Source organism: Lathyrus oleraceus, chromosome 7 (genome assembly GCF_024323335.1).
Source record: "Lathyrus oleraceus cultivar Zhongwan6 chromosome 7, CAAS_Psat_ZW6_1.0, whole genome shotgun sequence".
Lineage (NCBI taxonomy): Eukaryota > Viridiplantae > Streptophyta > Magnoliopsida > Fabales > Fabaceae > Lathyrus > Lathyrus oleraceus.
The window spans coordinates 438,624,643-438,696,731 of NC_066585.1; the positions used below are offsets into that span (position 1 = coordinate 438,624,643).

Here is a 72,089-nt window from a genome sequence, read left to right on the forward strand (position 1 = left end):
TTCGAAGATTGCCGGATTGAATGAAACGGTGATATAACACTGATGAACTCAGATCATAGTCATTCGCTTATTCCCTAACTTTTGCCTGGATCGCCCCCTTTTCGGGTTTTCAATCCACCGGGATACCCATTTTTGCCTGAGCCGCCCTTTTGGGTTTTCGACTCACCGGGTGTACTCTTTTTTTTTATATATCCCTAATTTTTGCCCGAACCTCTTTATTCTTTTTTTTGGTTCGTCGGGATGCCCCTTTTTTGCCTGGACTATTCTTTTTATTGTCCAGCAGGTCTATTTTATGCGAAGTATTTTTTAACCGCGTCTGAGTTAATAGGGGACGGGAATCCTTCGCCCTCCATGGTTGTTAGCATCAAAGCTCCGCCATAGAAAATCCTTTTAACCACGTACAGACCCTCATAGTTCGGTGTCCATTTGCCCCTGTGATCTGTGTTGGGAGGAAGAAATATTTTGAGTACCAATTCACCGACTCGATACTCCCGAGAGCGCACTTTCTGACCAAATGCTTTCTTCATTCGTCTCTGACCGAGATACGTCAATTCTGGGTACGTAGTTCCATCATAGCACCATTTCCCGTTGGTTTGATTGATAACCAAAGTTGAGTCCCCGTATACATCCAGGGATTTAATCTGTATTTTGACGGCTTCCTCAAGTCTTAGGATACAAGCTTCGTATTCGGCTTCATTGTTGGTGCAGGGAAAAGTTATTCTGACACCAAATGGCATATGAACCCCCTTCCGGTGTGATCAACACTATACCAACTCCGCGACCATTGACATGGACCGCCCCATCAAACATCATAACCCATTTGGATTCAGGGTCAGGCCCCTCCTCCGGGAGTGGTTCCTCTCAATCTTTCGATTTGAGAAACATGATGTCCTCATCAGGAAAGTCAAACCTCATAGGTTGGTAATAATCCATCAGTTGCTCTGCAAGATAGTCTGACAAGACACTTCCCTTGATGGCTTTTTGTGAAGTGTATTGGATGTCATACTCTGTCAGTATCATTTGTCACCTAGTAACTTTTCCGGTAAGTGCTGGCTTTTCAAAAATATACTTGACTGGATCCATTTTTGATATCAATAGAGTCGTGTGAGTCAACATATACTGTCTTAGTCGGCGAGCAGCCCATGCCAAAGCGCGACAAGTTTTCTCGAGCAATGAGTATCTTTGTTCACAGTCGGTAAACTTTTGCTAAGGTAGTATATTGCATGCTCTTTTCGACCTGACTCATCATGCTGACCGAGCACACAACCCATTGACCTTTCTAACACAGTCAAGTACATGATCAACGGTCTTTCCTCTCGGCCTGTAGACTGACCCCGATCTTGATCTCTTTCTTGTCGTCTTCGGTACCAACGTTGATGGTCTCAACCACCTCCTGATAAGGTGTAATAGCTCGGTCCTCCTGTTTCAACAATCTGGCTAACCCTTCAGGCAATTCACAATCTTCCTCAGCCCCTTCTTCGGCTTGATAGATAGGATTGTCGAAGTCATACTTGGCCATAGCAGTGTCGTTAGCAGTGAGATCCGAGTGGTCGGCTCTGCATGATGGAGGATCATGCTTTACCTTAGAATGAGAGATTTTTTTTTTGAAAGAGAGGAAACGAAAAAAGAAACATTGCCATTTTTTTTTGTAAAAGTAAAAAAACTGAAAGAAAGAGAACACAAAATTGTTTGCAAAAACCGTCCTTTATTGATGATAAAAATAATTGCGAAATGTAACTAAATGGATGGCCCTACAAATGAGCCGTTACACCTTGGGCAAAGTGTAAGACTTTATTATGCATGTAATAAAGGAAAACAATAAAAATCACTCTTTCAGCAGAGTAACCCGAACGGTTTTTTCAGACGACCAGTTGTCGAGCTTTTCTCCCAGGACACACGGGCGAATCCAGCTATCTAAGTCACAGTCGCTGTCAGCCTTGTCTTCATCTGCAGCATTGACGATGTGGGGAGAAACCAAACCCCCGCTGGAGAGAGTACCGGCTTCATTCTTCTGAGATCCCGGAGCATACCCCAATCCAAACTTGTCTTCTTTGATGACTGGCTCCACAAATTTGCCCCAGCCTTGGGCATTACCAGCTTCAACCACTTCGACAGCATTAATCCCCTGCCCGCCGTGAGCCGGCATCGGGTTCTGGATAACATTAGGCACCGGAGCAAAATTGATAGCCTGGGCATCTCTCAAATCTTGTACCTTTAACTGGAGAGCCTTGCAATTATCTGTAGTATGGCCAGGTGCGTTGGAGTGAAAAGCACATCTGGCGTTGACATCATAACCTCTGGGCAAATTATTGGGATCGATTGGTGGGGCCAGAGTTCTCAACGTAACCAGATTCATGTCAATCAGGTTGGGAAGTAATACTGAATAAGGCATTGGGATTGGCTCGATGACCCGGTCCGTCTGCCTTGGACATTGTTGATAGTGTCTCTGCTGACCCGGATTACCTCCTTGTTGTTGATTGTTGTACCTGGGTTGTTGTTGCGGATGATATTGCGGTTGAGGAACAGGTGTTGGAATAGTGACTGCGGCCACTTGATCTTGATAATAATTAGGGCGTCCTCTACCCCTGCCTTTGCCGACATACACGGCGCTTGTCTCGCCTTCTTTTCTTCGCTGACCGTTACCAGCAAACGGTCTCTTGGGACCTGATGAGTTGGAAGCACTATTGTCTTGAATTCGGCCCATCTTCAACAGACTCTCGATTCTTTCTCCAGCAATTACTATCTCTGCAAAGCTGATTGACGGGCAAGCAGCCAATCTCTCAATGTAATTGCCTTGAAGAGTGTTCATGAACATGTCCGCCATCTCCCTTTCAGACATAGGGGGTTGGACGGACGCAGCAATCTGTCTCCAACGCTGAGCATACTCTCTAAAGGTTTCCTTGGCAGTCTGAGACATACCTTACAACAAGGTCCGATTTGGAGCCATGTCCAAGTTGTATTGATATTGCTTGACAAAAGCCTCTGCCAAGTCTTTCCAGCTCTTGATGGTAGTACGAGACAAATGAGAATACCATTCACGAGAAGCTCCAGTTAGACTGTCTTCAAAATAGTACATCCACAGCTTTTCATCTTCCGTGTGAGCTCCCAACCTTCCCAGATAAGATTGGAGATGAGTGCGTGGGCAAGAAGCCCCGTTGTATTTCTCAAAAGTAGGGGGTTTGAACTTGTGAGGAATCCTTACTCCCTGAACCAGACCAAGATTTGTGACATCAAAACCTAAGGAATTTTGAGACTCCCAAGATTTGAGCTTCTCAGCAAGCTCATCCATACGGCGAGTGGTCTCGAGGGCTTCGTCGTGCAAAGAAAATTGATCATACTGATAATCTTCAGTAACGGGGTGCCCGTTAATCCGAATTCCTTGATTCACATTGTATCTTCCACCAATATCATTTCCAACATTCCCTGTGTTGCCAACATTACCCGGGTTTCCATCAGCATTTGCGTTACCCGCGTTACCAGTGTTCACAGGGTTATCAGCGTTCCCAGGGTTACCAGGGTTTCCCTCAGCATTTGGTATCTCCAAATCTGGATTGGGCCTCGGTTGCTCAACCAATTCCCTCAGCTTTTCTTGGCCTGCTGCCATACCAGTCATCAATGTCATGAACTGACCCATCCTTTCACGCATATCAGCCAGCTCTTTCTGTACTTGGTCCATCGCTAGTCGTGGACGGTTTTCCTTTGTCGGGTATCTGTGAACTTGCTTGGGACCAATAACTGCCTGATACAGGGAACAAACATTATACACTGCGGTGACACCTGCAAAACAGACAAGGGTTAATATGCATGGTATGCGATGCACTGCTTGTTCAGTTTTAAGGCACCCCCATTTTGAAAGGGAATACCCTACAAATGAATAAGCATGAGATGTTGGATGCAAATATGCAGATGATGTTATGCAATGCAAAGGCATGTCAATCAGAATTGATGGATCCACTTGAACATCTGTCAGGTTGCACTGTCTGGAGAGAAATTAAGAGCACACCAAACAAAGGTCATGGGATGGATCATGTTATCCTTAATATCAACCACCCATTTTGGTGGATTATGGTTTACACCTTATCAACACCCGAGTTCCATTGATATTAAGGATACTTGATCGGATTAACCATGAATCAAGGGTTTGTTGCAAGTCACGAGCATGGAGTTTAGGTTAAGAACCACCCAAAAGGAGTGTACTAAGGTTTAAACCTGCCAAACATGTTCTACAAAAGGTTCCCATAGTCATAATCCCATCTTTCGGATATTATCAGAGGAACGAATACTCGTATTCCAACAATATTCTCAAGAGAGACTCTTATGAGTGTAGTATCGCGTAACAATCGTATCAAATCTTACATTTGAACGACTTTCGCACTACGTTCTACGAATAGGCCAAGATGGGTTTGGTAAACTAAGGTCCTCGGCTTCTTAGGTCTATATTGGAACAAGTAATGTCTAACCACAACTTACTTATGTGACATTATTGATCTCAACATGACCTCCACCAAGTGAATGGACTTGCAAGTCAACTCGCTAAGGAATACTCCACACAAGTTGACAGGACTATGCCATTCTCCTATCTCAAGTGCACTCGAGCTCGGGTATAGAACTCATCTCACAAAGATCACCAAGCAGCCAGCCAACAGAAACAGCAATGATATATACACAATGCAATAAGGTAAAGCAGGTAAATAAATAACTGTACAAAAGCATGAACACCCAATAAACAAACAAACTACAAAAGCTAGGAGGGACTCGCTTAGGGCAGATGGACCAGCAAGAGGTCAACTTCTTAAAGTCCCCAGTGGAGTCGCCAGCTGTCGCAACCTGAAAAATACAGTGCGAAAAAAAAACAACCGGCGAAAGAAAAAGACAGAAGAGTCGCCACCGTGCGTTATTCATCCCAAAGGAGGGAAAGGAAACGCTCGAAGTAAACCTGAAAAAGGAAAGGACAAGACGGGGTCTCGCAACCAAATCTTGTGGGCTCAAATGAGAGAGACCCAAGTCCAAAAATTTTTATTTATTTAATTATTTATTTAATTAATTAATTAATTAAAAAAATTTTATTATATATATATATTTTTTTTTGTAAAAAATTATATTATTATTTTTTTTCGTTTTTTTTTTTTTTTTTTTGATCTAATTCTGATTGACATGATGAAATGCAATATGAAATGCTAAATGAATGCATGAATGAGGAGGGCAAATTTTGGGGTGTTACACTTCCCAACTAGACATCCTTCACATAGTTGGTCTGGGTGGTTTATACTAGGCAAGCCTCTCACCATTTCCTTCTTTGACAATCATTTTAGCCTATCGAAGTTAAGATGTCTGAATCATAGATGCCATAGCCATGAAGAGTCGGTATAGCAAGTCTTGAGACACTTTGCAACATCATTTTGAATGTTCAAGAGGAACATTCTATTATTTTACATAGGCACCTTAGCAATCAAGTTATGTCTACAATCTCTTAAGAAAAGACTATGTTCTTTCAAGTGGATGTCATAGCCTTTCTCTAATAATTGTCCCAAGCTCAAAATATTATTCTTCATGTTAGGAACATAATAGACATTGGATATGAATTGATGACTCCCATTCTTTAAACGTATAAGAATTTTACCTTTGTCTTTGACTTGTATCTTTGAGTCATCTCCAAATGAGACATTGCCAGTTGTCGCTTCATTGATCTCTACGAACATGCTTCGATCGCCACACATGTGATTGCTTGCGCCGGTGTCGAGGTACCATTTGTTTTTTGTCTCTTCAACTTGGTTTTGGAATGCGAGCAACAAAGTTTCTTCTTCTCTTCCTTTTTCTTCTACAAAGTTAGCTTTCTCCACAACTTTCTTCGAGAATCTACACTCAGATGCGTAGTGACCGATCTTGTTGCAGTTGAAGCACTTGATTTGAAATTTGTCACACCTCGACCATGAATTTCCTCTTCCACGACCTCTTGTTTCTTGTGGATTCTAGCTTCTTTCTCCATTGTTAGAGTAGTTGTTGTAACTGCCTCTTCCTTCTCCTATATGTCCTCCTCCACGCCTACGATCTTGGCCACGACCTCGTCCTCTTTGGCTCTTGTAATTCGCATAATTTGCTTCCTTTATGTTGAGTTGTAGTAGTTGCTCCATAGCCTCCTTTTGTTTAATTTTTCTCTTTTGTTTTTCTTTGTATGCTTGTAAGGAACCCATGAGTTTCTCAATAGTCATGGTCTTTAAATCCTTGTTTTCTTCAATGTTGGTAACAATGAAGTCAAAACTTGGATTTAAAGTGCGAAGTATTTTCTCCATGACTTTTACCTCATCAACATCTTCACCATTTCTTTTAAGTTGATTGACTACGGCTAATACTCGAGAAAAATAATCATAAATTTACTCGGACTCTTCCATAAATAAACGTTCAAAATCACCTCTAAGAGTTTGAAGACGATTTTTTTCCACCTGTTCCACTCTTTTGTTGCAAGTTTGAAGTTTGTCCCATGCTTCTTTGGTCATCGTTACATTGGAGATCTTCTCAAATGTATCTTCATCCACCGATTGGTAAATGAGGAAGAGAGCTTTCTTGTCTCTCTTTCTTGACTCCCTCAATGTCTCCTTTACACCTTGGCTTAGCGAGGCTTCATCTTGCTCATTGAAGCCTTTCTCAACGATATCCCACACATCTTGAGCTCCTAGTAGCACCTTCATCTTGATACTCCAATTGTCATAGTTGTTCTTTGTGAGCATCGGCATTTGAAAAGGGAAACCTCCATTCGCCATTTTTTTAGGACCTTGAAGCTCTGATGCCACTTTGTTGGAAATAGACCCTTTTGTGTTTAAGAAAAGTGTGTTAGAATATTAGAGGCTTGAATAAAAACTTGGTAGGTAGGAGAATTATTTATGGAAGAGAGAACTTTGTATTTTTGCTTGATTCAAAAGTGTTGGATTACATCTCTATTTATAATAATCTAAGGAGAACTCTAGACACACTAATTCTATAGAGTTCTCAACTCTATACATTCAAAGAGTATTCTAGAAAATATTATAATCCTAAGAAATATCTAGACACTCCAAATATTACAAGAATTTTCTAGAAACATTACCCAAAATAAACTAAGCCCAAATAACTAAGCCCAAAATCAAATAACAAAATTAGGCCCAAATATGAAATTCTGGTATCAGATATAAGATGTCGAAGGTAATGTCACGACACTAATATTTGTTAACACAAATAGGATAAAGATACAGAATGGTAAAGCAAATGACACAAGCAATTGTTAACCCAGTTCGGTGCAACTCACCTACGTCTGGGGGCTACCAAGCCAGGAAGGAAATTCACTAAAATAGAATTAGTTCAAAGACTCTTCGTACACTTCAACAAGTTACAGTCTTTCTCACCTAATCTCTACCCGTGCAATTTCTATCTAAGCACTCTTAGATATGAGAACCCACTCACTTCCCTACAATCACACATGTGATCTTAAACAACAATCCCTTGAGAAAAGAAAATACTTTTCAATTACACACTCTTGATTTTAATTCACAGTTTCAATCAAGAAGACACACTCTTGATCTTGCTTCACAGCTTTGATCAAGAAGACACACACTCTTGCTTAACAACTTTAGAGTGACAAATTACAATCACAAATCAGTCCAATTCAATCATCAATGGATGACTTGAATGGCTTACAAGTCTCACGACTAAACATACACAAACCCTAGCTCTCTCTCTCTCTCTATTTCACTCAGTCTTGGTTGTGTGTTCAAACAGGTTTTCTAAGTCCCTTTTTATAGAAGCTTTCAGTTGGGCTTGGACATCTTGAAAACCCTAAATCTATTTTCCAATCAAATCTTTTTATAATAGCTGGTTAGATCTCCTTGGAAAATAAGTAAATCTGGTTGTAATCCATGATTGAATGCGCCAGCTAATCAGATCTTCAATCATACAAAGATTTCCATTAATTATGCAATCACAAAACACCAGACATTCACCCTGAATGTTTTGTGTACAGGATGTCGTGACATCGGGTCTGACATCCTGAAAAAATATTGCATAATCCAATAATTCCTTTTATAACTTCCAGCAGGTACAACCATATCAGATGCCATGTCCTTGTGAATGTCATCTGAAACAATCCTGCATGACCATGTCTTTCATTTAAGCTCCAGCAGGCACATCTAATATCAGAAGCCATGGCATTGTATGTGGCATTCTGAAACAATCCTGCATGAACATGTTCTTGGACTCCAGCAGGTACATAGGATATCTCATGTTAAGACATCACACATAACATCTTGTGAACATTCTTTGTTTTACCAAATTTGCTGCCAACACTTAGAATCAACAAACTCCCCCTTTGGCAAATTTTGGCTAAAACATATATCTGTCCTTTTTGTTCACAAGGTAAACTATCAGCAGTTAAACAACTTAACAGTAGTTTAAACAGCAGCAGAAGCAAAACAATTACTAGCTATAACTACTAGTAATACACACATGCACAAGGGTACTTCTCCTCCCCCTAAATTTGTGCAACACAAACAGAATTACTAGTTATGGATGCAACTAGTAAGACACACAAATGCACAAGGGTACTCCTTCTCCCCCTAAATTTGTGCACACAACAAACAGTCTCCATGAACATAACAGCTACTATAACTCCAGCACCTGTACCAGCCAGATTGTCATTCTGGCATCTGCTTCAACAACAACACCTGTGTACTTCCTTCAATAATAGTTGTTCTCCAGATCAACTACATATATCAACACTTACTTTTCTCCCCCTTTTTAGTCAAAATTGACCAAAGGTGACCTTTTTCAAAAACAATAAAACTTCAATCTTTCAACCATCAGCATCAGAATAGCTTCTAGCCACACAGTCTAGTCTTCGCCACAACACAGTTTACCCAGTCAGAAATATCCTCTGGGATAGCCACAAACTCCTTCACTTGCTATAGGTTCTCATGAACATAGATCCCCAACTTCCCCCTTAAACATTCAAATTGATTGGCATCCAAAGCTTTAGTGAAAATGTCTGCTAATCACTTTTCAGTAGTAACATGCTCCAGAGTTATGATCTTCTCTTCTACAAGTTCTCTGATGAAGTGATGACGAATGTCAATGTGCTTTGTCCTGCTATGTTAAATAGGATTTTTGGAAATATTTATGGCACTCAGGTTATCACAGTATAATGTCATGGCTTCTTGTGTGACATTGTATTCAGACAACATCTGCTTCATCCAGACCAGTTGTGAACAGCTACTCCCAGCTGCTATGTATTCAACTTCAGCAGTGGATAGAGATACACAGTTTTGTTTCTTGTTAAACCATGAAATCAGATTGTTCCCCAAAAAGAAGCATCCCCCAGATGTGCTTTTCCTATCATTAGCACTTCCAGCCCAGTCAGCATCACAGTAACCAGTCAATATGGATCCAGATCCATGAGTATACAACATCCCATAGTCACTGGTGCCATTGACATATTTCAGTATTCTCTTCACTTGGTTTATGTGACTGACTTTTGGTTCAGCTTGATACCTAGCACAAACACCTACAACAAATGCAATGTCAGGTCTGCTTGCTGTGAGATATAGCAGACTTCCTATCATGCTTCTGTATAGACTCTGATCTACACTGACACCATTTTCGTCTTTGGAGATTTTCACATGAGTAGGAGAAGGTGTCCTTTTATGGCTTGCATTTTCCATGCCAAACTTCTTTACAATGTTCTTAGCATACTTGCTTTGAGATAGAAAGATAGAGTCTTCCATCTGTTTGACTTGTAGCCCAAGAAAGTAGGTCAGTTCTCCAACAAGGCTCATCTCAAACTCAGATTGCATTTGTCTAACAAAATGTTTAACCATCTGTTCTGACATCCCACCAAATACAATGTCATCTACATATATTTGTGCCACCATGAGCTTTCCTCCTTCATTCTTCACAAACAAAGTTTTGTCAATACCTCCTTTCCTGTATCCATTGTCAGTGAGGAACACTGTGAGTCTCTCATACCAAGCCCTGGGAGCTTGCTTCAACCCATAGAGGGCTTTCTTTAATCTGTACACATGTTGTGGAAGATTTGGATCTGTGAATCCTTTAGGTTGTTCAACATATACTTCTTAATTTAAGTAGCCATTCAGGAAGGCACTTTTTACATCCATTTGAAACAGCTTGAATTTCAGAATACATGTCACTCCAAGCAATAGTCTAATGGACTCAAGGAGAGCTACAAGAGCAAATGTTTCATCAAAGTCTACTCCTTCAACTTTAGTATATCCTTGAGCTACTAATCTAGCTTTGTTTTTAGTAACAACCCCTTGTTCATCAGATTTATTCTTATATACCCACTTTGTTCCTATGACATTTACTCCTTCAGGTCTAGGAACCAATTCCCATACTTCATTCCTCTTGAATTGGCTCCTTAAAGACTTCAAATACATCAGATTTTTCTCTTATAAAATTGATCCAGGTGTATCTGGAGAAATCATCCACCACCAAATATGCATATTTCTTCCCACCAAGGCTTTCTACTTGCATGGGTCCCATCAAGTCCATATGAAGGAGTTCCAGGACTTTGGTAGTTGTGTCATGTCTGAGCCTCTGGTGTGACATCCTTGTTTGTTTTCCAATTTGACATTTGATGCGTGCTTTTCGCAAGTATGCGAACGCGTTAGAGTAATATAAAAGATTATCGAATCCACAGAGACCATGTGTCAATCTATCGTTATCTATTGTTATGGTGTTTATCAAAGGCAATCAAAATAAGTGTTTTTGGAGTGTGCAATGAAAAGTAAAGTGTTGAATAAAGATTAATTAATAAAGACAGGGTCGAATGTAATTCACATAATCAATTGATAATCCAAGTACTTGCTAATAGAGCTACTTATGGGCAATGTTTTCTACTTTGAAAAGAACTAATTTAACGGGAACTGTTGCTTTCGCGTATTCAGAACCGAGTTGTACTCCCTAATCAAACCCTTTTATTGTCACTTATAAAAAGGCGTGCATTGCGTTAGAGTAGTAAACCTATTTTTAAGAAATATAGTATCTTGACTAAGTTGAAAAGTATTATAACCTGGATTGCTTAACCAAAAGAGGTTCTCACGAACCAGACTCTAAACTTATAAACGCGTCCGAAAATAGTTTTAAAATCTCTTTTCTTCTAAATGTTAAAATCTCCTAATGAACTAAACAAAGCGCTTTCGCTGTTTTTGAAATAGTTAAAAACAATTAAGTTTAAAAAGACGTTGGACGACTTTCGATCTTACCCAACGGAATTGAAGTGCGGGAAAACTTAATTTGAAAGTTAAAATAGCCCTTAAGTGTTTCTACAAACAATTGTACGGATTATCGGTTCAATTACGATTCTTACATTCTAACCTTATAGATTTAGTTAGACATGGTAAAGTAAAAGTGCATTAATTTAAATAAAAGTAGTGCGAGTGTGGAAAGTAAATAAAAGTAGTGCGAGTGCGGAAAGTAAATAAAAGTAGTGTGAGTGCGGAAAGTAAATAATTTAAAGCGAGTGCGAGGAAATAAATAATTTAAAGCGAGTGCGAGGAAATAAATAATTTAAAGCGAGTGCGAGAAATAAATAAAGTAAAGCGAGTGCAGGAAATAAATAAAGTAAAGCGAGTGCGAGAAATAAATAAAGTGCTCCAAAGTGCTCCAAACTCGATTACAGACTCTATCACAGACTCGATTACACAATTGTGGTAACACTCCAATGCGAAGCGGTTACCACTTTATAATACTAAATATATGCCTAAGTGAAACAAAGTTGCTCTGAGTTTGCCTCTGCTCTAAGTTTGGATCTTCGTTTGCTCTAAGTTTGGATGATTGTAAAAGTGATTTCGAGTTTCTATTTATAAGCAAGTAAAAAGATGGAAATGACAAGGATGCCCTTCAACTTGAAAATGGGAGGAAAAAACTTTCCTCTTGTGGCGCCCGCCACAAGGCCATGGCGTCCGCCACAAGCACAAAATGAGGCGCCTTAGTGGAAGTAGTGGGGAACGTGGAAGTTGAGGGAAGTTGAGCTTGGACACGTCATGGCAGGTTCTATGGCGCCAACCATGGGGTAGGCCACAAGTACAAAATGCTGAATTTTGGGGTTTTTAGCTCTTTTTCACTCCTTTTCTCGTTCGGGGCTCTGATTAAAGTAAAAACCTGAAAACAAAGGAAAACATAGCAATAACACAACAAAATAACAATAAAACAACTAGAATGCATGTGAAATCGGAGTCGAAAATACGGTAAATTTCAGTGTTATCAAACTCTCCGACACTTAAACCTTTGTTTGTCCTCAAGCAAAACATTAAAAAGCTCATAAAAGAAAATTTGTGTAAACGAGTGTTTTAGGTAAAAATTCTAAGTTCAAGTCGGGATGCAGTGATATGTACTAACTGAGTGAACTAAGGGTATCATGATGACACTAATCCGCAAATACGGACATAAACTTCATTCCTATATTAACCAACCCATATTATCCCACAATACCTATGCCTGCCTCTTCATCTCTTTTTGTGTCCTTTTCATTCAGGCGCAATCACATTAAGCCCGTTATCCGTACATGCTTCATAGTAGAGTGACCTGTTAGTGATTATGATTTGAGCATGGTATTTTTGGCACATAATTATATGTAAACCCTTTTATTGGACCCAACTGTAGTTGTGGGGGATCGGATCGTAATCTGCCCTACCGAGTTCAGTGTCAGATACCTCTGAACCAACTAACAGTGGGTAAGTTTTTCTTTTTGTAGCAATTTTTAACAATTCTTTGGTTTAAATGACTTTGTGAGGGTCACCTATACCGGAGTTGCCTTTTTGCTTTCTATTATTTTTTTGTTTTTCTGGATCATTCACTTATTTGCATCGGTCCCCTACGTAGAGGATGCGTAGGCCGGAGCTGACTGCTGAGATAAACTACTGAGGACTTATACGGAAATGATGATTAAGGCCATGGTATATGGGGTTTCGGGAGTGATTCCTATATTTACGAAGCTTATGGTGCTAAAACAGATACTGATGTTTGGCAAAGTTCTCCCAAGTCACTGCATCCTTACTCAAAACATGTCTTTAAAACCTGAAAACTTTCGAAATAACACTATTTTCTTTTGCAAAAAAAAATTCGGTGGGGCTAAAGGTATGGGGAGGTAGGATTGTACTAAAGATCTACTATATTTGGTGACTCGTCAGACTCATGCATTATACTAAAAATAAAAATATACAACTAAAAGGAAATAACAATAAATAAACTATCTAAAAACAGCAAAGAAAAAATGATAAAGGAAAAACGAGAAAAGCAATAAAGAAAAGACGATAGAGTCTCCTCCCATACTTAAATCGAACATTGTCCCCAATGTTTCGAAATAAGATAAGGGAAGAGTTACCTGACAACCTATTGCTGACCACTAGTGCCCTCGCCATCCTGAGGTGGACGACGGGATCGGGTACGACGACGGTCTTTCTGATCCATCCTCGCCTGCAGGGCATTCTGAACGGTCCTCACCTCTCGAAGGTTACCTAAAATGGTACCCTAGTGTTTTCTATGAGAGCAATATGCTGACGGTGGTGGTGTTGCTGACGGGCTTGTGTAGCTATGATCGTTTGCAGAGACGGTAGAACAGTGTCATAGGACCTGTCTGTCCTCCGCTGCGACTCTTGCATGAAGCTCATGTTATCCGCCATTTGCTGCTAGATGGTAGAGAGTAGGTCGTCATGCCTTTTCTCTCTAGCCATGTGGTCACACCACATCTCCTCTATAATATAGAAGCCATGAGTGGTACCTACAGAAGAAGAAGATGGTGCAGTGTGTGGTGGTGAAGGATGATGGGGGGACACATGGGGTACGGGAGATCTCTCTCTCCGATCATATTCATCATCAGTGTCATGTCCCGCCTCATCAAGAATGTTAGGAGGAAGAGGACCTAAAACAGGTGGAGCATCTAAAGCGTAGGTCCAATTCCTTTCATCTCGTACATCTGTACGTCTAGTGCACGGTAAAACAACAGATGGGATGGATACACCATGAACCATAAGCATATAGCCTCCTTCTCTCCTCGAGCGGCACAATTTCATGTCTCTCAGAAATTTTAGGTTAATTGTGCGAGGAGGTAAGAGGTCTAGGGTAGCCATCTCATCGTTCAGGTTAAGCGCCCGAGCAATAGATGTAATCAATCCACCAAAAGAAATCGGTCCCGCTTTATTCAAAGTTAAAGTCATATGAGCAAGCATGAACGGGACCGAATTAATTCGTCTATTTGTGAGGCTTCCTTGTCAAAATAGAAGCTCTCTAGAATTAACCTTATTTGGATTCTCTCGGCCAAAAATAGTGCATGCCAACAGATATCTAAAAACTCTGATGGTCGGGTTATGGATAGTTGAGGCAAGAACTCCTTCAAAAGAGTTTATGGAAGTATTTGATAGACGCTCCCAGAAGGAAAATACCTCAACAGACCATTCGGAATCCAAAGGGGCCTCACAAATAGCACCGTCCCCATGAGGGATTCCTAACAAGCTGGCTAGTTCGTCGGTACTGAATTGGTATTCAACAACAAACATTCTAAATTTGACAGTACGAACTGTGTTAGCAGTGTTAGGGTTGACAATATAAATTAAGGAACTCAAAATTTCAATTGTCAACCGCTCATAGGTAGGTTCTTTATTGGAAAAGAAATTATGCAAACCTAAATTATCTAATAAATGAAATATGCTATGATAGATACCTAAAGTGTAGAGACAGTTTTCGTCAACATACCTTGTCGGGAGGATTTCCCGATTTTGCAACCGTTCAATAATTTTTCTTTGTCTATCCCCCGGTTTCCCTCCTCGAAGAATGAATCCGTTAAACTCCATTTGAAAGCTCTTGAGAAGTGATGAAGAAGATGAAGTGGTTTGTGAAAAGGTTGGATTTTTACGAAATCCGATGGATGAAATCGAAAATGGAAATTGGAATAATGATTTGTGTGGTGTGGTGGTTAGAAAAGTATGAGCTTTTTGTGGGTTCAAGGATGTTTTTCCAAGGTGAAAAAATGGGTTTGGAAGGTTGTAAGTTGCAAATATGGTGAAGAAAGGGGTTCTACCCCGACCTTTTATAGACGTTGTGGCGGGCGCCACAGGGTCTATGGCGGGCGCCACAAGGCAAAATCTGGCTGGGCCAGATTTTGGTCCTTTGGCTTGGGCTTCTCTTGTCTTTTGGCTTTGAAGGATCCGGATAGCATTTGTTTTGTGATTTTCCTAGCATCATTGGCTTGCATAATTTTATAAAAGTAAATATAAAAATAAAAATGAAACAAAAACAAAAAATTAAATATTAGACTAATAAATAACTAATAACTGAAAAATTAAAATTCAAATAAAACAAACATAAGACATATATAGATAAAAATAGAAATACCGATGTATAGATGTAGTTTATATAATATTCCAAATGCGATAATATAAGATGAGTTATGTAAATACGAGAAAAATAAAATAAAAGAAAGATAAAATAAGATGGAATGGTGAGATCATATAGTAGGGATGTCATCTTCCTGAGAGGAACCACGGAGCATGGCTACTTCTTGCTTGAGCTTTGCAATCTCCTGATATAGACAGTCGGCTTCAGTAGCATGGGTGAGATCATACACTTCCATCTGTAAAGTGAGGTCAGCCACCTCCTGTCTAAGCTCTGCGATCTCTCTACGACACTCAGCAATCTGAGAGCGGATGCCGGGTGTCTGCAATGAAAGATTATTAGAGAAAACAGTGATTCTGGGAGATGGTGGTGTAGGCGTGTATTCAGCAATGGGTGGTGATCTCGGTTCCTCAACGGTCTCTCCCTGGCCCTCCAGAGCATAACTCCAATTCGCTGGATCATGCACACTGGTCATCATAGGATCTGGAAATGTGAAATAATGGATAGCCTCGTTGTCGACTAGAAGTCGGAACTGACATGGGTGGAAAGAGGCTCTCCTCATCAATCCTCTGGTCAAACAGAAGTCGATGTCCATGGTAGTGTACCCACAGTAGGTCCAAAGATGTAACAGCTTGCGAGACAGACCTAAAGCGACAGCAATTTGCGTGATGATTCCGCCAACATGGATGACTCCTTCGGTGGATCCGGAGATACCGCTGAGACTGTATAATAAAAAGTTCCCACATGCTACTGGGCGAGACTGGGATGCACAAAATGATAGGAAGATCTCCTCTTCACTCAGTAGTGTCTCTGCATCCGGTCTTCCCAGGAAGGAATGTGCTAATATCATCTGAAAGTATCTGAAGGCGGGGTTATGTATGACATGAGACAGCTGTATAGATGGATCCTGGCTTCCGCCACCCGATATATCACTCCAGAACTTCTCAACCTCCTTACCCAGGAAATATCCCATAGGTGTCTCCGGGATAGCATCAGAAGTGGTCTGGAAACCCAATAAGTCGCTGAACTCTCTCTGGCTGAAGGAGTACTCAACTCCGAAAAGCCTGAAATCAGCATACCCATCTGGTCCAGAATATGGGTCGTAATCGAATGAACTCAGGAACTCCAAAGTCAGATTCCTGTAGGTGTTACTCAAGTCATCAGCAAACTCGTCCCAGTGAAGCTGGTGGCTAAGGAATCGGATACTCGGCTCGATACCCAGTGCCTCCATACAGTGCTGATCAGGATAACGTGTGGGTGCCATAGGGCGCTGATACAGAGCGATGTAGCGCTCCCTCTGAGCATTATCTCTATAGGCCACGTGCATGTCATCGAAATCCTGCATCCTGTAAAAGTTAAGAAAGTGATCCTGAAAATACAAACCATTCAAATCTTAGTCTCAATGCAAAATATAATAAAATAAAATAAAAATAAAACTAAATAAATGCGAAAAAGTAAAATGAAAGAAAAACCATGGGTTCCCCCCCCCCCCACGCAGCGCTTGTTTAACGTCATTAGCTTGACGATTAGAATTTATACACCTGTAGTAGTAGGAATCGGTGGATCAATCAGGGTGTGGCTCGAATAGTATGTTGGAATGTCTCCTCCTTCGTAGAGCTTCAGTCTTTGTCCATTTACAATGAATGGACTATAGGTATCGTTCTTGATTTCTACGGCTCCGGATCTCAGAATCTTGGATACTTCGAAAGGACCAGTCCATCTTGAACGTAGCTTTCCAGGGAAGAGTCGTAACCTAGAGTTAAAAAGGAGAACATGATCGCCTATATTGAAGTTTTTCTTTACTATTCTTTTGTCGTGATAGGCTTTTGTCCTCTCTTTATATATTTTTGCATTCTCGTAGGCAGATTGCCCAAGTTCTTCTAATTTATGAATGTCTAGGGTACGCTTTTCTCCAACGGCTAGGTAGTCTAAATTCAAAGTTTTAATGGCCTAATAGGCCTTATGCTCTAATTCGAATGGTAAGTGACATGATTTTCCATATACTAGTTGATAAGGAGTAGTTCCTATAGGGGTTTTGAAAGCGGTTCTGTAGGCCCATAATGCTTCTTGAAGCTTCTGAGACCAGTCTCTCCTAGAAATAGAAACGGTTTTCTCTAGGATTTGTTTTATCTCCCTATTAGATACTTCTACTTGGCCACTAGTTTGTGGGTGGTATGGTGTTGCTACTCTATGCCTAACTCCATATTTTCTTAAAAGCTTGTCAAATATTCTCGATATAAAGTGTGATCCTCCATCGCTTATGACTAAACGTGGTGTTCCAAATCTAGGGAATGTATAGTTTTTAAATAGTTTGATTACTACCCTAGTGTCGTTTATGGGTGCAGCTATAGCTTCAATCCACTTAGACACATAGTCCACAGCTACTAAGATATACGTGTTTCCTAAGGATGGTGGAAAAGGTCCCATGAAATCTATACCCCATACGTCAAAGAGTTCTACTTCCTGAATGTTTCTTAAAGGCATTTCATCACGCCTTGAAATGTTTCCAGTGCGTTGGCATCTATCACATTTGACAATATAAGCATAGACATCACGCCACATGGTAGGCTAGAATAGGCCAGCTTGAAGAATCTTGGCGTATGTCTTAGATGTGCTCGCATGTCCACCATAAGGTGCAGAATGACAATGCTCGATAATATTATTTACCTCTTCTTCTGGAACGCAACGGCGAAAAATGCCATCTTTACCCCTTTTGAAAAGGAGCGGTTCGTCCCAATAGAAGTTTCTTACATCGTGGAAGAATTTCTTCTTGCGGTGGTAGTCAAGATCAGGGGGAACTATTTCAGCAGCTAGGTAATTAACGAAGTCCGCATACCAGGGTACGTTACTTATTGCTAAGGAATTTTGAGGTTGCTCATAAGGATCTAGGTTATTATCTTCAATGGTTTCTACTCTAGCGATCAGTCTATCATAGGCAAAATCATCATTTATGGGTACTAGTTCTGGTTTTAGATGTTCTAACCTAGAAAGGTGATCGGCTACTACATTTTCAGTGCCTTTTTTGTCTCTTATGTCTAAATCAAACTCTTGTAATAATAGAATCCATCGGAGTAACCTGGGCTTGGCATCTTTTTTACTTAATAGGTAACGAATGGCAGCATGATCGGTGTAAACTATAATTTTTGCTCCTACTAGATAAGATCTAAATTTGTCTATAGCGAAAACTATGGCGAGTAATTCTTTTTCGGTTGTTGCATAGTTAAGTTGGGCAGCATCCAGGGTTCTACTGGCATAATAAATGGCATGTAATTTTTTATCTTTCCTTTGTCCTAGAACGGCTCCAACTGCATAATCACTAGCATCGCACATTATCTCAAAAGGTTTCGACCAATCGGGTGGTTTCATAATGGGTGCTGAGATTAGCGCTTGCTTTAAAAGATTAAATGCGTCATTACATTTTTCATCAAAAATGAACTCAACATCTTTCATTAAAAGTCCAGTTAAAGGTTTAGTTATTTTGGAGAAGTCCTTAATAAAACGCCGGTAGAATCCAGCGTGTCCAAGAAAGCTTCGGACTTCTTTGATGGTTTTTGGTGGTTTTAGGTTTTCTATAACTTCTATTTTAGCTTTATCTACCTCTATACCTTTTTCGGAAACTATATATCCTAAAACTATTCCTTCGGTCACCATGAAATGACACTTTTCCCAATTTAGCACGAGGTTCACCTCCACGCATCTCTCCAGGATTTTCTCAAGGTTAGCAAGACAATTGTGGAAATCAAATCCGCAAACTGAGAAATCGTCCATAAACACTTCCATGATACCATTTAGGTAATCTGCAAAGATTAACATCATGCAGCGTTGGAAAGTAGCTGGGGCATTACAGAGGCCGAACGACATTCGTCTGTAGGCAAAAGTTCCATAAGGGCATGTAAAGGTAGTTTTTTCTTGATCTTCGGGGTGGATAGGTATTTGGAAGAATCCAGAGTATCCATCTAGATAACAGAAGTAAGAGTGTCTGGCTAGACGCTCCAACATCTGGTCTATAAATGGTAAAGGAAAATGATCCTTCCTAGTTGCTTTATTTAATTTTCTATAATCTATACACACCCGCCATCCTTCTTCTAAACGTTTTGCTACATGTTCGCCTTTATCGTTTTGCACGACTGTGATGCCTCCCTTTTTAGGTACTACATGCACAGGGCTCACCCACTTACTATCCGAGATCTAATAGATTATACCTGCCTCAAGTAACTTAAGAACTTCCTTTTGAACAACATCACTCATTATAGGGTTTATTCTTCTCTGATGCTCCCTAGAGGGTTTTGAATCTTCTTCTAGCGAAATCCGATGCATGCATACGGATGGACTTATACCTTTTAGGTCAGAGATATTATATCCTAAGGCTGAGGGATATCTTCGTAAAACGTCTAAAAGTTGGTTCGTTTCCTTTTGGCTCAAGGTAGCACTGACTATAACTGGACGGTTCATCTTTTCATCGAGGAACTCATATCTCAGGTTCTTAGGCAATTCCTTAAGTTCTAAGGTTGGTTTCTTAGGGCATGGCATAGGATCTGGAGTAAGGGATAAACATTCGTAAAGGTTATCATCGATGTAGGGTTTCTTAAAGTAATCATCTTCCCTTATGAGAGTTGATGGTAACTTAATTGTTTTTATAATTTCTTTTTGTTCTAATTCTCTAACATATTCATCAATGATATCTAAGGCATAACACGAGTCTCCTATCACAGGTTCCATAAGAAATTTCGAAAGTATAAATTCTATTTTCTCGTCACCTACCTCAAATGTCAACTTTCCTTTCTTGACATCTATTATGGTTCCTGCAGTCGATAAGAATGGTCTACCTAGAAGGATTGGTATATCATTGTCCTCTTTGATGTCCATGACAATGAAATCAGTAGGGATAAATAACTGACCTATCCTAACAGGAACATCTTCTAAAATGACTATCGGATATTGAACAGATCTATCGGCTAACTGAAGTGACATCTTAGTGGGCTGTAATTCTCCTAAGTTTAACCTCTCACAAACTGCTAAAGGCATTAAGCTCACACTACCTCCTAAGTCTAGAAAAGCTTTTTCGATGACATGATTACCCAAAAGGCAAGGAATGGAGAAATTTCCAGGATCTTTATCTTTCTTTGCTAATTTGTCCTCGGAAATAGCATTACATTCCAAAGGCTTCGGATCTTCAAGTCTACGTTTGTTGGTAAGGATGTCTTTGAGAAACTTTGCATAAGAAGGTATTTGGGTGATGGCTTCTGTGAAAGGGATTTCTACATGAATTTTTTCTATAACTTTAATAAATTTTTGATACTGTTTATTGATCTGGGTTTGTTTGAGTCTTTGCGGATATGGTATAGGTGGTTTATATGGCGGGGGTGGTACGTAAGTTTTATCTTTAGGTTCTTCTCCTTTTTCTCGACCTTCCTGGTTTTCAGATTCCTCTGATTCCTTTACTTCGTCCGTGGGCTTGGTACATTCCTTAGAAGTTTCGGGTTCACTCAATCTAGGGTTTGGTGGCTCATCATAAGCGTTCCCACTTCGTAGGGTAATGGCATTGGCTTGTCCTCTCGGATTTTGTTGAGGTTGTCCAGGGAATTGTCCTCCAGGAGTAGTCTGAGGGGCTTGGTTTAAAGCTACCTGAGAGATCTAAGTTTCAAGCATCTTGGTATGAGTAACTATTTGGTCAACCTTGGTTCCTAACTGAGTAATCAATTCATTAACATGAATGTTTTGATTCATGAACTCCTTATTTTGTTGGGTTTGAGCAGTGATAAAATTTTCCATAATTTTCTCAAGGCTCGGCTTTAGTGGCGCAGGTTACATAGGTGGATTTGATCTAGGGGCTTGATAGCTAGGTCTCGGAGGTGCGTTATTTTGAATAGGGTTATTGTTTTTATAGGAGAAGTTCGGATGATTCCTCCATCCAGGGTTATAGGTATTCGAATATGGGTTCCCTTGGGTGTAGTTCACTTTCTCATAGTGGGTTTTGTTTAATAGACTGCATTCTGCGGATTGGTGTCCTTTGGTTCCACATATCTCACAATCCGACAAAACTGCGGCTACAGTATTCGGGTTTATGCACATATGCTCGACCTTAAGGGCTAATGCGTCCATTTTAGCTTGCATCATGTCTATAGAGCTTAGTTCATGCACTCCTCCTTGGGCTTCCTTCTTCTCAATGGTCACTCGTTCGACTCCCCGTGATTGATGGTTTTGAGCCATATCCTCGATGAGGGCACTAGCTTCAGGATAAGGTTTGTTCATCAGAGCACCGCCTGCGGCAGCGTCGATGGTCATCTTTGTGTTGTAATGAAGTCCATTATAGACGGTTTGAATGATTAACCAATTTTCTAAACCATGATGTGGGCATGCTCGTAACAACTCTTTATATCTCTCCCAAGCTTCGAACAACGATTCTCCTTGGTTTTGGGTAAATCTAGTTATATGGTTTCGAAGAACGGCGGTCTTACTCGGGGGAAAATATCTAGCAAGAAATACTCTTCTAAGGTTATCCCAAGTCGTAATGGAATTGGGTGGAAGGGAATCTAACCATGATAGGGCTTTATCTCTGAGGGGAAAAGGAAATAATATTAAACGTATTGCCTCAGGAGAAGCTCCATTGGTTTTAAAAGTGTCTGCTAATTGAAGAAATATTTTTAAATGTTGGTTTGGGTTCTCAGTAGCGAGACCTGCGAATTGTCTCTGTTGCACTAGTTGCAACAGGGATGGTTTAAGTTCAAAAGTATTAGCTGGGATGGTTGGGTTTACTATACTAGAACTAGGTTCTTCATTAGATGGTTGAGCGAAATCTTTAAGAGGTCTTTGGTTTTGATCTTCGGCCATAGCTCTCCTAATTCTATGAAAGAATAAACGTGCGCGAGCGTAACGATCAGGTTCCGCCAAAGGGTATAATAAGCTTAAACTTCCGGTGCTGCGAGTTCTTTGCATTGACCGGCGGGAAATAACCTAAGTCTAAACGATATAACAACAGGAAAATGAAATTTGACGAAATTGCTCCTCGGCAACGGTGCCAAAAACTTGATGCGTGCTTTTCGCAAGTATACGAACGCGTCAGAGTAATATAAAAGATTATCGAATCCACAGAGACCAAGTGTCAATCTATCGTTATCTATTGTTATGGTGTTTATCAAAGGCAATCAAAGTAATTTCTTTTGGAGTGTGCAATGAAAAGTGTTGAATAAAGATTAATTAATAAAGACAGGGTCGAATGTAATTCACATAATCAATTGATAATCCAAGTACTTGCTAATAGAGCTACTTATGGGCAATGTTTTCTACTTTGAAAAGAACTAATTTAACGGAAACTGTCGCTTTCGCGTATTCAGAACCGAGTTGTACTCCCTAATCAAACCCTCTTATTGTCACTTATAAAAAGGCGCGCATTGCGTTAGAGTAGTAAACCTATTTTTAAGAAATATAGTATCTTGACTAATTTGAAAAGTATTATAACCTGGATTTCTTAACCAAAAGAGGTTCTCACGAACCAGACTCTAAATTTATAAACGCGTCCGAAAATAGTTTTAAAATCTCTTTTCTTCTTAATGTTAAAATCTCCTAATGAACTAAACAAAGCGCTTTCGCTGTTTTTGAAATAGTTAAAAACAATTAAGTTTAAAAAGACGTTGGACGACTTTCGATCTTACCCAACGGAATTGAAGTGTGGGAAAACTTAAGTTGAAAGTTAAAATAGCCCTTAAGTGTTTCTACAAACAATTGTACGTATTATCGGTTCAATTACGATTCTTACATTCTAACCTTATAGATTTAGTTAGACATGGTAAAGTAAAAGTGCATTAATTTAAATAAAAGTAGTGCGAGTGTGGAAAGTAAATAAAAGTAGTGCGAGTGCGGAAAGTAAATAAAAGTAGTGCGAGTGCGGAAAGTAAATAATTTAAAGCGAGTGCGAGGAAATAAATAATTTAAAGCGAGTGCGAGAAATAAATAAAGTAAAGCGAGTGCGGGAAATAAATAAAGTAAAGCGAATGCGAGAAAAAAATAAAGTAAAGCGAGTGCGGGAAAATAAATAAGATAAAGACAAGTAATAAAAACCTGCTCCAATCGGAGGGTTGAATAAATTGCAAATCGGAAATGAAAATGGCGGCAGGATTAACTTCCTCCCAAAGTGCTCCAAACTCGATTACAGACTCTATCACAGACTCGATTACACAATTGTGGTAACACTCCAATGCGAAGCGGTTATCACTTTATAATACTAAATATATGCCTAAGTGAAACAAAGTTGCTCTGAGTTTGCCTCTGCTCTAAGTTTGGATCTTTGTCTGCTCTAAGTTTGGATGATTGTAAAAGTGAATTCGAGTTTCTATTTATAAGCAAGTAAAAAGATGGAAATGACAAGGATGCCCTTCAACTTGAAAATGGGAGGGAAAACTTTCCTCTTGTGGCGCCCACCACAAGGCCATGGCGCCCGCCACAAGCACAAAATGAGGCGCCTTAGTGGAAGTAGTGGGGAACATGGAAGTTGAGGGAAGTTGAGCTTGGACACGTCATGGCAGGGTCTATGGCGCCAGCCATGGGGTAGGCCACAAGTACAAAATGCTGAATTTTGGGGTTTTTAGCTCTTTTTCACTCCTTTTCTCGATCGGGGCTCCGATTAAAGTAAAAACCTGAAAACAAAGGAAAACATAGCAATAACACAACAAAATAACAATAAAACAACTAGAATGCATGTGAAATCGGAGTCGAAAATACGGTAAATTTCACTGTTATCAACATTCTCCACAGATTTTTCCCTCATCAATCTTTAAGTTGGGAATTCCTCTAACAGCTTCAACTGATATGATCCTCTTCATACCTTTAAGGTGCAGATGGCCTAATCTTTAATGCCACATCTTCACTTCTTCTTCTTTGTCTAAGGTACACATTGAAGAGTATCCAGTTTCTTGAGAGCTCCACATGTAGCAGTTGTCTTTGGATCTAACTCCCTTCATTATTACTTTATTTTCTTTGTTAGTAATCAAACATTCAGTTCTGGTGAAGTTTACATTCAGACCTTGATCACACAGTTGACTGATGCTTATAAGATTAGCAGTTAATCCCTTAACAAGTAGGACATCATCAAGGTCAGGAACTCCAGGGCAATCCAGCCTACCCATTCCCTTGATTTCACCCTTTGCACCATCACCAAAGGTAACATAACTCATGGCATGAGGATGAAGTTCAGTTAGCAGATTTTTGTTCCCAATCATATGTCTGGAGCAACCACTGTCAAAATACCAATCTTCTTTGGCTTAAACTCTGAGGGAAGTGTGAGCTATTAGACTTGTGACCTTTGTCTTAGGAACCCATTGCTTTTTGTTGATAGTCTTGTGATGCTTGGACCTTGATTGGTATTGAGACTGAACAGGGCCAGGATAGCCACATAGCTTATAGCAGAAGGGCTTCAGGTGGCCAAATTTTCCACAGTATTGGCATTTCCATCTTTGATGCTTCCCTTTTTGCTGTTGTAACATCTGATGTGACATCTCAGGTTTGCTTTTAACATGGCTGCACTTAGGTTTGGATTTTGGTTTGCAACCAGTGTAACTGCACTCAGCCTTGAATCCAATGCCAGATTTGTTTCCTGTTATTTGGCCAGTCTGGAGAATCTTGTCTAAGATGGCAGATCCATTGTTAAGCATTCTTACATACTTAGTCATCTCATCTAGTTTGGATTTCAAGAATACAGCTTCAGTCTTCAATTTTGAGATGGTTTCCACAAACTCTTCCTTTTCATTTTCCAGCTGAGCTATCACTTTCTTCTGGCTTTCAACTTGTCTGCACACTCCTGCACTTCTGTGGCACAACTCTTTGTAGGTCGTGGCCAGCTCTTCAAAGGTTCTTTCATCATCAATTGACTCTTCCTCAGACCCCAATCTTCCTGTCAATGCAGTCACATGGTTTGTGGCTTCTTCTGTTTCACTTCCATCAGACCAAGAGGCCACAAGACTCCTCTTTTGTTTCTTAAGGTATGTCCCACATTCAATTTTAATATGACCATACCCATTACACTCATAGCACTGAACTTCTTTGGGCTTTTCTTCAGACTTTGTTTTCTTACCAAAGTTGTTGGATTTACTGATGTCAGATGTGATGTTCTTGACATTGCCCTTTCCTCTCACATCTACCTTTTTCATCAGTCTGTTGAACTGTCTTCCCAGCATTGCTATCTCATTTGCCAGGTCTTCATCAATATCTTGACTACCTTCCTCATCTTCCTCTTCAGTGTTTGACATAAATGTTATGCTCTTGGCTTTCTTTTCAGTTCCATCACATATTCCCATCTCAAATGTTTGGAGGGATCCAATTAGCTCATCAACTCTCATATTTGAGATGTCTTGAGATTCTTCTATGGCTGTTACTTTCATAGCAAATCTCTTGGGGAGTGATCTGAGTACTTTTCTTACTAACTTTTCATCTGACATTTTCTCACCCAAAGCTCTAGAGGCATTGGCAATTTCAAGGATACTCATGTAGAATTCATGAATATTTTCAACTTCTTTCATCCTTAAGTTTTCAAACTTGGTGGTGAGCAGCTGTAGTCTAGACATTTTCACTCTAGAGGTGCCTTCATGAGTGGTTTTGAGAATGTCCCAAGCATCTTTAGCTACTTCACAGGTGTTTACTAATCTGAAGATGTTCTTGTCCACTCCATTGAAGATGGCATTCAATGCTTTAGAATTTCCAAGGGCTAGGTCATCCTCCTCCTTGGACCATTGTTCTTCGGGCTTTTTCTCAGCAGTTGCTTCTCCTTCTTTAGTAACTACAGGGTGCACCCAACCTGTCAACACATCCTTCCAAGCCTTGTTATCAAGAGATTTTTAAAAAGCTACCATTCGAGGTTTCCAATAGTCATAGTTAGAACCATCCAAAATTGGGGGCCTATGAACAGATCCTCCATCTCTCTCCATTGTACCAGAAAGTATTGTCCCTAGATCTCACCCAAAACCAGAGCAGGATACCTGCTCTGATACCAATTGAAATTATGGTATCAGATATAAGATGTCGAAGGTAATGTCACGACACTAATATCTGTTAACACAAATAGGATAAAGATACAGAATGGTAAAGCAAATGACACAAGCAATTGTTAACCCAGTTCGGTGCAACTCACCTACGTCTGGGGGCTACCAAGCCAGGAAGGAAATTCACTAAAATAGAATTAGTTCAAAGACTCTCCGTACACTTCAACAACTTACAGTCTTTCTCACCTAATCTCTACCCGTGCAATTTCTACCTAAGCACTCTTAGATATGAGAACCCACTCACTTCCCTACAATCACACCTGTGATCTTAAACAACAATCCCTTGAGAAAAGAAAATACTTTTCAATTACACACTCTTGATTTTACTTCACAACTTCAATCAAGAAGACACACTCTTGATCTTGCTTCACAACTTTGATCAAGAAGACACACACTCTTGCTTAACAGCTTTAGAGTGACAAATTACGACCACAAATCAGTCCAATTCAATCATCAATGGATGACTTGAATGGCTTACAAGTCTCACGAATAAACAAACAGAAACCCTAGCTCTCTCTCTCTATTTCTCTCAGTCTTGGTTGTGTGTTCAAACAGGTTTTCAAAGTCCCTTTTTATAGAAGCTTTCAGCTGGGCTTGGACACCTTGAAAACCCTAAATATATTTTCCAATCAAATATTTTTATAACAGCTGGTTAGATCTTCTTGGAAAATAAGTAAATCTGGTTGTAATCCATGATTGAATGCGCCAGCTAATCAGATCTTCAATCATACAAAGTTTGCCATTAATTGTGCAATCACAAAACACCAGACATTCACCCTGAATGTTCTGTGTACAGGATGTCGTGACATCGGGTCTGACATCCTGAAAAAATCCTGCATAATCCAATAATTCCTTTTATAACTTCCAGCAGGTACAACCATATCAGATGCCATGTCCTTGTGAATGTCATCTGAAACAATCCTGCATGAACATGTCTTTCATTTAAGCTCCAGCAGGTACATCCAATATCAGAAGCCATGGCATTGTATGTGGCATTCTGAAACAATCCTGCATGAACATGTTCTTGGACTCCAGCAGGTACATAGGATATCTCATGTTAAGAATCACACATAACATCTTGTGAACATTCTTTGTTTTACCAAAATTGCTGCCAACACTTAGAATCAACAAAATCAAGTTTAATATTTCAACAAGATTGAGAGGATTGAAAGTGAGAGTTTCTGAGAATTGAAGTTTGAAGCGGAGCTATGAAAGTTGCAGGAAAATAAAAAAATGAGTAATGAATGAGCCTCCCTCGAATTTGCAGTGAAGAAGAGTTTATATACGATCTTAATTTAACAGAGTGAAAACTCTGTTAAATCAGAGAAGCTTAGGTTAGTTCCCTGTTTAATTACTATGTTAGATCTAGGTTTGTGAGTTAGTTCAGTTTGTTGGTGTAGCTTTGATTCGGTGTGGTGTTTTATCATGGAGCTTACATGGTATATTGTTGAATGAACTTGCAGGGAATTGTCATGAAGAGTTTTTCCTGCAGGTTGAATGAAGGGGTTTCACTAAGTATTGCTAGAAAAATGCACGGTTTAGTGTGTTCTGCTTAAAGGAAATGCACAGGGTATATTTGTTCTGCTGATTATGCAGGTGGAAGTTAATTTCAATTTTCTCTTAAAGAAATATGTATGTGGATTTGTATTGGCTTTGTTGAATGAATTTCTACAGGTGGAGTTCTATAAATAATGTGCACAGTTCTGTTTGGCTTTGAAGTCCTTATGTTTTCATGGCATGTGTTTCACTTGGTTAAATTTGAATGGAATAGATTAATGGTTATGGATTATATGTTATGGATTGTAAATTGAAATGAGGAATAAACACAAGTTTAGGTTCAAAAAAGTTAGTAACAAAAATTAAATGAATTGGCTTGTTAAAAATGAAATGAATTGAACAAAATGGCATCGGTAGTGGTCGATGATACCAAGGTCAAGATAATATGGACTTAGGAATGGATGGTTGACTTTGGTCAACTGGTTGACCAAAAAGTGAATAATTGACCAAAGTCAACTGTAGGTTTGAGTAGGAATTTATAGATTGTAAAATGGACTTGTATAGGCGACTTGTTATATAAGCAATGTTTAAACGAAACAAATGGCTTATGTGACTTTTTCAAATCTTACCAAGAAAAATGAATGCAAATGATCAAAAGGACCAATGCACATAGATGAATCAAAAGTGAATGGCCTAAAATGCCTTATGGATCTCAACTGAACCAAAGACAAACCAAGGACCGAAAGACCAATGCACTAATGCAAGTACGAATCCAAGAATCAATGACCAAGGACTGATGATCTTAAAAACCCCATATGGATGGAAGCAATGACCATTAATCAAGGACCAAATATTTTGAAAAAACCATATGAATGGATGTAATGACCATGAATCAAGATCTTGAAAACACCATATGAATGGGTGCAATGACCATGAATCAAGATATTGAAAACACTATATGAATGGGTGCAATGACAAAACCTTGATCCATATGAAAATCCCAAACAAGTTGACATGTAGGTTAGATGAATGAATGTCATGCATAATGGCAAGTTTAATGGTTGATGATGCATGCCAATATGTATGATAAGATGGTCAATAACCTCTTCCCAATGATATAGGGTTTCAATCAATCCCATGGTCAAAAGTCAACCTCATATGGCACACAAGTACCAAGCATGCATAATTAGGGTTCCATTGTGTACATCCCCTAATCAAGGTCTCTAAACTAAGCATGAAGCTCTACCATCAATCCCTTCACATATGGGCCCATAGTTAGGGTTTAGATGCACAAATAAAAGCTTATGAGATGAAACATATGTAAAGTCATGAATTAGGGTTTTGAATGCACAGATAAATATCATGATGTAGTCTCCTTGAATTAAAGTCCTAAAGACCTAGAAATTAGGGTTTCCCCTCATAGGATGAGACAAACTCCAATGCTCAAACAAAACCCTAGTTTTTATTATCCACAAGTTTTAAATCTATGATGCTTATTAGAAAGTGTTAACATGAGTGAATGATGCATATGCATGAGGCATGAATGAGTACAGATGAATCCCATGTCATATGTTAGATGAAAAATGAAAAGGGGAAGGCAAATTTTGGGGTATGACACTGGGGAATTCTTGTTGGCCTGGACATGATCAATAACAAAAGTGACTTGAAGTTAAGTGTCCAAAAGGACTGCAAGCAATCCTTTTAATCCATCACTAGTGGTTATAAGTTAACTAACATTGGTAACAATTTGGTGAGATTGATTCAACGAGAATTACAGAGTTTCAAGGAATCAACCATGGTGCATATCCTTCGTGAGGCCAATTGTTGTGTTGATAGGTTGACTAAAGTTAGGGATACAAATAACTTGAATCTTAAGCTATATGAAATTTTCCTTATATAGGTCCTTAAGGAGTTTAGTGACGACTTGGAAGGTGTCTCCAAGCATAGGACTGTTTTAGTGTAGTCTTGGCCTTCGGGCCTCCATCCTTTCGGGAAAAAAAAGATATTTAGGAAATAATCTTTTCTATTTCTTACTAACAAACAACCAAACAATAATTAAGCATTATCCTATTAAGTAGGGTCGACTACATGAATCGACTTTCACCTTAATGTTTTATCAAGGGTTGTGTTTTTAACCAAATAATTAATCTCAAGATATTTCTTAATAACTTCTCGGATATTCTTTATAGGTCTTCCCCTTTGTCTAATTGTTTTTATTCTCTCCATTTGGTATACCCTCCTTAATACATAATCTACTGATCTTCTTTCTACATATCCAAACCACCTAAGTATATTTTCCACCATCTTCTTTGTAACACGCTAAACCCTAAAACTTATATAAAAAGAATTACTCGACATTTTTAGGATGCTACTTTCAAACATCGTGCATACTTCACATTTAAATCAAAACACTCTCATCGGAATTTCAATTTAATATTCATAAATTTCAAATACCTCGACAAGTCTAAATATGAAATCAAGATATCATCATCCAATAATTAACTAACAAACAAAATAAAACAAGACGCCTTATTCACGATGTTACATATCAGAGCATTTAACTGACTAAAATGATAAACGATAAAATAAATAAAGATGAGCTCCAATGCCATCATCGAACTAAAAACAGCTTCTACTTATGTTCCTGAGTATCTATACACATCATACATCAACACACAAACAAAACAACAAAGGGGTGAGAATACACTCAAATAAGTTAGCAGTGTAAAAGATCAGGAATCATAGCATAAATAACAAAAATCAAGAATCATCAATAGATAATGTATTCACACAACAATCATCGATTCAGAAATTCTGACTTGTATGCAATTCGACAACCCCTCGACTTTATATGCATGCGGTACCAACTCAACAATGGTTTTTCATACGAATCGGGTCCCAACATCTGAACCCCGAGGCTCCTCATCTGATCTCCAATCCCCTCATTTGAGCTTGGGACAAGTCACTAGTCCCCAACATCTGAACTCGTGACTCGCCTCTTTCATAACAACGATAACATATGATGCATGGCATACGATAATGGAATGAAAATAAAACAATAATGATTATAGTCCCACACCTGAATATAAACCATCATGTAACGACAACAACACAACAATGATTACAACCCCACATCTGACTGTAAATAATTATGCATTTAAATGCATCAATAGTAGTTCTCACTTTGAACTACACATCTCAACAATCATTTGCAAGTATTTACAACAATTCATATAATTATACTTGCACTTCACATCATATATTCACACATCAAATAAACATCTGCATAGAACTCAATCATATTAATTCATATTCTCATCGCTTCATCATTAACTAATTCATTCACAATGATTAACCGTCTATTCTCTACCGTTAACCATTAAACAATAAGTAAACCCAGTCAATTTCATATATTCTAGTACTCATCTAGCCACTTAATATATCACTACGAGATAACCAAATGTGTTATCTTTCTAACACTTTGAATCACACCTCATTTGGAATTACCGAACTAAAGTTATGTCAAAAACACTAAAATGACAATTTTTTGGTTCGACATTGTTTTGCAGCGAAATAATCGATTAACATCAATCGATTGTCCCAGGGTTTTAACAGATTGAAACCTTTTATTTTTCCATTTTTTTGTTTATTACACTAGCATCAATTGATTGCAGTAACCAATCAATCGATTGGCATCGTTCTTTCTTTCAAAATTTTCTAACTTTTATCAATCAATTGTCATAAGCCAAAATCCCAAAAATCTCAGTTTTAATCACATTCACATCATCTCCTCATATCCTTAACCTTCATACATCATACCAATTCATATTGTAACCCCAAAATACATCATATCATGAATTTAACAGCATAAATTAACTTCATAATAATCAATCATGTCATAACACACATATCAAATCATAAATCACAATAATTGAACATGTAATTTACACTATTTTCATTAAGAACACATGAAAACATCAACACTGGTGGAATCGAAATAAAAACCTAGAAGAGGTAGATTATCCCTCTCTATCCTTCATACAATATACACCCATATTAGGATGGTTCTCGCAACCAAGAGCAGACTCGGGAGTCGGTTATGCAAGGGGAAGGTATTAGCACCTCTCACATCTATTATATTCAACGGGAACCACTTTGTTTGTTCTTTGTGCACATGGATGTTGTTATCTGAAGGTTACTTGCTATTGGTTAATGGAAATAAAAAAATAAGGTTTTAAATTAGTATGCTCGCCAAAACTCGCAATCATGTGCTTACATATCCTTATAGTGCAATAAGGCAATCATGTGCCTACATATCCTTATAGTACAATAAGGAAATGTAAGCACACTAGTGGGAACTTGAAGATTGAGTGTGGAGTAAATGTAATAGTCCTGCAGTAATCATAATCACCGTCGATGGTTACTTTTTAGATAGAATAAATAGTAGACTCATACATGGGATCAAGGATTGTAAACTTCATACATAGTACCCGAGTCAAAGAGCGAAATAATTAAGCGAGAAACATGTGTGTGTTTGCGTCCATTCTTTTTTAGTTTTTTTGCTTCCTTAAATGAACACATACTTTTTCCTTCATTTTATTTAATGTCATTTATTATATTTTACCTTATAATTTATCACAACTTGACTTCATTCAATTCACACGCATGAGTCTTGACACAAACTATTTGCATAAATTTCTTTAGATATTTTTCGAGTTAATCTTACAGACTTTCAAACTCGTGATTGTTTACCCAAAACACTGGTAAACACCAAGATATTTAAACGTGTTACTTGAGGGATAATATGGTATCCAAATTTAAACTCTAGGTTAGAAATGCTTCTTCTTTTAAAGAACTTACATTCCATATACTTCGACTTACTTTACTTAGGCGAAAACCATGTGTTACTAAAGCCTGACTCCAAATTTCCAACCTCTCATTTAAATCCTCCATCGACTCTCCAAGAAGAACTATATCATCTGCAAAAAAACATGTATCTCGATGCTAGCTCTTGGATGCATTTCGTTAGGACATCCAAAATTAAGGTAAAAAGGTATGGGCTTAAGGTTGAACCTTGATGCAAACCGATTATAATGGGAAAATTTCATGTATCTCCACCGTGTGTTTGCACACTAGTAGATACCTCTTGATACATATATTGGATATCTCGAATATATTCGATCCTAACCCCTTTCTTATGTAGGACTTTTCACAAAATCTCTCTATGCACTCTATCATATTCCTTCTCCAAGACAATAAAGAATAAGTGCAGGACTTGTTGGTCCACCTGATACTGCTCCATCACACGCCGTAATAGATAAATCACTTCCATGGTCGATCTTTCATGCATAAAACCAAATTGATTCTCGGAGACTTAAGTCTCTTTTCTTAATCTTCATTCAATCATTATTTCCCATAACTTCATGCTATGACTCATAAGCTTAACCCCACTATATTTGCACAATTTTGTATAGCCCCCTTGTTCTTATAGATTAGAACTAAGGTTCTTCTTCTCCATTCCTCCGACATACGCTTTGACCTCATAATTTCATTAAAGAGTTTGGTGGACCATTCAATACCTCTATCTCCAAGAAATTTCCACACTTCAATAGGTATGATATCTTGTACAACTACCTTACTATTACACATTCTTTTCAACATTTCCTTTACCTCTTGTTTCTGGATCCAGCGGTAGTAATTATAGTTTTGATCCACTTCTCTAATGTCGAGTCTGCTAGAGTTCGGTGCGTTATCATATCCATCATTAAATAGGTAGTAGAAATACGTCTTTCATCTATCCTTTACATCTTTTTTTTTCTAAATCAAGAATTTGTCTTCTTCATCTTTAACATACTTCACTTGATAGATTTTTTCTTAACAAGCCTATATATAGACTTTTCTCCCTCATTGGTTCCTAGAGATTGGTATAATACGCCAAAAGCTCAGGTTCTCGATTCACTCACCGCTTTCTTGGTCTCATTCTTAGCTTTCTTGTACTTTCCCCACATTTTGGCTTTTTTACACCTAGACCAAACTTTAAAAAAAGTCACTTTTTACTCTAACTTTACTCTAGACACTTTCATTCCACCACCACGACTATTTACCCCTAGATCCCAAACCTCTTGATTCACCCAACATCTCTTTAGCCATTTTTCTAATCTCTTGGGTTATCTTCTACCACATATCATTTTCATTTATTTATCGTTGTCCAAACCCTCCCTCCAATATCTTATGTTGAAAAATTCCTTATTTTTCACACTTCAAATGCCACCACTTGATGTTTGGAACTACATTATGACTTCTTCTCTTTGTTCTCCCCTTAACTCTTATATCCATAACCAAAACTCTATGTTGGATAGTCAAGCTCTCTTTAGGGATAACTTTATAGTCTAAGAAATTATTTCTATTGAACCTCATGATAAGAAAGAAATCTATCTGAGAACATGTCCCCCCACTTTTATATGTGGTAAGATGTTTATCTCTTTTTCTAAACCATGTATTTTCTATAGTAAGATCCGAAGCCGAAGAAAACTCCAAGATGGTTTTACTCTCCACATTCACCTCCCCTATGTCAAACCCCCCATGCACTCTCTCAAAACCTCGTGTTACGATACATACATGTCTATTAAGATCTCTTCCTAGGAAAATCTTCCGTCATTGGGGTATATCCTAAATTAAACCTTCTAAATCCTCCCAAAAATTTAACTTAAAGGTATTCTGCTAACCCAACCTGAGGTGCGTAAGCGCTAATAACATTAAATGTGTCTTGTTCCACTATAAATTTTAAGACTATGATTTGATCTGCTACTCTTTTCATATTTATAATATCCTTCTTCCATTTCTTGTCCACTTAATTTCTTGTAGGCACATAAAATTGATTTTCCTCCTAACCGTAATGTCCACTATTTTCATAGATTTTTCTGTAAATATGTCTATATTCCATAAACCAAAACGAATCATTCTCTCATGAATTGCCTTATTTACCCACACACGTTCATGAAAATGTGGTGTAAGAACCTTAACTTATTTTTTCACTACATACGAGTAGTGATGCAACAGCCCTTACTCTTTTGACATTGTACTCAAGTCACTCATCGCGTTGCTTACGAATAATGACCTAACATTCACGTTATTTCGTAATTGATTCATGTCATAAAGGTTCAACAAAATTTTACATTGATAGTCAACTATTTAATATAATGATCGTAATTTACATTTTAAAATATTAAATAATAAATAAGATATTGATTTTGCTGTAGGTGACTGATTTGAAAATTATAATTTTATATTTTTGTGTGAATATTTATGACTATATAACTTTGACTATAAATAAAAAGAAAACTTTGTTACTTAAATCATATTTTAGAAATATTTGTATTAATTAGATTAGTATTCTGTTGAGATTTATTTATATTCTAATTACAAAAAATATTTTCTCTTAAAGATCAAATGAAAACTTGAAAAAAAAAAGAGAATGATTATTAAGTACTGCAAGTAATTTATCTTATACAAGTATTTTTCAATAAATAAGATAAAATCTTTTAATATTTTTGTCAACTATATGAATAACATAGATATTTGAACCGTTTTTTTTCTTTCGAGAATTCAGATTTAAATTTATTATGTGAGATTAAATGGAATTCTCAACCATTAAATTAGAGTAGATTAATATGTATGGTTGAGATTATTAACAACCATTAAATTTCTTCTAAGGATTCTAAATCTCAAACATATGATTTGCGACGATTATTAAAATTTGTATTCAAATTTAAAGAACAACGCGCCTTTTTTAATGTTTTTTAGAATGTGCCGCATACAGAATCTATGAGAAGAACCATTAAAAACCTCTTCCACTACATTCTTCATAGTCTGCTCTTGATCTGTTATTATCATAACAGATTTATGTCCTCCAATTGCTTTCAAAAATGCCTCAAACAACCATACAAATGACTTGTATTTTTCATCGGTTAATAATACAGTCGCAAAGGTTATGCTTGACAATGATGATTTACGCCGGTAAATGAAGCAAAAATCATGGAATATTTGTTTGTATCGTAGGTTGTGTCAAATGAAACAAATAGTAATTTTTACGATAAATTCCACCAACCCAAAACACATATTTTATCTTTCCTTCATTATGAGCCTTATAATCATAGAAAAGTGACGAATTCATCTCATGTTTTTTTCTAAAATTATCAATAGACATATATGCATTTTATGTATCTAGAATAATTTTAAAAATCTTTTTGTGTACCCATCCTATATTTTCATAACAAAACTTTTGAAGTCTCCAAATTAGCTCTATTACATGAAAATAATAAATTTTTATGAATACTGTTCACACTCCTTCTTAATCTTAAGAATTGTTTATTTTTAGGTGTGACTAATCCGATTTTTTTTTTAAAATAACCTACATTTTTAAAAATAATTTCAAAATAATAATTTTTAATTTTTTTTCAAAATAACCACATTTAAAAGAGGGTGCGCCATTTGGCGCATCCGTTATGGATCAAGAGAAGACACCTAAGGCATTGACACCTGCATTGGTAGCCTCATGAGGAGGCGTCAATGCCTCAGACGTCTGCATGGTGCCTCAAGAGGAGGCGTCAATGCCTCTGGCGCCTGCATGTGTTGCCACGTTAGGCGCTTAGTCTCTTGGCGTATGCATTTTATATCTCTTCTCTATAAATACATCGCCTTGGATACAATATTTTTTACACAAAATCTTCCCATACTACCATATTTTCTTTGATTCAACTCCACTCTCCTTCAAATTTTTGTGTTTTAACCATCTCTGAATATATTCACAAGCGAAATGCCGATTTAATATTTTTCGGCGTTGCGTCTCCGATAAAGATTCGACTCTGGAATATAGATTTGTTTGAACGTCTTAATCGGACGTTGAACATTTGGTTAGATGGAGAAATTGGAGATGGTGAAAGGATTAGAAGAATATAATGACTTGTGTCCACGTTCAACCAAAATGGAGAAGTGCGTGAGTGGGTGGATATTAAGACTGACCGAGACGTTCATATGATGATGCAATACATGTTCAAAATTGTTTTGATGGTTGTAATCACATAGTTCTTGTATTCTAGTTGTTTTAATTATTTGTGTTATTGTTTATGTAATGGTATTTTCGTCACAAACGTATAATATGAAATAAATATAGTTTTTCATATATTGCAACAGAGGTACATGTGAATTTATCTGGTTGTGCTCGTTCCAACACTAGGACAGTTAGTACGATTGTGACCTGGCTGACGGCATGAACTACATAATCTAACCATTTTGTTCGCCGTATCCATTTCGGTTCGAATACAGGTGCTATTTGGACGACCCTTTTTCTTCCTTCACATAAATTCGTTGTGCCAAACGATATCCCATTGATATTTTGGTCAGTAATCCTCTTTTGCTATTACAGAAAAACTAATTTTATAAACATTTGATAGGCTGGTGATTTTGTAAACGTCAGATAGCAAGTATGATGGATCCATTTGAACCTTTGAACATGCCGCAATGACATGGGAGCAGGGTATACGAAAGGCTTGGAACTTTCCGCAGTCACACCAACCTCTATCTAGTTCGACTCTATATTGTCCTATCGGCATGCCCTCATTGTGATTCATGGTCTCAACAACACTATACCAACCTTTAGTACAGTCAAACACCGTGACCACATGTGTGTTTGCTTTGGCAACTTCATGTCTAATGAATTTCATTGAAGCATCACTGAACAACTGCCCAGATTGCAACACTGAACTCTATTTGGAACGTCTGGTCTCAAATAACACCTCTAGCCTGAAATATGTTGCATGCACCAAAGAAGTTATAGGTAGGTTACATATGCCTTTGAAGACAAAGTTCATTTATTCCACAAGATTTGTTGTCATGCGACTTCAACGTTGACCGTTGTCGATCCACCATACTGCATCTGCGTTTGTCAATCTTATTTCTTCGCGATAGTGTTTGAAAGAAGGTTCTGATAATGCGTAACATGTGTTGACAACCTTCTTCCTCAACGTCTTGTCTTTGATTTCCCGCATGAAATTCTGAGCAATATGTCTAATACAAAAGACATGCGTCGAAGGAGGATCTTGCCAGCCATTATCAATGTTATTATATGCACTGATGATTGAAGGGTGTCTGTCGGAGATCAAACATAAGTTAGGTTGCGGTGCAACGTGCAATCAGAGATTTTTTAGGAAAAAACTTCATCCCTCAGCAGTCTCCCCTTCAACAAGGGCAAAGGCAATTGGGAAAATATTGTTGTTGTCATCTTGTGTCACTGCCATCAGTAACGTTCCTTTGTATTTCCCGTACAATCATGTACCATCAATTTGTATAATAGGTTTACAGAAAGAAAAACCTATGATGCATGGTTGATACGCCGAGAAGAGGCGGTGGAATATTCCATTTCCAATAGCACATGTCCCGTCTTGTCTATACGCGGGCAACGTTTCCAACTTGACAATAGTACCTGGAACATATTGTTTTAGAGCCAATAGGTATTTTGGAAGTTGTTTGTAAGAATCCTCCCAATTGCCAAACACTTTTTCAACATCCTTTGTCTTACTTATCCATGCTTTCCTATATGAGGGAGTGTACTGGTAATCCTCCATAATATGCGAGATTATTGTACTCACCTTTAACGACGAATTGTCGCCAATGACAGACAATATTTCATCACATATTAGCTGAGAGCTTAGTTTCCGGTGATCTTGCATTGGGTTTGATAACATGCATGTGTGAATTGGACCCATGGATCCAATCTCCTAAGAATCGCTCCTCTTCCAGTACAAAGCTGACAACATCAAACCACCCAAACCCAACAACCAACCTCACAACATCAACCTACCACATACACACAACAACCAAACACCCAACTTCGCAACTCATTCATGCCATCCACCCAACAACCAAACACCCAACGTCGCAATCCATTCATGTCACTCATCCAACCACAAAACCAAGAATCAAACCCTACCAACCAACAACCATATGCTTCAACCACAACCGTCTATAGCACAGATGATTCATAGGGGTCACTTCATCGTAGCCCCCCACCAATGACCACTCAAACATCCCATCACCAAAACACACAACCATTGTTTAACTATAGTACGCCCCAGGAACCATTGCTTTGTTTCCAAAATGATTCAACGTCCCAATTTGGGCAACTATGTCATCCACAATCCACCCCACCCCATCGAACTAACTACGATGACATGGGCACCGAACTCCATTACGGAAGCGCTGTTGGCTAGAGTCCCTCGGGATATTGGAAACAAATGATGACACATCTGTCAAATACCGCTGAAACTTTCGCCGGACCTTCACACCAGCCACCATTCAATCAGGTCAGCACACAAAGACCTCAAACACCTCAGGAAAATCGTGGGAGACTCAGAGACAAACTAACACATCTGGATGTGAAACATGTGGACGTTTCGATCGGTCCGGTCATTAAATTTTTGTCAATCTCATGTAACATTTATTATATCATGTAGCATGTGGATATTTATTACATTATTTTTTATTATTTGATAAATAAATAAAAATTAAAAATTAAAAAAATTAAAAATTAAAAAAAAATACAAGGGTGTATGCGTCAGATGAATTGACGCATACACCGCATGCATCATGCAGGCGCTAGAGGCATTGACGCATCCTCATGAGGCCCAATGCAGGTGCCAAGGGCATTGGCGCCTCCTCACGAGACTTCCAATATGGTCCATAACGGATGCGCCGGTTCATCTGGCGCATCCTCTTTTAAATGTGTCTATTTTAAAAAAAAATTGAAAAATTTATTATTTTAAAATTATTTTTGAAAATATTGGTTATTTTAAAATAAAAATTCTGACTAATCCATATAAATGCTCTTTAGAAAATTTAGAGACTTCATATTTATTCTCAATAGTTATCTTGAAAGTAATTCTTACATTATAACTCTCTCGTATCAATTTTATTTTTTTATTTTAACAAAACTATTTTCACAAATAAGGGTAGCACTATCTTTTTTTTTTTCTACTTTAAAATATTCTTTTGAGAACAAAGAGAATACTCCACTTGAGACTATTTTTATCTTTTATTTCAGTCAAATTACGCACACTAAAACCAACATATAGGAATCATAGGTTTAAGTTCATCGTCACAAACCGGAATCCATTCTTCCGATATGTTTGCTTGATCATTGATGTCTTTTGACGGTGAAGCTAAATCAACATCATTCTCATTCATCTCCATAAAAATATTTCTAGAAATAAACACAACAAAATAAAACAAAATTTAATGACCTAACAATTAAAAAAATAAAATTTGTCATGTGTGATTTGCATTAAAAAAATAACAGTATTCAAGAGTCTAGTTTATATGCTTTTAACATGTTTGTACGTTTTGTAAATGATGAATGACTTAAAAAGAGGAAAGAATTGGAGAGAAAAAAAAGAAGAATGAATAGAACATGAAAATAAAAGTAGAAGAAGTATTGCTAGCCTGTGAATTAACATCCGAAAGAATAAACAAATATGAGCAGATGAATCAAGAAATTGTAAAAGTAATACCTTAGGCAAATAGAATAACAGGAAGTTGAGACGGCATACGTATTCAGTGCACCATAAATGAAGAGAAAAGGTGGATGTGTTTTTCAACTTCTCTGTAATGGAAATAAGACAAATAATTCAAATAAATTTAAATCTCAACCATACATTTTAATCTATTTTAATTTAATGGTTGGGATTTATTCTTATTATTCTTACATACAAAATGCATTTTCATATATACATATATATATATATATATATATATATATATATATATATATATATATATATATATATATATATATATATATATATATATATGTGTGTGTGAAAAAACCGATTTTGAATATTTCCTTGTTAATATTTGTGAACTAATATGATGATATTACTTACTAATCTAGTTATATAATATCAAACTAATATAAAAGAGTGAAGAAAGTAGAATGTATCACCTATGAATTGATGTTATTTTACATTAACCAAAATGGATATTTATACTACTAAAAATATAACTATTATATTAATGTAATAATTGACATTACTATTTTAACTTTGACAAATTATGCATCTACAATAATTGGTCATTACTATTAAGATAGTGTAAGAACCCAATTTTGACCCTAAGATCCTTCATGCTATCTCATCATATGCATTGACATCCTCCTTACCCCTTATTCATTGGGTTTGTTTTGGGAGAGCTCACCAAGTACCATGTGATTGTATCATACTTGTTATTTTATCATTTACTAACCAAAATATCAAAAATAGGTCTTTGCATTTGTCTAACCTTTTTGTAGGTGAGGCACATGATCACCTTTGATCCATCAAGTTCACATATAGGGTTTAAGACCCTCATTGCTAAGAGCTCAACCAAGGAATGATCCATAATGGCTCTAGGCATCATCTATGAGTCCCCATGATCTTTACATGTTATTTTGATCAAGATTTCTTCAAGAGTTTGGAATTGATTTGCCTTGGAAACTCTAGTTCATCTGGGTATCTTTTGTAACTTCTTCAACAAGCTTCTTTAACAATTGATCAAATATTTCAAGGGACACTTCAAATTTCATCATCTTATGAATATATGATCTCCCATGAGTCCAAAAAGTCAAGAGAATTGCAAGTTTGCAAGGTGGTTGATGGTGGTTGACCAGAGGAATTCATCTGATCAAAACTGGGTTCCCCTAGACCCTATATCCTACAATTTTCATCATATGAAAATGATTCCAAGAGAAAAGTTACTCTAAATGACATTCCAAACAACTTTCATATTGAGGTCTAGAGCTAGTTTTTCTTGGAAAATCATTTTTTATGTTGAAAGATTATAGGTCATTTTGTCTAAACCCTAATTTGAAAGTCAACTTCCCAAGGCCATAACTTGCTCAATGTTTATGAGATGAAAAATTTCCAAGTTGAACAATTAAACTAAATGTGTCTACTTCAACTTTGATGTTTGGAGGAAGAGCTAATTCAACTTTTATGAGCATGTGATATGAAGATACATTATAGGTCATTTTGGACCAATATCATTGAACAAGTGATTTTCCTCAACTTCAAAAATGCATAACTCATTCATCCCAAATCCAAATGAGGTCAAATTTGTGATCATTTTTAAGGTTTTTGAAAGAGATACAAGTTTGATGAAGACACTTTTCTCAGTTGAAGCTCACATAAAACGTTAGTCAAGGTGGAATAATTGAACATATGGCTTGACACTTAGAAAAATTCTTAATATGTTGAAATTTCCAAACTTCCACCTCAAAATTCATTATGATACAAGCTCCAAATGGAAAAGTGTTCAACATAACAGTTGTTTCTCTTAATCTAACCTTTCCAAAGAGTCCAAATTCATTCATTTTGGACAAGGTTTGAGGGGTCTGCGCATGGTCTGAATAGGGCTGCATCAATTGGCAAGGATCAATCTTCAAACATCAATACACTTTTGCCTTGCATCACAATCCACATTCAGACTCAATCTCACTTGCATTTGGACTTAATTGAGTTGCTTCATGGGTTTGTACATGCCCATGCAAGCATGCACTTCACTTTGCCAAATTTGGAAGTATTTTGAAAGGTGCAAATATCACTTGCATTTGCTATAAATAGAGGTCCATTGCATCAGAATGAAGGACCTCTGCGCGCCAACTTTGCCTCCCATATTTAAAATCCTCACAATTGAAAGGAAAACCTGAAAAATTTCACTTGAAATTTAAGTTTGAATCACACTGTTTGGAGATTCAAAAACTCCAGGATCCAAAGCCTTGTACCAATCCTAATCTACTTCTGCAAGCTTCTTGAGCAAGATCAAACACGAATTGAAGCAAGAGAGATCAAGTTCTACACAGCATTGAAGGTATTTTTTTAGATTTTTCTTCTCTTTGATTCTCTCTCAGTTCTCATCAATTCTCTTGGATCCTTGATTGTCTGAAGTCCTACCAATGTAGGCAAGAAGATTGAGTTGCTTTGAGGTCAAATCGAAGCAACTCAGTTCATACACCTCAAAAATCAACTCCATGTATCTCTCAATATACTTGGAGTTAGTTTGAATTGAGGTCAGATTCGTGATCAGTGCCATTTTCTCTTTAAGATCATGTCCTTCTTTTTCATTTTTGTGATGGTGATGAGAGAACTAGTCCGGCCAAGGTCATCGGAGAAGATGACCGGTGGTTTGCTCCGGCGATGTGCTGGACACGTTCTGAGCCATTGTTCGCTGTGAATTTTGGCGAACAACCTCTGGTTTACCAAAACTTGTAGAATTGGGTTACTTGCAGGATCAACCACACAAATCCTAGGACATGTGCAGATCTAAATGACTTTGAAGATATCTAGAACAACTTTTGTATCTTTCATTTTGGTTCTCTGAGTATTTTACGTCGAAAGATGTTGATTAAAACGTTTAAATAGATGTAAATTTGACAAGATAAGATAAATGGCAGAAAATAACTGACGAAATATAAAGTGTCGAAAAGAAAGTGCAGAAAGATAATTGACTGGAAAACGTAAAGGTAATTTGTAAAGAACTTTAAACTTTATAAAATAAACTTTGAAAGAATTGGTGTTTGTTTACACATACATGTTCCAAATATGACTCTTTTCTCTCACACGGGTACTTTGAGTATTTTCAGGAATTTTGTACAAGTAAACTTTTTCACACCCTTTTAGATAACAACTACCCTATTTATATACAAATAACATAATTGTTACTAACGACCAAATCCTAAAACTGTGACACATGACTTTCTTCCTTTCGTCAGATACTTCCACGCGTTTTCTGCCAAACGTCACAACTCTTTTGAATTTGAAATTTACACTTTACGTAGAAATGACGTCTTTCTCCAGGCTTTGTCGAATTGTCGAAATACTACAACATCCTCCATGTCTGTCAAAGGTGCCTTTCCAGCTGCAGATATCTTGTCGAAATGTAGAAGCTTCAATTTTGTCGAAGTGTCGAACAACACTTATTAACCAAACCGTTTATCCCATGTCGTCATTTGTCGAAAGAACCATTCTGCATACCAAATCTCATGGCGTCGAAAATGCATGTATACAAATTGCCCCCCAGCAAAGACGTTTCGACTGTTTTTCTGGCGAAACAGTCATTTGCTGTCAACCAGTGTTTTGATGCCATGTCACTTAATCTTTATTAAATCCAAGTTTTGATAATCTCAATTTCCAACACAGATTCATCATTACACTTTCTCCAAAATGTCACGTCTAGCCCACATTCAGAGTCTACCTCCATCATTCCCTAACATCATGGTCTCTTTTCAACTTCCACCTCTTTAACACCCCCATCAGAATCGGCCACGTGTCCCACTATCATCATTACCATTCTAAAGCGTTTTCATCATCTTCTTCTTATAAATACCCATAAACCTTTTCTTTAAACCCTTTTTCGCTTCAGATTTCTTTTCTTCACACCCATTTCTTAAGCTTTCACACTCTCCTGAGAAAATTCCTAAGTTCTTCCTAACAATGGCTCCTCAAAAACCTTCAAGCAGCAAACACTCCAAGAAGAAACAAGATCCAACTCTCTCCCCTGTGCACGATTTAAAAGGACCAATGACTATTGGAAATCAACAGTATGTTCCAGAACCTCCAAATGAGAAAGAAAATGAATGCATATATAAATCCCAGGTATTAATCCCTGTTCTTATTTCTGGAAACTGTCATGCTATGTTAGGTCCCCTTCCAAATCCAGAGATTAAACCAGATCGTTTAAGAGAATTTTTCCCAACTTATTTCCACACAAAACCCATAGGCGCTGGAGTGAAACCTAAGCCTAAAGAGAAAGTTGTAGAACAAAATGACCCATCGAGTTCGACGGATGCTGGAGAGTTGAACTTAGCCTATCTGAATTACAACAGGATATTTAGAACCTGTCCATGGTCGAAAGACCCTTCTAACTACGTATCTTGGTTAGATAAAATCGAAAAAGTTAAAGGGGCTTTTTGGAAAGAAGTAGGCATTTTCGACCTTATTCAGTTGCCGAGAGTAGGACCTAATATCTGCCTAAATACGCTTTTGGCTTCTCTCTACTTCTGGGATAGTACTTACAACACCTTTCACCTCCCTTGTGGGATGGTTACGCCTACCCTTTTCGACGCAGTAGCCATTGTTGGCCTTCATTCCAATGGTATAGATTTCGACCCTACTGTCCTAAACGAATATACCATTGCTTTCAAGACTAGCCTCGCCCCCTACTCTTTATTTACGTCCTATTATCACGACAAGAGCACCACTGAAGTTTCAGATGTCGAACACATAGCTTTTTTGACTCTGTGGCTATCCAAATATGTGTTTTGCTCTCGCTCTCTTCAAGTTGCCAAGAGATTCGTCACCATAGCCAATCAGCTTCATGCAGGCACAAAACTATGTTTGAGCGAAATGATTCTGGCGAACCTTTACGAATCTCTAAGTGAGAGCGTACATTTTTTGAAAAACGCCAAAGCCCAAGGTAAAATCAACTTATCAGGACCTTTCTGGCTCTTGCAATTATGGCTTAATGCCACCTTTGAGGCTTCTCTCCCTATAGAGCCAGAGATAGATGAAGAAGAAGTGAGAAATAGGATTGTCGAATGGCCAAGGTTGGTGCAAATAACGCCAACTGATGAAGGGATTAGCCTTCGACAAGCTTTCAAAAGCTACGTCATGATGTTTGCCAAGAGGTATCAATTTACTTCGACCATGGCACCTTTTGCTGATAGAAAAATTGGACCTAAGTGGTTTACCCAACAACTGCCTTTGGAAATGCAGAAAGATGAAAATATATTTCTGAATGTTTGGGAATCATTCTTAACCCCTAGGCTCCTTTTTTCTTATCGTAACACCACTAAAAACCAAATTGCTTTGATAGTTTATCAACCCAACCTTGTTTCTAGACAGTTTGGCCTAATCCAGATCAAACCTCGACCTATATTCCCCAAGAAAGGATCCATCATCTTTTATAATTCCCTTCATACTGAAGATGAGGGCAGAGAACTGTCGAAGAAACTGACTGATGACTCTCTCGACATTCGACCAGTTATATTTCGACCATCATTCCTATGTACTCCTGAGTTTGATGAATGGTGGAAAGATTATTATTCCAACATATTTTTCGACGTAGCTCCCTTTGCTACACATTTGACAAACGCTTTCGCTTTTGTGCAGGATCAGACCAAAAAAGGTATTCAAAGACACGTTAGGGAAATACAGAAATTTCAAAAATATTTTGAAACTGCGTATAGACCTGATGATCTTAGTCGAACCATACACGAAGCAGCAGCAGAATTAAAACGTAAATTGACGGATAAATTTGAAAAATTGTCATTGCCTTCAAATCTTCGACCAGAGGCGCACTATGACCTGGCTTTTAGTTGTCATCCACCAAAGTTTCCTCCTTTGCCAACTGCTGGATTTGGCGTGGCATTTGGCTCTCCACTTCCAGACTGGTTCATTTGTGGGGACTATATGAAAATCCTTCGTCAAAGATGCAAAAAACCTGCTGAGCGTGTGGTTCCGACTAAGTATCATCTGGACGAATACCCAGGACACCTTCATATTGGAATAGAACACGTTCGCGTGGAAGATCCCATTCTTGAAGGTGTTCACAGAAAAACATGATTTTCCTTTTGTTATTCTAACTGTATTATCATGTGTTTCTTATATTTGTTTCTGAATCTTCTTTCTTTCCTTAGCCGTGAAGATCCCTGCCAAGAAAGCTTCTGTCGAAGCATCACCCAGTGCTGCTAAGAAACATTCGACAAAGGTACAACCCCTTTTTTTTTCTTATTTATTTTCTCCTTTTTAAAACTAACTGGCTTTGGTCTGCATGACTAGGTAAGTCGAAAACCCGCAATAGTCCAAAAGAGAAAGAGCGAAGAGGAGAAAGAAAAGGATAATGTTCCTAATGACGAATCTGGTGACGAATCTCCAGAGCTAATCCCCCCTCCTCAGAAGAAGAAAAAACTTACAAAGGTCTCTTCCCAAAGATCCATAGCTAAATCAACCAGGAAGGATTCTGCAAGTACTCCCACTACTAAACTTCAGTCGAAAGACACGGAGAGTGGGAGATCTAGATTTAACACTGAGATTCCTGAGGTAAGTTTTTATTTGACAGTATATATTCACCTTTCCTGCATCTTTTCTTCTAAATCTTAGAACTATTTTCAGGAACAAGTGGCTGTCGAAAAGGCACCTGAGAAAATTCTGGAGGAAACAGTCCCGGAAGAAGATATCCCCGCAAGTGATCCTGTCAGGCAAACTGTAGCAGAATTCGATGTTACAGTGGGTGAAACTTATGAGGATGAATCTCCTCCTCATCCAGGATTAGATGCTGCAACTCAGGGTGATGACGCTGACATGGATGCTGGGGTCGAAGATGATCATGAAGACGAAGCTGCCAAAGATGGGGACAACCAGTCGAAACATACAGAGGCTGAACAAACTTTAGAGCGAAACACTCCACCTGCTCCTGACCAGACCCAAGGGAGTGGCAAATCAACTGGTTCGACTAGCTTCTCTCGCGAGGAGCCTGAAAATCTCAAAGTGCAAAGGCCCTTAGAGTATCTGAAGGCCATGCTTAGCGCCCGCTTTAATTTCCAAGATTCTTCTCAGAGCAGTTCGACTACCTCCAGGGCCACTTCTGAAGCACTATCACTTGGCAGTATCTTGACCAAAATTAAAACGAAAATCCTTGATGTTGATTTGTTCAAAATTTTGGAAGAGAACTCCCTTGCTCACCTTGAACTTAAGAAAATTTTGAAACAAGTAAATGTCTTGGAAGCTTCTGCTGAAGTTGGAAGTTTTGTGATGGAGCTGATGACCCTTATTGACTTGGCCACTGTAGATCTTCTTCGTCAAAGATACCTCACCAGTCAAATCTCCTCCAAGTCTGAAACTCAAACTGCTGAATGGGACGCTCTTTCGACTTCGACTGACAAAGTTTCAAGGTTGCAAAAGCTTTCTGAAACTTATGTCAAAGAAGTTGCTGCTTGTGATGACAACATCCAAAAATGGGAGAAACAGATAGCAACACTTCAAGAAAAGATCTCCCAAGAGAAAAAACGTAAGGCATCCATACAGCAACCTAAGCAGAGCGAGATTGACGAAGAGTTGAGGGTGGGTATTCGACATGCAGAGAAGGCCCAGCACCTTAGTCAAGAGATTGAGACTCTCTCTACTCACAAAAGTCTTTGTGATCATCGACTCCAGTTTCAGAGGCAGAAATTCGCCACTTTGAAGGAAACTTTTTCCAGTATTAATTTGTAGTCGAATTGATTTACAACTCTCAGCCCTTTGAGGCTTTCTTTGTAATAACTTTAATGCCATTTTTATTTGGCAAATCTTATCACAATTATGTTTTCAATTATTCTATTATTTTTTTTACTTCCTGCAATATTAGCTTATATTTTTTCAAATACTTGCAATTTATCCTTAGGATTCTCTCATCCTTTCCTATCTCTTCTATCTCATACGCGCCATTTGAAAATATTTTCAAAATCTGGAAAGGTCCTTCCCACTTAGGAGATCACTTTCCCATTAACTTATCCTTTCGATCCATAGGAAGGATTACTTTCCACACAAGGTCACTAATTAAGAAGGTCTTGAATTTTACTTTCTTATTGTAAAACCTTTCGACTCTCTCCTTTTGTCTTCTTATTAGATCTAGCGCGCGCAGCCTTTCTTCGTCTAGATCAACTAATTCATCCATCATCATACTCCAATATATATCTGATGGGATTTCATGATGCCTTTGCACTCTAACTGACTGCATATATATTTCGACTGGTAAAACTGCATCATGTCCGTAAGTCAACTTAAATGGAGTCGAATTCGTTGCTTCTTTAGGAGACGTTCGACAAGCCCACAAGACTTGATCTAAAGTCTTATGCCAATTTCTAGGTTTTTTCCCTACATGCTTCTTGATCAAATTTATCACTACCTTGTTGGCTGCTTCAACCTGCCCATTGGCTTGAGCATAGTAAGGTGTCGAAGTAAGGAGTTTAAAACCTGTTTCTTGTGCAAATTTCTGCATGTTTTTACCAGTGAACACAGATGTGAGAAAATTCTTTACTTTGAATAAATTTTGAATGATAGCAAATTGTGTGATCATCATCCAAATGTTGGCTGTGCATTACCTTACATGATACATTTGTGTTTTTACTGTGTTTTTATCCCATTCTATTGTTGCATGACTGTACATAAAGACCTACATTGATACATCTCTTAAAAGAACTCATAAAATCCATTTTGTGTCAGTATGCATCAACACATAAGCCTATGCATCGATACATACAGCATGTTGCAAATCACAAAACTTTTTTTGTTCAGTATGCATCGATGCATACGAGTCATGTATCGATACATGGACAGGCAAAATGCTCTATGGATCGATCCATACGTGCCTTGCATCGATCCATGATTAGTTGAAATGTCCTATGTATCAATGCATACGAATTATGCATCGATGCATGTTAGTTGAAATGTCATATGCATCAATACATACGAATTATGCATCGATCCATGCTTAACTCAATTCACCAAAAACTCACTTATCTTACAGTATGCATCAATGCATACTCTCATGTATCAATGCATAAGTCTGTTTTGTGCTCTAACAGTTTCTGTTTTTCAGCATATATAAGAGATGTTGTGACAGCAGTGTAAAATACGAATTCTTAGAGGGAAAAACAATTGTGCACAAGATCAAAGCAGTGTAGCAGCAGTTGTTTGAGAGCAGATAGAAACCTGAAAGAGACTTCATCTTCTTCATCTTCTCAATCACTTTTCTTCAAGAACATCAACACATAATCATTCTTGTTCTTTGGATTAAAGGATCAACGAGATAACGTTCAGTGGTACGATCAAGGATCTAGCTGAGGGTTTTCAGTGGAACGATCGAGGATCTAGCTAAGTTGAAGATTGAAGGGGGTTTCGAGGAAAAACCTACTGGTTTGTCCTTCAAGAACAGGAGTGTTCTTGCGGGTTTGTTAGTCACGTTTGCAGAACAGATTCAGCCGCCGCGTTGCGTTTGGAGATCGGGGGATTTCGCAAGCAGGTCGTGGAACCGGTGAATTGTTTGCAATTTCGTGCAGGAAATTCTTGATCGTGCTCAGATCAAGTGAAGGTTCATACAAGAAGAAGTTCTTGGAATTTAGAATTCTGTCTTTGTATCATAACCTTGTATCAACGAATTCGGCAATAATTGATAATCAAAGTTCTCAATTTCATTTGAAATTGAGAGGGAGACGTACCCACACGCGAGGACGACGTGGGGAACTTCCTTACCAAATCTCTGCGTATCGTATTCTTACCTTACTCCTCTTTACGTTTAAAACAGTTTTCGCAATTTCAGTTAGTGTGTTGTGATTGTTCCTTTTGCAAGACAGCAGTGGCAAGAAAACCTTTTTAATTAAACTCTACTGTTGTTCATCATTGATCACATACACACCAACTGTTTGACAAAATTGTTAGCTAGGTTTTATTCATTGGAAATAGACTTTAATGACAAGTGCATTCAATTAGCTAAAATTCTGGTGTTAATAGTTTCTGTCATTCTTATTCAAATCCAGCATTAAACTCGCGTGTCCGATTTTCTAGTAGCGGTTCAGAATAGACGGAAGTCGATTCGGTACTGATATTTTCCGCCAACTTTAAAAACTCTGATAAAACTTTAAATCCATTTAATTTTTTAAAGAGGTGATCTATTCACCCCCCCCCCTCTCGATCACTAGCCACACCGTCTAACAAGTGGTATCAGAGCGCCGGTTCGCTGGTGCTCTGTGGCTGCCTGTAACAGTATGGATTCTGAACCAAAGGGGGCGTATAATAGAGCGCCTATTTTCAACGGTGAAAATTACGGCTACTGGAAAGACTGCATGCGAGTTCATATAAATTCTGTGAATAGGCTAGTATGGGCTGCCATTGAAAATGGTCCGTTTCAAATTACTATGACAAATGCGGCTGGCGCCATAGTTCCTAAACCAGAAGCTGATTGGAATGAGAAAGATGAGAAAAAGTGGTCGTGTGATTGGAAAGCTCGAAATATACTAATTTCAGCACTTGGTGTTGATGAGTATTATCGAGTATCCCATTGCACGACAGCTAAAGAAATGTGGGATTCCTTAGAAGTTGCCCATGAGGGTACGACTGAAGTAAAACAGTCCCGCATTAACACACTTAATCAAGAGTTTGAGCTCTTTCGCATGAAACAAGGAGAATCTATCTCCGACATGCAAAAGAGATTCACTCATCTCACTAATAGGTTGAATGCACTTGGAAAACCTGTTTCCAATGAAATTGCTACTAATAAAATTCTGAGGTGTCTTAGCAGGGAATGGCTACCTAAAGTAACAGCTATTAAGGAAGCCAACGATCTAACGACACTTACGATTACAACTCTGTTTGGAAAGCTGGAAGAACATCAGCAAGCATTGGAAAGTCTTGAAAAATATGAGAACAAAAGTAAGAAGGAAAAGGAGAAGAAAAGAGACAAAGAGGGAGAGAAGAAGCCAATAGCTCTTGTGGCCTCTAGCTCTAAGTCCTCAAGAAAAGAGCAAAGTGACAATGATTCTAGTAGTGACAAAGATTCGGATGATGAGGAAATGAGACATTTTGTGAGGAGATATAATAGATTCATTCGAAAGAACGGAGTCAAGCATTCCGATAAAAATCTCATGAAGTTTCGAAGACAATCTACAGATTCAAAACAGGAAGAGAATAAGAAGAGTAGAGGAAGAGGATCTTGTTTTAATTGTGGTAAATCTGGACATTATAAAACAGATTGTCCTATGAAGTATAAGGATCAAGGAAAAGCTCCACCAAAAGGGTACAGCAAACAAAGAAGAGCTTACATTGCATGGGAAAGTGATAGTGATTCATCAAGCACACAAAGTTCAAGTGATAGTGATGAAACCGCAAATCTGTGCCTTACGGCTCACACCAAAAATCTGTCCTACCACAAGAAGAAAATCAATGATAAAAAGGTAAAACAAGCCTATTATAATAATTTCTCTTCTATGACTTTTGCTGAACTGAAAATAGCTTTTGAAAATCTACATAACGAAGCTGTAGATGCTTTTAAAAGATTATCTTCCGATAAACAAATTTTTTCATTTCTGGAAGGTAAAGTATACAAAGCTGAAAATGCTTTAGAATCATTAAAAGCTAGTATTGCAGAAAATTCAAAATATATTGACATTGATGGATGTAGTAAAGTTAGGTATTGTGACGCTTGTCATATTTGGCAAAAAGAGGTAAACACTCTCAAGGTCAAATTAGAGAAAGCGTTACAACCTAAGGTTACTTATGCCGTTGACTCTAGGTTGTTTAAGAAGTCATTAAATCCTCCATATGCAAAATACTCTTTTATTCCAAAGGATTTAATGAACAAGAATAAACAAACGCATCATCATGGTTTATGTCATTATTGTTGTCGTGCTGGCCATACCATTGAGAAATGCAAGTTTAGGAGATTTCTTGTTCCTAAAGGTATTTATCAATGGAAGCCAAAAGGCAACCATGTTAGCACTTACCCACTCGGACCCAATGAAAATTGGGTACCAACTTCTCTCTTTTGATATTGTAGGATGAGTGCCTTGCTTCCGTAGATAGAAGATGGTTTCTTGACAGCGGCTGCTCAAGGCACATGACCGGTGACATATCGCTTTTCATAGACTTCAAAGCAAAGAAGAAGGGATATGTTACTTATGGAGACAATAACAAAGGAGCTATACTCGGCAAAGGTAGTGTAGGTAATCCCTCTACCACTACCATTTCTGATGTCAATTTAGTAGAGGGACTTAAACACAACGTGTTAAGCATAAGTCAATTGCGTGACAAGGGTTATAAAGTTTCTTTCACAAAAACTTGCTGCAAAATTGAACATGCTGAACAAAACATTGTGTTTAAGGGAGTAAGAGTAAATAATATAATAAGCGTTTACTTACTGTTGAAGAATTTGTCCATGTTTCTTTTGATGAGTCTTATCCGAAAAATGTCGGAAAAGGTATTTCTTTTGATGACGCAGGTGTATCTACAGAAGACATACTCAAGGAAGCTGTTGAGGAAACTGATCAGTCCAAAACAGCTGCCCATGAGAAGGAGGAAGATACTAGTCATGAAGAAAATGAGGAAGAAAAGACAGTTGAAGTGAATGATCTTCCAACAGCTTAGAAATCCTCAAAAGACCATCCTATTGACAACATCTTGGGAGACATTTCAAAGGGAGTAATGACTCGTTCTAAGATAAGTATTTTTTTTGTTCTCACTTCGCTTTTGTTTCACAAGTAGAGCCTAAAAATGCCAAAGAGGCCTTGATTGATGAATTTTGGCTAATGGCCATGCAAGAAGAGCTTAATCAATTTAAAAGAAATGACGTTTGGGAACTTGTCCCTCGTCCGCGAGATCATCATATCATAGGTACTAAATGGGATTTTAGAAATAAGCTTGATGAAAACGGAGTGATAACTCGGAACAAGGCACGTTTAGTAGCACAAGGGTATAACCAAGAGGAAGGCATAGACTATGAGGAAACTTATGCTCCAGTTGCTCGCCTTGAAGCTATACGTCTCTTGCTTGCCTATGCGTGTTCCAACGATTTTAAGCTTTACCAAATGGACGTAAAGAGTGCTTTTCTTAATGGTGTCATAAATGAAGAGGTATATGTTTCACAACCTCCTGGTTTTGAGAATGCTGAAAATCCAGATCATGTTTACAAATTAAAACGAGCTTTGTATGGTCTTAAACAAGCCCCTCGGGTTTGGTATGAAAGGCTTAGCAAATTTCTAATTGATCCTGGATATTCAAGAGGTAAACTGGATAATACTCTCTTTATTAAGCACAAAGGAAAGCACATCCTTTTAGTTCAAGTTTATGTAGACGATATAATTTTTGGTTCAACTAACATACACTTGGTCGAAGAATTTTCTAAGGTTATGCAGGGTGAATTTGAGATGAGTCTCATGGGGGAGCTGAATTACTTCCTAGGAATGCAGATAAAGTAACTTGATGAGGGTACAGCAGTATGTCAAACAAAATACTGCAGAGAACTACTCAAGCGCTTTGGAATGAATGACTCAAAATCAATTGACACCCCTATGCCTACCAACGGAAATCTGGATAAGGATAAGCATGTTTCTTCTTATTTTTATTATGCCTCACCTTGGTTGATGAGATTTGTTTTAGATTATACTTATTCCTCACAAGGTTACACCAACAGAGGTAATATCACTCTTATCTATATCTCATTTAGAATTATATGATTGTGTATGTTAGAACAAAAGTTTTTTTTTGCTTATACTGTTTGAACATTAAAAATTCTGATTTGTGAATCATACTTGGGCATAATTATCATGACATACTTCTGGGCATAATGCAAATCCATACTGCACAAAAATTCATTAAAATCTGGTTTGGCATCAGTATGTATCGATCCAAACATGTATGCATCGATTCATATCTTATGCATTTCAAATTTCTCAAAACTGGTTCAGGATGTATCGATCCATCCGTCGTTTGTATCGATACATAGACCCTTTAAAAACAAAATTGCATGCTATGGATCGACTCATGGCCATATGCATCGACACATACTGACTGCTATTTGGATTAAATGCATTTTTTTCATGTTGCTTAAGTTTTTTTTTGTTGCACAATATATGGTTTAGCTTATGTAATTCTTAAACTCGTTCATACTACTTAAATGCTTATAACCTTTTGTTTACTTCTGATGTTATTGCCCTTATTTGTCATTCTTTGTGAGTGATTCTTTACTTTGTAAGCTTCATTCTGTGTGATTGTTAGCTTATCTATCAATTTTGCTGTGTTCTGCTACATGTTGCCTTGATAAACCTGTGTTGACAGACATGCACAAACTCAGGGGGAGTATCACACATCTTGCCAAAAATTTGCCATCATCAAAAAGGGGGAGTTTGTGAGAAAATTCTTTACTTTGAATAAATTTTGAATGATAGCAAATTGTGTGATCATCATCCAAATGTTGGCTGTGCATTACCTTACATGATACATTTGTGTTTTTACTGTGTTTTTATCCCATTCTATTGTTGCATGACTGTACATAAAGACCTACATTGATACATCTCTTAAAAGAACTCATAAAATCCATTTTGTGTCAGTATGCATCAACACATAAGCCTATGCATCGATACATACAGCATGTTGCAAATCACAAAACTTTTTTTGTTCAGTATGCATCGATGCATACGAGTCATGTATCGATACATGGACAGGCAAAATGCTCTATGGATCGATCCATACGTGCCTTGCATCGATCCATGATTAGTTGAAATGTCCTATGTATCAATGCATACGAATTATGCATCGATGCATGTTAGTTGAAATGTCATATGCATCAATACATACGAATTATGCATCGATCCATGCTTAATTCAATTCACCAAAAACTCACTTATCTTACAGTATGCATCGATGCATACTCTCATGTATCAATGCATAAGTCTGTTTTGTGCTCTAACAGTTTCTGTTTTTCAGCATATATAAGAGATATTGTAACAGCAGTGTAAAATACGAATTCTTAGAGGGAAAAACAATTGTGCACAAGATCAAAGCAGTGTAGCAGCAGTTGTTTGAGAGCAGATAGAAACCTGAAAGAGACTTCATCTTCTTCATCTTCTCAATCACTTTTCTTCAAGAACATCAACACATAATCATTCTTGTTCTTTGGATTAAAGGATCAACGAGATAACGTTCAGTGGTACGATCAAGGATCTAGCTGAGGGTTTTCAGTGGAACGATCGAGGATCTAGCTGAGTTGAAGATTGAAGGGGGTTTCGAGGAAAAACCTACTGGTTTGTCCTTCAAGAACAGGAGTGTTCTTGCGGGTTTGTTAGTCACGTTTGCAGAACAGATTCAGCCGCCGCGTTGCATTTGGAGATCGGGGGATTTCGCAAGCAGGTCGTGGAACCGGTGAATTGTTTGCAATTTCGTGCAGGGAATTCTTGATCGTGCTCAGATCAAGCGAAGGTTCATACAAGAAGAAGTTCTTGGAATTTAGAATTCTGTCTTTGTATCATAACCTTGTATCAACGAATTCGGCAATAATTGATAATCAAAGTTCTCAATTTCATTTGAAATTGAGAGGGAGACGTACCCACACGCGAGGACGACGTGGGGAACTTCCTTACCAAATCTCTGCGTATCGTATTCTTACCTTACTCCTCTTTACGTTTAAAACAGTTTTCGCAATTTCAGTTAGTGTGTTGTGATTGTTCCTTTTGCAAGACAGCAGTGGCAAGAAAACCTTTTTAATTAAACTCTACTGCTGTTCATCATTGATCACATACACACCAACTGTTTGACAAAATTGTTAGCTAGGTTTTATTCATTGGAAATAGACTTTAATGACAAGTGCATTCAATTAGCTAAAATTCTGGTGTTAATAGTTTCTGTCATTCTTATTCAAATCCAGCATTAAACTCGCGTGTCCGGTTTTCTAGTAGCGGTTCAGAATAGACGGAAGTCGATTCGGGACTGATATTTTCCGCCAACTTTAAAAACTCTGATAAAACATTAAATCCGTTTAATTTTTTAAAGAGGTGATCTATTCACCCCCCCCCCCCCCTCTAGATCACTAGCCACACCGTCTAACAAGTGGTATCAGAGCGCCGGTTCGCTGGTGCTCTGTGGCTGCCTGTAACAGTATGGATTCTGAACCAAAGGGGGCGTATAATAGAGCGCCTATTTTCAACGGTGAAAATTACGGCTACTGGAAAGACTGCATGCGAGTTCATATAAATTCTGTGAATAGGCTAGTATGGGCTGCCATTGAAAATGGTCCGTTTCAAATTACTATGACAAATGCGGCTGGCGCCATAGTTCCTAAACCAGAAGCTGATTGGAATGAGAAAGATGAGAAAAAGTGGTCGTGTGATTGGAAAGCTCGAAATATACTAATTTCAGCACTTGATGTTGATGAGTATTATCGAGTATCCCATTGCACGACAGCTAAAGAAATGTGGGATGCCTTAGAAGTTGCCCATGAGGGTACGACTGAAGTAAATCAGTCCCGCATTAACACACTTAATCAAGAGTTTGAGCTCTTTCGCATGAAACAAGGAGAATCTATCTCCGACATGCAAAAGAGATTCACTCATCTCACTAATAGGTTGAATGCACTTGGAAAACCTGTTTCCAATGAAATTGCTACTAATAAAATTCTGAGGTGTCTTAGCAGGGAATGGCTACCTAAAGTAACAGCTATTAAGGAAGCCAACGATCTAACGACACTTACGATTACAACTCTGTTTGGAAAGCTGGAAGAACATCAGCAAGCATTGGAAAGTCTTGAAAAATATGAGAACAAAAGTAAGAAGGAAAAGGAGAAGAAAAGAGACAAAGAGGGAGAGAAGAAGCCAATAGCTCTTGTGGCCTCTAGCTCTAAGTCCTCAAGAAAAGAGCAAAGTGACAATGATTCTAGTAGTGACAAAGATTCGGATGATGAGGAAATGAGACATTTTGTGAGGAGATATAATAGATTCATTCGAAAGAACGGAGTCAAGCATTCCGATAAAAATCTCATGAAGTTTCGAAGACAATCTACAGATTCAAAACAGGAAGAGAATAAGAAGAGTAGAGGAAGAGGATCTTGTTTTAATTGTGGTAAATCTGGACATTATAAAACAGATTGTCCTATGAAGTATAAGGATCAAGGAAAAGCTCCACCAAAAGGGTACAGCAAATAAAGAAGAGCTTACATTGCATGGGAAAGTGATAGTGATTCATCAAGCACACAAAGTTCAAGTGATAGTGATGAAACCGCAAATTTGTGCCTTACGGCTCACACCAAAAATCTGTCCTACCACAAGAAGAAAATCAATGATAAAAAGGTAAAACAAGCCTATTATAATAATTTCTCTTCTATGACTTTTGCTGAACTGAAAATAGCTTTTGAAAATCTGCATAACGAAGTTGTAGATGCTTTTAAAAGATTATCTTCCGATAAACAAATTTTTTCATTTCTAGAAGGTAAAGTATACAAAGCTGAAAATGCTTTAGAATCATTAAAAGCTAGTATTGCAGAAAATTCAAAATATATTGACATTGATGGATGTAGTAAAGTTAGGTATTGTGACGCTTGTCATATTTGGCAAAAAGAGGTAAACACTCTCAAGGTCAAATTAGAGAAAGCGTTACAACCTAAGGTTACTTATGCCGTTGACTCTAGGTTGTTTAAGAAGTCGTTAAATCCTCCATATGCAAAATACTCTTTTATTCCAAAGGATTTAATGAACAAGAATAAACAAACGCATCATCATGGTTTATGTCATTATTGTTGTCGTGCTGGCCATACCATTGAGAAATGCAACTTTAGGAGATTTCTTGTTCCTAAAGGTATTTATCAATGGAAGCCAAAAGGCAACCATGTTAGCACTTACCCACTCGGACCCAATGAAAATTGGGTACCAACTTCTCTCTTTTGATATTGTAGGATGAGTGCCTTGCTTCCGTGGATAGAAGATGGTTTCTTGACAGCGGCTGCTCAAGGCACATGACCGGTGACATATCGCTTTTCATAGACTTCAAAGCAAAGAAGAAGGGATATGTTACTTATGGAGACAATAACAAAGGAGCTATACTCGACAAAGGTAGTGTAGGTAATCCCTCTACCACTACCATTTCTGATGTCAATTTAGTAGAGGGACTTAAACACAACGTGTTAAGCATAAGTCAATTGCGTGACAAGAGTTATAAAGTTTCTTTCACAAAAACTTGCTGCAAAATTGAACATGCTGAACAAAACATTGTGTTTAAGGGAGTAAGAGTAAATAATATAATAAGCGTTTACTTACTGTTGAAGAATTTGTCCATGTTTCTTTTGATGAGTCTTATCCGAAAAATGTCGGAAAAGGTATTTCTTTTGATGACGCAGGTGTATCTACAGAAGACATACTCAAGGAAGCTGTTGAGGAAACTGATCAGTCCAAAACAGCTGCCCATGAGAAGGAGGAAGATACTAGTCATGAAGAAAATGAGGAAGAAAAGACAGCTGAAGTGAATGATCTTCCAACAGCTTAGAAATCCTCAAAAGACCATCCTATTGACAACATCTTGGGAGACATTTCAAAGGGAGTAATGACTCGTTCTAAGATAAGTATTTTTTTTGTTCTCACTTCGCTTTTGCTTCACAAGTAGAGCCTAAAAATGCCAAAGAGGCCTTGATTGATGAATTTTGGCTAATGGCCATGCAAGAAGAGCTTAATCAATTTAAAAGAAATGACGTTTGGGAACTTGTCCCTCGTCCGTGAGATCATCATATCATAGGTACTAAATGGGATTTTAGAAATAAGCTTGATGAAAACGGAGTGATAACTCGGAACAAGGCACGTTTAGTAGCACAAGGGTATAACCAAGAGGAGGGCATAGACTATGAGGAAACTTATGCTCCAGTTGCTCGCCTTGAAGCTATACGTCTCTTGCTTGCCTATGCGTGTTCCAACGATTTTAAGCTTTACCAAATGGACGTAAAGAGTGCTTTTCTTAATGGTGTCATAAATGAAGAGGTATATGTTTCACAACCTCCTGGTTTTGAGAATGCTGAAAATCCAGATCAGGTTTACAAATTAAAACGAGCTTTGTATGGTCTTAAACAAGCCCCTCGGGTTTGGTATGAAAGGCTTAGCAAATTTCTAATTGATCCTGGATATTCAAGAGGTAAAGTGGATAATACTCTCTTTATTAAGCACAAAGGAAAGCACATCCTTTTAGTTCAAGTTTATGTAGACGATATAATTTTTGGTTCAACTAACATACACTTGGTCGAAGAATTTTCTAAGGTTATGCAGGGTGAATTTGAGATGAGTCTCATGGGGGAGCTGAATTACTTCCTAGGAATGCAGATAAAGCAACTTTATGAGGGTACAGCAGTATGTCAAACAAAATACTGCAGAGAACTACTCAAGCGCTTTGGAATGAATGACTCAAAATCAATTGACACCCCTATGCCTACCAACGGAAATCTGGATAAGGATAAGCATGTTTCTTCTTATTTTTATTATGCCTCACCTTGGTTGATGAGATTTGTTTTAGATTATACTTATTCCTCACAAGGTTACACCAACAGAGGTAATATCACTCTTATCTATATCTCATTTAGAATTATATGATTGTGTATGTTAGAACAAAAGTTTTTTTTTGCTTATACTGTTTGAACATTAAAAATTCTGATTTGTGAATCATACTTGGGCATTATTATCATGACATACTTCTGGGCATAATGCAAATCCATACTGCACAAAAATTCATTAAAATCTGGTTTGGCATCAGTATGTATCGATCCAAACATGTATGCATCGATTCATATCTTATGCATTTCAAATTTCTCAAAACTGGTTCAGGATGTATCGATCCATCCGTCGTTTGTATCGATACATAGACCCTTTAAAAACAAAATTGCATGCTATGGATCGACTCATGGCCATATGCATCGACACATACTGACTGCTATTTGGATTAAATGCATTTTTTTCATGTTGCTTAAGTTTTTTTTTGTTGCACAATATATGGTTTAGCTTATGTAATTCTTAAACTCGTTCATACTACTTAAATGCTTATAACCTTCTGTTTACTTCTGATGTTATTGCCCTTATTTGTCATTCTTTGTGAGTGATTCTTTACTTTGTAAGCTTCATTCTGTGTGATTGTTAGCTTATCTATCAATTTTGCTGTGTTCTGCTACATGTTGCCTTGATAAACCTGTGTTGACAGACATGCACAAACTCAGGGGGAGTATCACACATCTTGCCAAAAATTTGCCATCATCAAAAAGGGGGAGTTTGTGAGAAAATTCTTTACTTTGAATAAATTTTGAATGATAGAAAATTGTGTGATCATCATCCAAATGTTGGCTGTGCATTACCTTACATGATACATTTGTGTTTTTACTGTGTTTTTATCCCATTCTATTGTTGCATGACTGTACATAAAGACCTACATTGATACATCTCTTAAAAGAACTCATAAAATCCATTTTGTGTCAGTATGCATCAACACATAAGCCTATGCATCGATACATACAGCATGTTGCAAATCACAAAACTTTTTTTGTTCAGTATGCATCGATGCATACGAGTCATGTATCGATACATGGACAGGCAAAATGCTCTATGGATCGATCCATACGTGCCTTGCATCGATCCATGATTAGTTGAAATGTCCTATGTATCAATGCATACGAATTATGCATCGATGCATGTTAGTTGAAATGTCATATGCATCAATACATACGAATTATGCATCGATCCATTCTTAATTCAATTCACCAAAAACTCACTTATCTTACAGTATGCATCGATGCATACTCTCATGTATCAATGCATAAGTCTGTTTTGTGCTCTAACAGTTTCTGTTTTTCAGCATATATAAGAGATATTGTGACAGCAGTGTAAAATACGAATTCTTAGAGGGAAAAACAATTGTGCACAAGATCAAAGCTGTGTAGCAGCAGTTGTTTGAGAGCAGATAGAAACCTGAAAGAGACTTCATCTTCTTCATCTTCTCAATCACTTTTCTTCAAGAACATCAACACATAATCATTCTTGTTCTTTGGATTAAAGGATCAACGAGATAACGTTCAGTGGTACGATCAAGGATCTAGCTGAGGGTTTTCAGTGGAACGATCGAGGATCTAGCTGAGTTGAAGATTGAAGGGGGTTTCGAGGAAAAACCTACTGGTTTGTCCTTCAAGAACAGGAGTGTTCTTGCGGGTTTGTTAGTCACGTTTGTAGAACAGATTCAGCCGCCGCGTTGCGTTTGGAGATCGGGGGATTTCGCAAGCAGGTCGTGGAACCGGTGAATTGTTTGCAATTTCGTGCAGGAAATTCTTGATCGTGCTCAGATCAAGTGAAGGTTCATACAAGAAGAAGTTCTTGGAATTTAGAATTCTGTCTTTGTATCATAACCTTGTATCAACGAATTCGGCAATAATTGATAATCAAAGTTCTCAATTTCATTTGAAATTGAGAGGGAGACGTACCCACACGCGAGGACGACGTGGGGAACTTCCTTACCAAATCTCTGCGTATCGTATTCTTACCTTACTCCTCTTTACGTTTAAAACAGTTTTCGCAATTTCAGTTAGTGTGTTGTGATTGTTCCTTTTGCAAGACAGCAGTGGCAAGAAAACCTTTTTAATTAAACTCTACTGCTGTTCATCATTGATCACATACACACCAACTGTTTGACAAAATTGTTAGCTAGGTTTTATTCATTGGAAATAGACTTTAATGACAAGTGCATTCAATTAGCTAAAATTCTGGTGTTAATAGTTTCTGTCATTCTTATTCAAATCCAGCATTAAACTCGCGTGTCCGGTTTTCTAGTAGCGATTCAGAATAGACGGAAGTCGATTCGGGACTGATATTTTCCGCCAACTTTAAAAACTCTGATAAAACTTTAAATCCGTTTAATTTTTTAAAGAGGTGATCTATTCACCCCCCCTCTCGATCACTAGCCACACCGTCTAACAACAGATCCTTGATCTGTTGTTATTGTTTCAGGTATCCCAAATCTGTAAATTATGTACTTTTGGATAAAGTCTATGACTGCTTCTTGATCCACATTTACCAATGGTATAGCTTCAATCCAATTAGTGAAGTAGTCTATCCCAACCAAAATGTACCTTTGCCCTTTTGAAGAAGCTGGTCGAATTTCCCCAATCAAGTCTAAAGCCCATCCTCTAAATGGCCAAGGCTTTATAATTGAATGCAACTCACTTGCCGGAACATGAGGTATGCCTGCATGTACTTGACATTCCTGACACCCTTTTGCAAATTCGACACAGTCCTTCAGCATTGTTAGCCAATACATTCCCTGTCGAAATAATAACCACTTCATTTTGTGACCTACTTGGTGTGCGCCACACGCTCCACTGTGTACATTCGACAAAGCTATGTAGGCTTCGTCTTCACCTAAGCATTTCAACAAGACTCCTTCTGCAGTCTTTTTGAACGATTCATTTCCAAAAAGTACATAACTCAAAGCTCTGTATTTTATCTTTCTTTCCGCTTTCTGATTTGGGTCTTGTAGATAATTCTTGATAGGCTTTCTCCAGTTTGTAATTCCTGAATCATCTATGTTGAATATCTCAAAGTTTTCTTCGTCGCCGTATCCTAATCTTATTGACTCCAGATCTGATGGGGACAACTTGGTGGATACGACTCTTCCTCTGACTTTAATGGCTTCTTCTAACTTTTCCTTCGACACTTTATATCCAGATGCTAGTTGAGCAAGATCGTTCGCCTCTTGATTCTCCAGCCTGGGAATGTGCCTGAAGACCACATTGTTGAATTCCTTGAGAAGTCTATTGGCTATCACAAAGTACATGATTAAATTTTCTTTCACGCATTTATACTCTTTCGTCAACTGCTTTATCACCAGTTCGGAGTCGCCCATTATTTCGACTCTTGTTGCCCCCAATTTCAACAAGATTTCAAGTCCAGCGATCAAAGCTTCATATTCAGCTTCATTATTTGAACACAGACTTTCAACTTTGTACTTGAATTTTGTTGGAATTCTGTTAGGAGAAATAATCAACATCCCAATGCCAGTTCCGTTTTTATGACTGGAACCGTCGAAATACAGTTTCCACGGTTCTAATTCGACATATTCCACATCTTCGTCTATAGAGTGGTCGGCTATGAAATTAGCGACCACTTGTCCTTTCACAGCTTTTAAAAGCAGATATTTCAAGGAGTATTCTGTTAATGCTAAAGCCCATTTTCCAATTCGACTATGTAAAATAGATTTAGATAACATATACTTTATTACGTCGAAATGGGAGGAAATATATACATCAACAGGTTTTATATAATGCTTCAATTTCATACAAGAGAAATATACACATAGACATAGTTTTTCTATAATACTATATCTAGTTTCAGCATCATTCAGGACTCTACTGAGATAGTAAATGGCTCTTTCGACGCCATTCTCATCTTCTTGACACAACATACTTCCTAATGTTTTGTCTGATGCCGAAACGTACAATCTCATACTTCTTTTCCTGCAAGGAGACATCAGGATTGGGGGACTAGCCAGGTATTCCTTGATTTTGTCGAAGGCCACTTGTTGTTCTTGCCCCCATGCAAAGTCTTCCTTCTTTAGTCGAAGTAGTGGAGAGAAAGCTTGCGTCTTCCTACTGAGATTGGAGATGAATCTTCTGAGAAAGTTGATTTTCCCTAGCAGAGACTGCAACCCCTTTTTGGTTGATGGCGCTTTCGCCTCCATTATGGCTTTGGCTTTGTTTTCATTTATTTCGATCCCCTTCTTGTGGACCACAAAACCTAAGAAATCACCCGCCTGCACACCAAAAGCACATTTAAGTGGGTTCATTTTGAAACCAAACTTCCTCATCCTTTCAAAGGATTGTCGAAGATGATCTATATGACTTTTCCCTGAAACAGACTTAATCACAATATCGTCAATATACACTTGCATGAAAGTTTCAATAAAGTCATGAAAAATGGAATTCATAGCACGTTGGTAAGTTGCTCCAGCGTTCTTTAAACCAAAAGGCATTACTACCCATTCGTACGTTCCTATTGCTCCAGGACAACGGAAAGTCGTTTTAGGAACATCTTCCTCAGCGATAAAAATTTGGTTATAGCCAGAGTATCCGTCTAACATACTTAAGTACTCATGGCCGGCTGCAAAATCTATAAGCATTTCTGCCACTGGCATAGGATATTCATCCTTTGGGGTAGCCGAGTTTAGGTCTCGAAAATGAATGCATACCCTAAGTTTGCCATTTTTCTTAATTACTGGAACAATATTTGCAATCCATTCGACATACCTGGTTGTGCGGATGAACTTGCATTTTAGAAGTCTTTCGACCTCTTCTTTTATTTTCGACAGAATCTCTAGTGCGAAGCGTCTTGGAATCTGCTTTACTGGCTTCTTTCCTTCTATTATTGGTAACTGCAGTTCGACCAAACTTCTGTCTAGACCAGGCATCTCGTCGTAATCCCACGCGAAGCAGTCTTTGAATTCTTTCAACAACTGGACTATTTCGACTTTGAACCGGGGGTCCATTTTTGCGCTTATGTAGGTTGGTCTATGTTCTGCCCCCACTCCTAAGTTTATTTCTTCTAACGGATCCTGCGCCACCATCTTCTCGTTAGTTGACACTGGATCTTTTTCGAACCCTAGAGGTTCGTCGTCATAAATGGCGTCAAGCTTTTGGTGTTGCCATTCGCCCATTTGGTTGTTATCATGATCTTCTACAACGTCTTTTTGGGGACATTTTTTGTTGGAGTTTTCTTTGTTAGCTTCGACAGTCATGTATTTTACTTCAGCCTCAAGGGCCTCTTTGAGTTTGTTTTCGGCTATGTAAGCCGTATTCTTTTCGAGTGCTGATTGTTTACTCGTCATCGTCAAATTTGCTTCCCCATCCCGTTGGCGCTATATGAGTAGTTCCCCACATGTAAGTTTCGCCAATCACTTCTTTGTCCCACTGGAAACCATGTGTAGGATGAAGGTACATGGAGCAGTAGGCATTGTCTGTCGCCTTTAAGTTGAATTCGGCTGGACTGCATGGAGGTATGTGAGCCAGGTTCTTGTCGAAGCTTTGACTGTTGACATTGTTTATCTCTGTCATGAAGTAGCTTTGATCAGCCTCAATGTTTTCGACGATCCCGTCTGGCCTCCATATGGCTATTCGCTGATGCATTGAAGAGGGTACAGCTCCTACGCCATGAATCCACTCCCTTCCAAGCAGTAGGTTGTAGTTCGCCCTTGAAGCAATGACCATAAACATCGTTGGCCTTGTTATGGTTCCGACAGTCAGATTCACCTGGATAACGCCCATGGTGGTTCCTACTTTTCCTTCATAATTCGACATCACCATGTTGTGGGGTTTCGCGTCTGAGTCGTCTTTCCCAATCTTCTTCAGCATGAAATGGGGCATCAAATTCACTGCTGCTCCCCCATCCACCAGTATCTTATTCACACCAACATTCTCCACCTTTCCTTTTATGAACAAAGGCTTCAAATTCGCTTTCATGGAGTCGTCTGGGCTTTCGAAGAAAGCGTTCTGCTCTTCGACGCATCCATTATTCATCACGTAGTAACAGATGGGCATGTGTGCCATTGTTTCCTCTTCCCTCTCGTCTTCTTCGTCTTCGACCTCCATAACTCTATCATAGTCTCTAGGGAGAACAGAGACCACGTTGCAGATCACATTGAAGGATGATTCTGAGTCAGATTCGAAGTTGTCCGTTATTTCGTCGTCTTTCTGCATCTTCTCTTTCGACGCCACAGGTTCGACAATGCCGCCAGGATTGATATGGAGGGAAGCCTCTTTTATGCTCCTTATCTGACGATTGTTACTAGACTCTGCTTTATCTTTGCTGTCAGTGTCTTTTCCATTCATGCTCTTTTCTGCAGCCTCTTTTTCTGCCCTCTTCTGCCTCTGGAATCTCCTCCATTGGGATATGGACATGGGGTTCTTACCTTTGTAATTCTCCGAAGGATATGGTCTTGGCTTGTTCTTTTCTATTTCCTTCTTGCCTTCCATCGAAGCGCCTCTCTGAACCTCGAATTTTCCCCATTTTTCTGCCCCTGGGCATCTCTAATGGGTTGAACCCATTTGTCATCCGTTGCTTTGTCAGATTGTTTATAGGTGTTATGGCGTCTTTCTCCATGCCTCCACTGGTGGTGATCACTTCTCCTTGGGTCATATCTTACTGTTCCCCAATTCTCTTTCCTCTTGGCTTTATCCACTGCTTCCAGGTTGGTTATTGCCTTCCTGTCGAAAATTGCACTGCAGCGTGGGCATAGCATTACTTCGGTTTTCATCCTTTGGCACCTCTTGATGAATTCTATTAAATTTTCCTCCTCTTTAGGATACGCCAGCCTTTGGTGCTCCTTTCGACGATGATCTTCGTCCACTTCGACCTGGTCCCTCTGAGATATTTCCACCATATTTACCCCAACATTTCGTTCGTCGGCGATGCTTAATTCGTTCATCTTTCTAATGAGTCTCTCCTCTTCGCCTTCGACGCCTTTTGGTGTTTGGTCGAACTCTTTCTCTGGGCAGCAGCACCAAGATATGTTCTTGGGACCATGTTTGCAACAGCATTTGTTCCAATTCCTTTTGGGGTCTTCCATTACCCTACGCAGAATTCCACTGACCATGGGCTTTAAAGGACCATTAACAGCTTCCGCTTTGATTTCTGTGACTTCTTCACTAAAAGGCCTCATAGTGTTGACGCAGTTTGCGACATCACTTGTCTTTGTTTGATCAAGATCAAGGCCTTCAGTAGCCTTGTTTTCAATAATGAGGTCTTCAGTAACCTTCTTTTTCGTATTAGGGGGATGCTCAATTGCCTCAACTGTTTCTTCATTCTTGTCTGAAGAAACATCTCCCCAACCGCTTGGTTGGATTGTGTAGATGTCGATCTGAGAGATTGCCGGTGCATTGTACTTCACGAGATAATCATACTTCCCACTTGGCTGTCCCAAGCGGTCCCAATTCTCTCCTTGTCGAAACTTCACATCTTCGACAGTGTCATCACTGTCCTTCTTGTCGAAACCTTCAGTAGTTTCCGTTCTCTTCTGGTTGTCGAAGCCTTCAGTAACTTCAACTTCGTTCTGGCTTGCGAGATCATCAGCAATCTTAACCATGTTGATATTTGTGTCGAAACTACCAGGGGCCTTCACCATCTCCAAATTGCCATCAGGAGCAACTTCGACCTACACCATGTTCACGATGGATGGTTCAGCGTAGTGGGCTTCGACTGGCTGCACGGTGTAACACCTCAAAATTTGCCCTCCTCTCTTGGGACTAGCATAACATATTACATATCATTGTTAGGTCATTAGGCATTGCATATTGCATATCATGTGGTTACATGGTGCAAGTCATTCTCTCAAGTCTTGGTCAGAAGATGAGGAAGTCAAAGTGCAAGCTAGGGTTTCATTGGACTGGTCAGCAATCATCTGAGGATGTGGAGGTCCAAATTAGGGTTTCATGATTCTTAAAAGATATTGGTCTTCATCTTGTTTAAAATGATGCATCATCATCATCATGGTTTGTCATCATCAAGTGTGGGATCAGATTTCTTGAGATTAGGGTTTTGACCACTGGTCAACCCTAATCAGTTGCATTGGGCCAATCAGGGCATGGCTAGGAGATGGGGTCTATGATGTATATGGGGATCATCCCATGGTTTTATTGAGATTATTGAGGCTAGGGTTTCACCCTTGGGCCATTTCATCAGAAGATTGGAGCTCAGTTTGATCTATGCATTGCCAAATTCATCTATCAGTTGAAAAAGTCAACTATGGTCAACTGTGCTTGATTTTATGGATTTGGAGGTGGAAATGAGTTGGATACACTTCATTCATGTTGGAACAAGTGTTATTTGACATTTCAAAGCTCAAGAATGGAGAAAATCAAGTCAGAACAAAAATTGCCAAAAATAGAAAGTGACTTGTAATGGAAGTTTCCAAAAATGGAAAGTTTTTTACCATAAATTTACATGTCCAAGGAAGCTTCAAATGAAAATTTGTTCAACATGAAAGTTGTAGATCTTGTTCTCAACTTTCCAAAAAGTCCAAGAACTTGAAATTCCCATGTATGGTTGGCAAGTTATGGTCCATTCAATTTCAAAAATGACCCATAATCAAAGTGGCATAACTTCCACATGGAGTGTCCAAATTGAGTGATCTTTTTATGAGCAAACTCCATTTGACATGTACTTTCATGGTGCATAATTGGAATTCATCAAAAATGATCAATGCAAAAAGTCAATTTTCAAGTGCACAATTAAAAAGTCAAGGGCAAAATGGTCCAAGTTGAGAAATAATTGGAATTTTGGCATGGGAGTTTTTGCAACACCTCACATATGCCAATTAGAGATGGTTTGAATTGTCATAAGCTTACAAAGTTCAATATTTGGATAGGCCATTTTGGAACTTCACTTGAAAATGCATTTTGTGGCATAGCATAGTGAAATTGAAAAATACAATGCCAATTGGTGTGGGACCAATGCCAACACATCACAGCTGGTATTTGGAGAGTGTGTGAGCTGTCATACAGCTGTCACAAGCCCCAGGGTGAAATGTCCATTTTGCCCTTGTTTTGTAAAATTGCATTTTTGCTAATTACATCATTTTTGGTTAATTTGTGATTAAGAGGTGGATTAAGTGGAGGTATATAACATTAATCATAACTGAATTGTAATCAGAATCACATTTCACAAGAAATTCAACAAACTTTTCCCTCCAAATTCTCCAAAAGCTCAAGAACATTCAAGAACAAAATTGAGCAAAACTCCTTCAATTCTTCATCAATTCGTGTGATTCTTTTTGTTGCCTTCTCCAATCATCTCCTTCTTCAACTGTTTTGGAAAAGCATCATCAAAATCCTCACGAATCTCCACTGTTCAAAGTGTATGCATCCATGGCATTTTGCAAATTCTTCCACTAGAAGCAACTTCAAGCTAACCTAAGTGTTCTAAGCACCTTCCCTAGCATCATACTCCATCTGTTTTGGATCATCACGCGCCAAGAACACAAGAACCAACGCTGCCATCTCAAGGTACATGAAATTCGAATCTCATGATTCTTTGAAAGTCCATAGGTGTTTTGAAGTTCGTTCCATGTAGATAATCATGCTGCAATTAGTTTTTGGATTGGTGAACCATAGGACGAGTTATTGTGATTTTTAGGTTGGATGTCAAAACCTAATTCGCTCGATCCAGAGTGTACAGTTAGAACTAGGAGAAATTGATCATATATTCGTACTCCTGATGATTAGACCTTTCCAACGGTTATTCGTTTGTAAATTTTGGTGGAGGTTTGATATTTGCGTGTTCTTGAATGTTTCTGGAAATGATGATGAAGTTGATGAAGATTTCTGGAAAAAAGGATCGTTTGATCCGTTCATTTGCAATGCCATTTTTGAATCTTGTTTCCCTCCGTTTCTAACCAATCAGCATGTGCCAGCGAAAAAATGAGTTTGGACCGGTGAGAGATAATTACTAGTGTGCCACTGAAGTTTAATTAATTAATTAAATCATATTCCATTTCAATAATTATTTCACATAATTCATTTAATCTTTAAAAAATCATAGAAAAATAATTACTAATCCAAAATTAGTGAGAGTTTTTTTGTTGGATCCCAAATTCTCCCTAGAATCTTATAGGCATGGTTTCACAAGTTGTGCATGGTAAAATGTTGACCTAGCCTATTGATCTTTGACTTGTGTGCATATTTTGTATGTTTTGCCATTTTTATCATGAAATGCTCATACCTTTAAAGAAATGAATGAAAAATTTTGTGCTTATTCTGGACATGTTGATGGTGATTTCCATGTATGGTTTGTGAATTTTGGATACCTGGTTGATTAGATATGAATTTTTGAATTAAGGTGTGACAATTTGTGTCACACCAAGCTAGGTCAAATTTCTGATTTTATTTAAAATGCTTAGGGATGTTGACTTGAGCTGAAATTTTGTGTGGATGATCATTGATATGTCAATATAACATGTGAATTTTTCTGGGATTTTTGGTTGCATTTTCGAATTGATTGATAATTTTCTTCTCTGTATGCTCATTTGGTCACCTTGTGTGACACATGTTGGCATTTTGCTTGTGAAATTCTCATATGGTATTAGATGAAGATGAAATTTGGTGTGCTGATTGTAGACACATTGTAGGACATCATGCTTTTGGTCCCATTCGTTTCTTAATTGTTCTCACTGTTTTGTGAATTTTTGAAGTGAATGCATATGTTGGTGCTATGAATTGGCTTGAATAATTGTGTCTGGATTTCTTGATTTTTATTGACCTAGTTCCTTTTGTCCAATTGAGCTGAAAATTGACATGCTACTTGTTGATTGTGTCCTGTTTAGATGTGAATTATTTGAGGATTTTTGGAATTGTTTTGGTATGCTTTTGAGTGAGATAGTTCTGTTTGGTTAATTGAAGTTGCAAATTGCATGTTTGATGCCAAATTGTGCATGAAATGATATTGGTGAATGGTATGAGCATGGGACCAATTGCATTTGCTTTTGATTTGTTTTAATTTGATTTTGGTTGAACATTCCTTGCTGTTTAGAAATTTTTCTCCCTTTTGGACCCTAGGCTTGGCCTAGTGGTCTAGTTTCTCACATTTGGTTTGACTTTTCAGGTTAAAAGTGCAAAAGGCTTAAGAAGGAAATTGAAAAGTGAAAATTGAGTTTGTTTGATGTTTATAAACTAACTTGAATTTGTTTTGTAGGTTGTGAAGCTTGAGCTTGAGCTTATAGCTTGCATTTGTGTGCATTAACCTGTGTTGTTTGTATAGATTAACTGATTACCATTTGCTGTTTACTGTTTGTCTGTCTGAGTACTGATGATACTTGATTGATTTCAGGTACATTTAGTCGCTTACAGTTCTTTAAGAACTTGCTTGCTGCTGCTTGGTTTTTAAACCACTTGAGGTAGGACTTCTATTCTCCATGTAGTCTGGAAGACCTGGCCTGTTACTTGGCCAGGCAACTGTCTGAAGTCCTCCTTAAGAGGCGATGTTTGTGGTTGTTTACATTTGTGCCAAGCAGGTAAAGACCTCTATGAGGCAATTGGTGGATCAAAGGGATATGCAATCTATCCCCCACTATTCTGTGAGTCGTCCCTCTGCTCACACGGCTGTGTGTTGATGCATTGGGACACAAACCCAAGATCTTGTGCTGTTGCACAATCGAGTCAGAGTCTTTGAGCGTAGAAGGGTCCCTCCATTCTGGACCCACGCTCCTTTGTCTGAAGCTCTCCCTGGTCAGGGATAAGAGCTGTGAAGTCTAATCTTCACTCACCTCTCATCTGCTTCACCTTAGCCCCGCAATGGCAAGGTTAAGAGCGAACAATACCCATGTACAGATGACTTGCTGAGGCAGTCAAACCCATTGTTTGAGCCCACTTGACTGAATATAGTGTGTGCTTTGTGAATATTTGTTTGCTCTGTATGCTTGTATGCTTGTTTTCCTGGATAGGATTAGCTTGCAGTTGTGCAAGTAGGTAGAAACCACAACGTAGGGCAATGATGCATGACAACACTAGGCTCGAGTACAGCTCCCTGGTAGTGTGTCTTCCCCTGGTTTCTGGCTAGAATTTCTTTCCCTTTCGGGGGAACTACATCGCCCTGATCCTCGT

At 38.2% G+C, this 72,089-nt stretch overlaps 1 protein-coding gene, 1 long non-coding RNA gene and 1 other non-coding gene across 3 annotated transcripts; all 3 read left to right on the top strand.

The window, feature by feature from the left end:
- Positions 1–21,709: 21,709 nt before the first annotated feature.
- LOC127110046 (small nucleolar RNA R71) lies at positions 21,710–21,816 on the top strand. Its single transcript, XR_007797284.1, has one exon. It is a non-coding gene; the product is annotated as a small nucleolar RNA R71 (small nucleolar RNA).
- Positions 21,817–27,548: 5,732 nt separating this feature from the next.
- Positions 27,549–28,185, top strand: LOC127106021 (uncharacterized). The gene is made up of 2 exons (XR_007795214.1): positions 27,549–27,733; positions 27,863–28,185. It is a non-coding gene; the product is annotated as an uncharacterized LOC127106021 (long non-coding RNA).
- Positions 28,186–44,413: 16,228 nt separating this feature from the next.
- LOC127104227 (uncharacterized) lies at positions 44,414–48,359 on the top strand. Its single transcript, XM_051041423.1, has 5 exons — positions 44,414–44,575; positions 46,626–46,688; positions 46,760–47,020; positions 47,093–47,863; positions 48,324–48,359. The coding sequence occupies exons 1-5, from the start codon at positions 44,414–44,416 to the stop codon at positions 48,357–48,359; spliced, it is 1,293 nt and encodes a 430-aa protein (XP_050897380.1).
- The last annotated feature ends 23,730 nt before the right edge of the window (positions 48,360–72,089 follow it).

Bases quoted from the DNA above. Each gene is read 5' to 3' on its own strand.
- LOC127104227 (XM_051041423.1), top strand. From the start codon at position 44,414: ATGGCTCCTCAAAAACCTTCAAGCAGCAAACACTCCAAGAAGAAACAA. The intron at 44,576-46,625 runs GTATTAATCCCT...TTAGCCGTGAAG, and splicing joins AATGCATATATAAATCCCAG to ATCCCTGCCAAGAAAGCTTC. The intron at 47,021-47,092 runs GTAAGTTTTTAT...AACTATTTTCAG, and splicing joins TTAACACTGAGATTCCTGAG to GAACAAGTGGCTGTCGAAAA.